Source organism: Empidonax traillii, unplaced genomic scaffold (genome assembly GCF_003031625.1).
Source record: "Empidonax traillii isolate 1590-97213 ecotype Southwest subspecies unplaced genomic scaffold, ASM303162v1 scaffold16:size2589160, whole genome shotgun sequence".
Classification (NCBI taxonomy): Eukaryota; Metazoa; Chordata; class Aves; order Passeriformes; family Tyrannidae; genus Empidonax; species Empidonax traillii.
Window position 1 is genome coordinate 599120 of NW_020955209.1, and position 65248 is coordinate 664367.

A 65248-nucleotide genomic window follows, 5' to 3' on the forward strand; every position below is an offset into this window, starting at 1 on the left:
CAGTCCCTCTGACAAACATGGTACTCAAGATGCGTTTTTATATATATAAATTCATTGACATCACAGAATTCTTTAAGAACGAAACAAAACATTTTGTTGAAGTACTTTCCACTTCTTTCCCACAGGCATTCTGGTTAGCAAAAGCAACTATTTGCTAGTATAATTCACATCTGCAGCATAGTTACAGTTATGACCCACAGAACATGAAGTTCTGATTTAAAACTGTATGTTGTTTTATGTTTGATTTACTAATCAGACTTCAAAATGAGCTAACAGTTGGTTGACAGCCCATCCTACACCCCTGCACACAAACATTCCTCTTTAAGTCTGAATAATTACAGGGTGTTTTTCCTTAACTTCTGCAATAGCAACTCATTCAATACAGAAAATCAGTCTACAGTCCATTTTAATTCTGTTGTCTGAGAAAAACTATTTGAAACAGCTGGGATACAGGTAAACAGACTCTGCAAGTTGTGTTTATCAAGTGAACTTACTTCCTATTAATTTTACCCATTTATCAGGAATTTTTCAATTTCCATTTATGTATTTTCAGGTAATAAAATGTATCACTTCTGGTAAGCTAATACAGTTATTTATCATACTTTGCAGTGTTACTGCTGTAGCAATCCTTAGCATGTGTGATGCTTTGAGGGCATAAATATAACTTGGGCCTTGTTCCCAGACAGCAGCAAAGGTTCCTGGTCCTGAGCCTCGGAGACACAATGGGTACACAGAGCTCAGCTCCTGCAGGGGCCTCTCTTATTATTCAGACAAATTCTCTTCAGGAGATGCAGTCTCTACAGGCACTGTATATCGACTGAATTGTTACCAATACATGAGAAATGGTTCTGGTGGAGAAGGAAGAAGTAGGAACTACTATTTTTACTTCACTCAGTTTTCTGGTTATTGCTAAACTGCATGAGCTCTATTCTACCAGCTTGGTTTTCCTCTTTATAGGAGTTTCACAACCAGGAGAAGTTCGGGGAAATTAAATCAGGACAAGGAGATGTATCTCCTCATAAGTAAAATAATTACCATTTCCTTACTCTCTGAGTAGCCAAAAGGAGATACTGAACTAACAATGCTCTTTACTACAGCACCTCCAACAGAAGCCAGTGTGCTGTCTTTTGCAAATGTGTGGTCTAAAAATATTTTACATATATTTTCACGAATTAGTAAGTATGTCTCAGCTCCGTGTGCCACGTCTAGTAACGCAAAAACTGACGGAACCACAAGACATAATGAAGTAATAATAAACACTAGATTTAAATTCACAGAAGCAGGAATGGTGACAACACAGGCCAAACTTCCAATAGCTTAATGGGCATTTTGATACTGAATGAGCTTTTAAGGATAGAGTAAGTCGTATCTTGGATGCAGGCTGACTCAAAGATGTTCTGTCAGGATAAATTTTAGAACTAAAATGGAATGACACAAGCCAGAAAATCCCAGACTCTGACACTTCTAATTGCTTGAGAGTTAACACCAAACTTCTATTATTCTAATTATCAGATTTGTCAACCTAGTAACTGAAACAGTATTTTCTGTTATACTTAGTATAAATATACTATTTGTAGCACAACAATTTTCAAGAATTGTCAGAGCAAAGTAGTACAGTTATCATCTACATGTCTCCATCTATCAAAGACAGGACTGCTACAAATGCCTCTTATAAAAGCTTCCCAATGCCTCCCTTTATAACATTGTGTTTTACTTTACTTGCAGTTACCCAGTTTTGAATGGAATTTCCTACATCATTTGTGTGTCACTTTGTGGGAAGGTTAATCCAGAGTAGCTCAATCAGTCAATGGATAAGACTAAGGGAAAGCATGGATTTCAGTGTAATACAGTTGCCTAAAGAAGAAAAACTTAAGTTTGAAAAGGCAACATTACATTTAAATCTTTGGCCAAGAAAAACTAAAATTGAAGTCATTACTAAAATTATTACAATTGTAAAGTCAATTGCAGAGTCAAGCAGTCAGGCGGGGAAGCACTAGAATTAGAGGCTAATATCTACCAAAAAATTTAGAGGCAGAAGACAGTGTGTACTTTTCATGAGACTGTCACAACAATGATGACAGGTAACAGCAACACAGCTTTGTAAACAGAGTTTCAAAATCTCTCACTGAAAACAGTAAGATACAGGTTTCTAAGAAACTCAAGGAAATGAAACTGGGGATATTCTCCACCAAAGAAGTCTAGAATTTTCAGTCTAGTCAGCAACTCAACAATAAATTTATAATGGCAAGCGTCAAAGTAGGAATAAAGCAAAACCCATGTCAAGAAAATAAAAAACACATACAAGTTTTATTTATTTTATTTAGAAGTAAAATAAAACGTGACATTTCCATCTAGAAGCCACGGGCATATGCTGTGGTAACTTCAAACACAGAGAGTGGGTTTAGCTTTCAGATTCCCCCCAAATTCAACTTCATCCTTTTGCATGGGAGCTTTGTGCAAGCTCTGATACACCTGAGGACACATCTGTTTTAAGGCAGCCGCTGGAGTTCAAACTTATCACCAGATGGTGCTTCAAAGACATCATCTTCAACACTTTCTTCTATTGGCTTCATCTTTGCTGAAGTTCTCAGGTAGGGAGATGTCCGGCCCGGGCCTGTCACAGTTACAAAGAAATTACCGATTAGTTGAACGACACACACCTGCTAGGTACACCTACTTATGACAAATTGTACACAATCTGATGATCCCAACCAAGTTGCCTCACGAGAGGATTTTATAAACGAAGGTTTTCTTGTTACCTGGCCACAGACACCAGGAAATTTTAGATATGGGACAGCCACGCTGCTATGAACCAGCAACACCTCTAAGGTTCAAACCCTGTTGTTAACCACAGACATGGTATTCTCCCCAAATTCACCGCAAACCCTGACTGAGCAAGGTGCCCACTGTTTGAGTCCTTGGTGGTCACTTTCTCACCATGACACTCACCCACTAACTCCATTCAATGGCAGCAGCATGGATGGCTGCCCTAAGCACAAAAGGTGTGTACATTTGCACACTTCCTCAGCATACTGGGCAAACCTCAGGTGGGCGCGTGATCAAAGCCCTAACTTTGCTGTTAAAGTATAAAATCATAGAACACCCTGAGTTAGAAAGGACCCAATAGGATCAAAGTCCAGCTCCTGGCCCTGCACAGGACACCCCCAAGAATCCCACCATGTGCCTGAGAGCATTGTCTAAATACTTCTTGAGCTCTGCCAGGTTTGGTGCTGTGACCACTTCTCTGGGAGCCTGTTAGAGTGCCCAAACACCCTCTGGGTACAGAACCTTTACCTACTATCCAACCTAAACCTCCCCTGACACAGCTTCGTAAGTTTTACGCAGCATATTAATATAAATATTAATATATATATTATATTATATTTATTAATATAAAACTTATAGAAGATACATGCCCCCATAAACAAACACAGAGAAAACATAAAACTTTTGAGTGACGATGATTTCAATGCAACAAAACAACCTTTTAGAAAAGCAGCAGCTTGTCTGCCGGAGCAGAACGCACACCGCAGCTATTTGTGACAAGACATTAAATGGAGTTTTTGTGCAAGTTACCACTGCAAACTACCTCTACTGCAGTTAAATTTTCAGCATGAGGGTCAATCCAAAGAAACTCTTTGACATCGGCTGAACAGTTTTGTTTTCCATTTTTCACTCTGAAATTGCATCTGCAGTTGGACATGTTTTCCTCTCAGTACCCTCTTCTAGAGTTAGACCAGTACAATGCTACAAGGCTGTAAGCAGCTAGGATATGATGATCAAAAAGATTATGGAAAACTTCAAAATACCATTTGAGAAGAAAAGAGCATAAGATATCTGTCAGCAGGATCACTGTTTGCATAGAAGCTAAAAATTAAAATATTCTTGAAAAAATACTGAGAGCTATAGCACAGTCTTATTTTAAAATAAGTTTATCAAACATACAGTAAAGTGCTGTGTTAAGGAAGCCTATTTATGAGGAAGGACTCATTAGCAATGTATGCGTTACACACAGAGAACAAAATACAGCTACAGGCAAGACCAGCAGGTTATCGTATAACTGCATTTTTAAGTCACATTCACAAAGACATTGTTTGGAATTAGCTTTTTGGAACTCATTATGTTAAAAATTTATTAGCATTTTCTTTTACATTTAAAAATTACTTAAACTACCATGATACAGAGTTACTCAAACACATTTTTAAGTACCGGAATTGTTAAACACTTCTTTTCACACAAATGGGTTTTATGGCCTAAGCAAAGGGTAACTAAACCCAAAGTTTGTGGGTACACTTGGAAAGGAAATAGACTTTTCTAGGAGACACCAACAAATTACACTCAAAGGTGAAAGTCTGCCTGAAAATGCTGAGTTAGCTTCAGCTTCTTTTTGTCCCCCTTTTTTTTTTTAATTAGTTAATTACTATTTTTAGAATGGTTTTCTTTTATTTAGAAGTACTTAGTTTTCTCCAGAAGTAAGAAGCCATAAGTCTGTTTAATAGGATATAAGGTCAAATTCTCTCACCCTGTTTGTTTCAAATACATGCTCTTATTTGTTCTAAACTGTCTACTGACGCCTCTATCCAGTGCTGGATCTCTATCCAGATGTTCAAGTGACTGAGTCAGACCTTCCATCCAATACATTCTGTTGCCCTTTCTTGAGGGTCTAAGCCAAAACACATATTAGAACTTAAACGAATCCCAGTCCTGCTTTTAACCACAAGCTGGGTATAAACATAACGATCCTATAATTTGATAATACCACTAAAAGCACTACCAAACCTAAACCTTTTTACATTCTGGCTTAGCTTAGAAGTTAGCAAATACAGATTTGTAGACCAGTAAATCTGAACTATTTAAACTAAGTACCCCAGAAAGAGACTGCATCACTAGTAAGTATGTGAATGCTATCAAGCAGTAGTATCATGGAATAGAAACTAATACCAAAATATTTTCAAAGGACTGAAAGTTAAGTGAAGTTACGCTTGTGATCAGGTTGAACTATTTTTGTTTAACTCAAATTTTGGAAAAAGAGATACACCTATTTCACTTACTAATGAATTACATAGAGATGATGGATCATGGATGTCAAGCACAAGTGTCACACGATAAACAAACCCCACTTTAATACCTTTTTGAGGATGCCTGCTGAGTTAATGTGATGTTATCAACAGAAAACATCATGCTGCAAACGACTCACTCCATAAGCATTATAGAACTCTTGTTGGTTATTTCCTTAATATAAAAGCAAACAGTTAGTTGGGTTTCTTAGTTAATTAAATTCAAAACACAGTTTCATTAGTAATCATAGTTTGGGACCTACTAATAAGTATTTTTAACCCTTTCACTACAAAACACTTTGAGAATAGCTTTATATCAATTTCCTGAGAAAATGAGCCAAAGCTTACTGTTTGTAGCACTGATAAAAGCATAACTTTAAAAGTTGGGATTATACAAAAATATAAATGCTCAATTTTCATTAGTATGGAAATAATAAGAAGAAAATGTATTTGTACTGCCCTAGTAAAACATCATATTTGTTATTGGGAAGCTTTTGTCCACACAACAATCACCTAGCAATGACGAAACAATATTTCTGTAGAGCTCCCATACAAAAAAAAAAAAACAAAAAACAAACAAACAAACAAACAAAAAAAAAAAAAAAAAAAAAAAAAAAAAAAAAAAAAAAAAAAAAAAAAAAAAAAAAAAAAAAAAAAAAAAAAAAAAAAAAAAAAAAAAAAAAAAAAAAAAAAAAAAAAAAAAAAAAAAAAAACCACCCACAACAACAACCAGGTTTGTAATTTCCAAATGTTTCTAACAAAATCTTCTGAGGATTTTGGATTGTGTTTGTTTGTTTTAAATAAATGTACGATTCCACAAGGGGGACCCAGGGAACAGCACTAGGGCTGTAAGCCTCAGCATGTGTCTTATACTGAATCTTAAAAAAAGAGAAAAAAATCAGACAAAAAAACCTCTGACTGCTGCATTGAGAGCACCCAGGAGAAGGTTTTTGAGAACACAGTGCTAAGGTAAATGGCACGTTTTTTGTTTGGTTTTCCCTGTGATCTGAGAAAATGTGCACACACGGCCCACAGTCCACACTGAACACAAACCTTAAAGCAGAGCTCACCTTGGTGGCAAGCCCATCACTGGCAGTGACAGTGCCCAGCAATAACTAATAAGCTATCTTGGTAAAAAACAAAAGATTGAAGCATTACAGTTCAAGGAGATAAATAAACTTGCATCATGAATTTTTATCAACCTTTTACAGAAGTCAGAAATTTAAAATCAAAATGTAGAGAGAAGATATTCATAAATGACGATATTTCCTGAGGTGTATACTGCACTGCTGTATGGGCAACCCCTCTGCCTCCCCAAAAGTAAGGAAAAGTATTGGACTCAGGAGGCTGCTGCCTCAGTTGGACTGAGTGAGTTCAGAACACAAAAGACATTTAAACCCCTCTTTAGGGGGAACTATACCCTATACACCAAAAAAAAAAAAGGTACACAAACAAAGGAAAATACAACATAGAAAACTGTATTTATCAAGTATGTGCTAAGCACTAATGCATCTTGGAGATTTACTTAATTACAGCTGAACGTGTCACGCATTTCAACTACTTTCTCCCAAAGCTGAAACAATGATGTGTTTTGCTGTTAAGCCTGAAAAAGACATTTTAATTCTAACTAATTGCAGAAACACAGTTTTACAATTTCTTTCAGGCTTCTGAGTGCACAAATTCTTCCTAGGGCTCTCTACACAAAGGAGTGGCTTCAATTCATGGAACTTTGCTGTGTGTGGAACAGGAGAAAAGCCACTCAAGAGTTTGTGGGTAAAGAACAGACCAACACAGGAGACTCCATGGCAGGTAGCTGCTACAGGCTGACTGATCCAGAAGAGCAAGTAGATGGAAGCCTTCTTTCGACAACTGGATCACAGGCCTTGTACTTGTGGGGAACTTTAACCACCCCAGTATCTGGTGGGAAGGCAACAGGGCTGGGAGCAAGCAGTCCAGGAGATTTCTGGAACGCAGCAGAAAATTTCTTCATACAAGTGATCGTTGAGCCAACTAGGGAGGGCACTCTGCTGGACCTGTCACTGATGAACAAGGAAGAACTCATCAGGGAGCTGAAGGCTGATAGCAATCTTGGTTGCAGTGTCCAGGAATTGGTGGAGTTTAGGATACCGAGTGGTGTGCAAGACAAAGGGAAGAAGTACAACCCTACAGGTAAGGGAACTCTGGCTTGCTCAGGGTTCCACCTGGCAGGAACCCACAGGACAGATGGCTGATCTTCAAGGACACCCTCCTCAAAACATAAGAACAGTCTGTTCCGGTGCACAGAAGGTTGAGCAAGTGTGGTAGAAGGCTGGCATAGATGAACAGCAAAGTCCTGACAGAGCTCAAACACACACACTAAGTGAAAGCAAGCATGAGCTCCTTGGGAACCATGACCCAAACGTGCAGTGATGAAATTAGGAAAGCCAAAGATCAGCTAGACCTGGATCTTGACAACAGCAACAAGAAAGGCTTCTACAAATACACCAGCAACAAATGAAAGACCAGTGAAACTGCAAGGCCACAGCTCAGTGATGCACAAGACTCAGGGACATGAAAAATTCTAAGATATTCAATTTTGGGGGGGGGGGGTTTTGTGTGTGGGTTTTTTTGGTGTGGTTTTTTGTTTGTTTTCTTTTGTTGTTTGGTTTTTTTTTTCTTTTTACTTTACAGGTTTGTCCTGAGGCCACCCAGTTCTCTAAGTCCAGTGGTAGAGACTGGGAGAGCAATGCTTGACTTACAAAAAAGCTGGAGTTAGGGACTATTTAAGTCAACAGGACAAACACTGGATGGTGGAACCACATGGGCTGCATCCAAAGGTGCTAAGTGTTGACTGATGCAATTGCAAGACCATCTTGGAAAGACGATGGCAGTCAGGGGAGGCAGAAAAAGGCCAACATCACAGCCATTTTATCAAAGGGCAAGGAGGAGCACCCAGGGAACAAATGGCCTATCAGTCTAACCTCAGTTTCCAGGAAGATTATGGAGCTTGTCTTCCTGGAACCCATGTCCAAGAACATGAAGGATGGGAAGGTGACTGGATGTACCATGGGCGGATTGCATCTGACCACCCTGAGGTGGTGAGATGACTAGCTCTGTGGAGAAATGGAGTACAGTGGATGTTGCTTACTGGGATGGTAGCAGAGCCCTTCCCAGTCTGTCACAGAATCCTTCCAGACAAATGGGTAAGAACCAGACTGGATACATGGACTATAGCTTGGGTGAATAATCTGCTGGACTACCAAGTTCACAGGGTGGTGAACAGCAGCACAAAATCCAGCTGTCAGGTAGCTACCCCTCAAGGGCCAGTGCCAAGGCCTATAATATTCAATATATTAATGATCTGGGTGATGGGATGGAATGAACTCCCACCAAGTTCACAGCCAAGTAGTGAGAGAAAGTGCAAGCCAGAGGGTAGGGCAGCAAGTCAGAAAGGACCATCATAGACTGGGGAAAAAAAACCTGACAGAAACTACAAGAAGTTCAAGAAAGGCAAATCCCTGCACGTGGGACATAACAAACCTACACAGCGTTACAGCCTAGGCATGAAGTGGTTGGAAAAGCAACTTTGCAGAAACAGACCTGGAGGTCCTGGCGGACACAAAATCAAATATGAGTCAGCAGGGTGCCCCTGCAGTCACGAATGCCATCCATATATTGGACCATATTAGCAGCATATATTGAGCCATATAAGCAAGAGCATTAGCCAGCAGATCAAGGAAAGATATTATTCCTCTCCATTTGGCACTTGTGAGACAGGATCTGGAGTGCTGTGTCCAGTTTTGCACCTCCCTGTACAGGAAAGACATAGACATACTGGAGGCGAGTGCAGTGGAGAGCAACCAAGATGGTCAGAGGCTGGAGCAGGTGGCGTACATGGAGGGGCTGCAAGAGCAGGGTGTGTTCAGCCTTAGGAACAGAAGGCTCTCAGGGGATCTGACTGCTGTCTTCGGCCACTTAGTGGAAAGGTATAAAGAAGAGAGAGCCAGACTCTTCTCGGAGGCATGCACTAAAGAACAAAGTACAACAACTACGAGCTGCAATAAGGGACATTTTTTTCACCATGAGGGTGGTAAAGCCCTGGAATTGGTTGCCCTGGGAGGCTGTGAAATCTTCCACCTTGGAAATATTCAAAGCTTGACTGGACATAGCCCTGATCTTGCTTTGAAAGTGAGGCTGGACTAGATGATCTCCAGAGGTTCCTTACAACCTCAACTGTTCTGTGACTCTAAATATCCTTGCACAGAACAGAGGAGAAAAGGGAAAAAAAAACCACTGGAATTTTCATCAAACTATATCCCAGGTGTCACCCTTGATGTTCTAGTAGGGTGAAACACTCGCAGGGCTTTTGCTTCCTTCTGTCTGGGCATGCAGACTATACCAATGTTAAGGAGTAAAAACAGATAGGCCCTCCAAGTCTGAAGGAGTTCCTGGATGAGAACTGTGAGGAACACAATGGAAAACAGAAAATGAAACAGAAAAGTGCCAATATTTGAAAACACTTCCTCTTCTTAGCAGAGACTTTAACCATAACAAATAACAGTTATTAGCAGTGATTTTCCCTCTCATAAATTCCAATTCTAGTCACTAAACAATAAAACTTCCCAAATCAAAAGAGAAAATCTTATATGATCCTTTTAAATTCTGTTAAACTAACAGTTTATGCCAAATGAGAAAAGTGAATATCCTCTGTTTTTTTTTGTTCAAAAGCTACTTTCGGAGTTCAGGTTAGGGCTGAAGTTTAGATTCAGAGGAACTGAAAAAAAACAACAGCAAAAGCCTAGAAAGAATTTAGAATGTTTCTATAAAGGAATAAATTTCCAAGAGTAGAAGCAAAAAGGTCAGACATGATTTCTTCTCTCACTTCATCTGTTCTCTACTACTCCTGTCATACAAAGCACAGGAGACGAGAGCCTGACAGGATATTTGGAGGTTTCCCAGGTCACATCAAAATATTGCTTGTACACCACATTTCTCAAGATCCTGCCAATACAATCAGGAGAATTATCTCAGGAGAAAATGCAGAACACCAAGTCGCTGAGGGGTAATGCTTTGTTAAGGTTTTTAATTTCTACAAGCACCAGTCACAGAATAAAGAACATACTACTGTGACAGGCACTGTACGTTCAGTTTTGTCCCATTACTATAAACATTCCATATTATGTCTACGCATAATCACTACCCCAAAAATTATTACCATACATGCTAGGGTTTTTGCCAGTATCTACATGAGGTATCCTCAGTTAGCACACAAAGCCTCATGCATCTTATGACTGCCCTATAGTTAGGTCCTTTCATTTAGCTGATGCACAGCAGCATCCAAAAAGCTGTTGTCTGCTCCCACAGAGTTCTACAATAATCTCTAATGGTCAACCAAGCTGTGTTCAAAACTGGCACGAGCTATTCCGAGCACTCACGAAGAGAGGATGCAGAGGAAGTCCCACGAAGAAACATCTGCAAGCCATCCTCGCTGTCACTGGTACTGGCCATACTGTTTCTCATCTGCATCACGGAGAGCTGAGAGCAGAGACTAGGCTGGCGATCAATCTTTTTTGAAGCCTAAAGAAAGAAAAAAAAAAATTTAAAAAGGTCAGGCAAATTAAAATAAAATGGAAAAATAACTATTTCCCTTGTAGTAGATGCTCTGGTCTCAGCTATGCTTATCCAAGAAACTTGCTAGAGCAGAAGATTCTATGCAGTGTACATCGACTGGAATGAAAACAGAAAATTCCAGTAATATATTGGAATTGGAACACTGACTAGTATGAAACCTCATATTAATTATTCAATTTCAATTTAATTTTGCACTGGAAGTTTCATGTGTTTTCTTACAGAAAGAAGAGAAAGGAAAGATGGAGGGGAAAAAGGAAAAAAGGCAAGGTGAGAAGGAGTGTGCAGAGCAGCAGTCTCCAGGAGAGAGCAGTCTCCCAGTACAATTCTTAGCACACATAGGAGGCACATTGCTACTTATTCTTTCAAGGTGCCATACTCCAGAAATTACTTTCTGTCTATGTAGATATGAGTTTTATTATAGAAAATTACCCTGTAAGTCTTTTTTATTGGAAAAAAAAAAGCGCAGGTTTAACACACGCTTTATAAGATGTATTTTGCAGGTGGTATATTCCTGCTAGATCACCTTGACCTTACTGCATTAGTAAAGTAAAGCAGTGATCTGAAATAGTTTTGAGTATTTGACTGCAAGACAGTGTAATCTATTTGATTAATCAAAAAGCAAATTAAGCAGTGCTTTATTGCTATTAAATTGTTTCCCCCGCAATTCTTTTTTTTTCTCTTTCTATACTCAGTATAAAATTGAGAAAACTTACAGAGTCTAATTAGGCATAAAGACATGACAAGTTAAGCCTGTCGAAGTCTGTAGTAGTGGCAGTCATTCCCCTAGGATAATTTTCGATCAAATTCCCAACTTTGCAGAAGTAACTGTTTAATCTACATACAAGTTACCTACAGGTAATCTGATGAGAAGGATTTTTGCTCTAAATTAATCAATACAGACAGGATACAAAAATACTGTATTATAAAATTATAAAGCTTTCCATAAATGATGGTGAAGGTTCTTCAAATAAATTATATATGAGAACCTTACAACCAGTACATGAACAATAAACAAGCAAACAACAAGAAAAAACCCACCCAAACTGAAAAACCACCAGCAAACAAGTTACTGTCCAAATCTTGTAAAGTCACATAACTAAGTAAGGAGCCAAAATGAAACTAAAACAAGATAATTAATATAACCATGACTATACCCAGACCACTTACCCAGACACCTAAAATGCACTCCCCCTACAGGCAAATAACGAGTTCTATTCAGACCACCTAATGTTCTATATGTATTCGTATTTATTTATATTTTATACATATTTCATGATTCCTTCCATTAACTGCATCATATCCACATAATGTTTCCTTTTTTTTTTTTTTTTTTTTTTTTGTATTTTCAACCCTCAAAGATGTTGGAATTATTCTTCCTAGAAGTCAGTATCACATAGCTGTTTTTCCTAGTAAAAGTTTTTTTTAAGAAAAAGCTCTGAAACTTTTTTGTACAAACACACTCATTTGTTAAAGAGAAACAATATCCAGGGAGAAGCACCTTTTTAGCTACTGGCCATCGTGTCTAATAGATGGCTAGAAATATCTGCACTAGTCAATCAGTTTTGAATCTCAGTTACTCATCTTTCATGTACCTGACTGTGCAAACTTTAACAAATATTGCTTCTGACAGAAACATTGCACTGACTCGTATCTTGGCACTAAAAGGCCATGAGAGTGCATTCAGCAGCTGATAGCAGCAGGTTAAAAAAAGGTGCTTTGAGAGCATTTAAAATTGAAGTAAAAACACATTTTTGTGTGGGAGAAAAATTCCCAAACAAAACTTAAATTGCTTACCTTGTCATTTAAGGTTGGATCATTCAATGAATAAAGTTTATTTGTAATATCTTTGCCAATAAGATACTTAAAGATCTCATAAAGAAATGGCTCAGACTCCAGAAAGTAAGTCAGCCTTTCCCTGGACCAGCACAGGAACTTGCAGTTATCATCTGCGACAATGGTGACCTGAAAAAAAAATCCATGCTCAAAATTAGCACATTTTAAAATGTTTTAAGACTACCACATTTAAACAGGCTTTAAAATAAGTGATACCATTTTATTTGTGCCTCCAGTTAAAAAAACTGTTAAAGCCATAAAACTTTCTAGTATCTCTTAGCATGTTATGACTGCAAATGTAAAAAAAAATCTCAGATATCTATTATCTCTGTATTTCTAACTGATATGTGCAGCCAGTTTGTTTTTCAGAAAACCTGGGGGGAGGTAACAGGAAAAAATCTCTCATGAGTTCCCAAACTGTAAAAAAGCATTTATGTAAGAGGAAATTTACATATAAAGTCAGTCCTATGGTGATGACACTACTTGAATCCCAATAGGCCTACATGTTGCTTGGGTTTATTTTGTCACCAAGCATGAGCAACTTGTATCATCCAAAGGCCTCCATCAAAGAATTTTTAGTGATTAAAAACAAGTACTTCCATCTTTCTCTCTTCACTATCAGCCCTTCTGATCCCACAAGTACCGCTTTCTAGCAGTTGAGTTAAGTAAGGCTCTGTTTGCTCAGTTACTGATAATTCAGTTATGGGAGAGCTTGCACCCTCTCATGGGAGGCAGGACCTGCCAGGTTTGTCCCCCCGGTGCCAGCAGAGGGCAATGGTACACTGAAACCCACACCTCTTACTGATACCCAAAAGGCACGTTTTGAAGGGGGAAGTCAGTCAACCTATGAAGAAATCAGGTGCTCTCTTCTATTACAGGATAACATGACCTCCTGAAAAAATTAAAAACCTATAAAGTCCAAGAAATAATGGGAAACTGTCATGTATCTGTGGACTTTTTACTTCACAGTGTGTAATATAAGCCCACAGGCCGAGGAAGAATTCACCAGCATTGCCAGCAGATGGGGTCCTTAAGATTGAATCTGTGTACACTTGAAAGGGCAGCAGTGACAGTATGAATATGGCAGTAACAAGCAGAACTCACGAGTGAAGGATGTGCATTTCACCAGATTGCAATAACCTGTAAGGAACGCAGAAGCTGAGGCATGAATCTTTTCCCTTGAGAGGGACGAACTTGTATCCAGTCCCTTACAGGGAAAACAGGCTGTGCCAAGAGGGCAGCCCTGCTGTGGGGACACCTCGCTGCTGCAAAATGAATGCATCCCCTGGCATTAAGCCTTGTATCTGACTGGAACATATGACCTCAATCACTGATTTTAGAGCCGAGTTGCTCTCCCTCCCTCTCCTTCTGCCAAGGTATCAGCGTGGATGTACCCAGTCGGCCACTGTCCAGTCATTATTACATATATCTAACTAAAGAACATCAAGTAAGACACAGAAAAATAGCCATTTTTATGGGAAAAAAATAACTTCTCTAATAGTATTTCCACACCCCTTCCACAAGGCTATAATAAAATATATCCTTTAGTATACTAGCATAATTACACTGCTGGAGACATATACCCTTATTGTCCCTCATATAAATATTTTTATTCAAAATACTGAGATTGTGTTGTTTTAACAACTTGCAAAATGGCAGAAGCATTAATACGCTTTGACAAGTACCAATTTCCAATTACTAGTGCCTGAACTTTTAGTCTTTCGTTATTACAATATTTTTTTTTTCTTTTCTGTTTTTGAACCAGTGACAAGATCTGCTCATATCATCTCTTTTTCCAGCAAAGCCACCTTTTAAAAGTATTTGTCCTGAACAATCTCTTAACACAAAGAGAAAACAGTAAAAGAGACCAGAACAGCAATAGTCAGACTGCTCAGTCCTAATATACCTAATAACGCATTAAATCACGATCATAATACTGTTTGGGGGCATTAGTTATTCTTGATATGGTCCATCTTCAAACACCAGTACTAGGAAGTCAGCAAAACTGTGCAAGTCAAATAGTTCACTGTTGATCAAATTTATACTCTGGGTTTTTTTAATGATCTCCTCAGCTCATATCCAGTGACATTTAAAATAAAGTGTACCTGGAATTTCTCACCCCGGTTCATCTGTGTTGATCGAAATTCAGGAGAATCTATAAAGGCACAGGGGTAAATATTATGCAGAAAATGCCCTCGATAAGACACCTTCATTCTGGAAACAAAAACGCATGAAACAGCATTTTAAAATCATGGAAGTTTGATTAATTTAATCTAAATTTGGATATGATTGTTGACAAATTTTCTAATCTATTCCACCGTCACATGAAGCATAACACTGTACCCAAGCTTTTATAGAACCTACTTTCCCTTCAGCAGGATGCTTAGCCTATCATCAACCGATGTTTTATCTTCTGCTGCATAGGCTTGCCCAGTCTTTAAAGTCTGAATGTTGCAGAACTGTCCGGTTAGTCTTTGGAAGAGCTCTGGAGGCACATGGAGAGGTTCAAACATTCTCTTGTAGAGGCTGCTAAGTTCCTTCTCTATCTTGATCTAGATTGGATAAACAAGAGACATCAATAAACACAGATGCATTAGTTAAAAAAGGGTAGGACTGCACACATGTTTTAGTTGCTATGCTTGAGAAACAGCTTTGGCTTAAGGAAAGAAGTGGCAAATGTGTGACATCTCTCCACAAACACTGCCTATAACAGGGTACCCAAAATCTTATTTAAAATTAGCCAGGCTGGCAATACAGGTGCTTTAGAATGGTGTCCCACCCAAGCGGCACATTAAATCAGACACAAGGAGTCATCTGAGACTTCTGTTGACGTAACAGTGAATAGGACTTGGGCAAGAATTACACAGATAGCCTTTCACACTACATGCATGCGCCACTCGGGCTATCTCTCAGGCTCTCCTGGGAGCCCCTTTCATCCCTGAGCTTCTTGGCTTACTTGCAGTAGAAAAGCAAGTCCTGAAAAACAAACCCACCATACTGAAACCACATGTGATGAGGGAAGAAAAAAGAAAAAACCAAAACATTGCCAGCTGAACATCCCACATCTAGGAGCCCACCCAAACTCTGGCAACAGCAATGAGGGAAAGGAAGTTGGCTGAAATCCCAAGCCTGGAAGTCTTTCCTGAATGAAGGCAGCAAGGAATGAAACAGTATCCTGGCTTTTCTGAAATCTGAGGCAGCCTGAACAAAGCCCGCATATTTGCTGTGAGGAAAACAAATTAGAACAATAAGCATCAGATAATGAAGAAATAAAATACGCAGAGAACAAGGAAAAGCAAGCAAGAAAAAAATGGCAGAAGAGAGGGAGGCACACTTCTAGCTCATGTTCGACTTTTCCTTCAAGACACACAGGTCCTTTTCTACAAAGCTGCTTTCTAGCTGGCTGGTCCATGGCATATGCTGATGCACGTGGTTACTCCTCCCCAGTTGCAGGACTCCACACTTTTTGCTGAATTCCATGAGGTTCCTGTTGGCCCATTTCACCAGTCTGGTGAGGTCCCTCCAGATCGTTTCCCAACCTTCTGGCCTATCAGTCACTCCTCCCAGTTTTGGTCATCAGGGTAGACATCTGCCCCATCATCCAGATCATTAATGAAGATGTCAAACAGGACCTAGCACTGGCCCTGAGATTACACTGCTAGTGCACACACCACACACTAGTATGCATAATACACACCTCCAACTTAGCTTCTTACCCTTGATTACCACACTCAGCCCAGCCATTTTCAATCCAGCTCACTGTGTCCTCAGATTGGACCCACTTCAACAGATTCTCTATCAGGATTTTACAGGAGATAGTGTTGAAAACCCTACTGAAATTAAGGTAGCCAATATTCACTATTCTCATCTATCTGGTCAGTCATTTCATTGTAGAAGGTTACCACAGAATGGCTTGGCTTGGAAAGAACCCTAAAGATCACCCAGTTCCAACCCCACTGCCACAGGTAGGGTTTCATGCCTTTCACTAGACCAGGTAGCCCAGAGCTCCATCCAACCACTGAACACTGCCAGGGACAGAGCATCTACAGGTTCTGTGGGCAACCTCTTTCAGTGCCTCACTACCCTCACAGTAAAGAATTTCTTCCTAATATTTAATCTAAGCCTACTCTCAGTTTGAAGCCATTCCTCCTTGTAATGTCACAACATGCCCTTGTAAATACTCTCCATCTTTCTTGTAGGCTCCCTTCAGGTACTGGAAGGCCATAATTAGGGTCCCCCTCAACCTTCTCTGTTCTCGCAGCCTTTCCTCCCAGGAGTCCTCCATCTCTCTCATCAGAATGCTGGAAATCCTCCTCTGTACTGGGGACCCCAGAGCTGGATGCAGTACTCCAGGTGGAGTCTCATAAGAGTGGAAAAGAGGGGTAGAATCACCTCCCTCAACCTGCTGGACACACTGCTTTTGATGCAGCCCAGGGTAAAAGGCTTTCCAGGCTGCAAGTGCACATTGCCAGCTCATGTCCAGCCTCTCATCTACCAGCACCCCAAAGTCCTTCTCACCAGGGTGGCTCTGGATCTGTTCACCCTTGAGCCTGTAGTGGGATACTGCACTGACCCAGGTGCAGCACCCTGCACTCATTCTTAAACCTCACGACATTCCCATGGGTCCACTTCTCAAGCTTGTCCAAGTCCCACTGGATGGCATCCAATCTTCAGATGTGTCGAACAACTCAATTTGGTGTCATCTGTAAACTTGCTGAGGGTGCAATCAATCCTTTTGTCTATGTCATGAATTCAGATATTAAATAGCACTGGTCCCAGTGACCACTGCCCTCAGGATGCAACCATTCAACCAATTTCTTATCCACCTCGTATCAGGTTGGTTAAGCATGACTTCCCCTGGGTGAATCCATGCTGATGAATACTGATCACCCTCTTGTGCTTCATGTGCACAGAAATGATTGCCAGGATTATCTATTCCTTCTTAGAGATCCAGGTGAGGCTGACCAGCCTACAGGTCCATGGAACTTGCTGTCCTTCACTCCTCATACACTTTTCTCAATCACTACGATTATTCCAAGACTATCAAGAATAGCCTCACAGTGACATCAGCTCTTGTGGGTGCGTCATCAAGGCTCATGGACTTACAATGTCCAGTGACCTAAAGTTACACTGGTTTCACACTGAATCAATTGCTAGTTAAATCTCACACCAGCAACTACCTTCATATAAAATCCAGGTTAGGAATCTCCTGTACATTTCTTATGCCACAGTCTTTATAATATCTCAGCAGACATCGACACGGACAGAACAAGGAATAAAAACTAACCAGCAAGAGAAACTGTATTCTGTTGGGGATTGTCCTGAACTATTAGATTTCAAAATATGTTCCATATAACTGTGAAGCCAGGTGACTATTTGTTTTGCTGGCATGTTCTCCGGGAACTCTTTCATTTTTAACAGCTATACCAATTTAATTTGCACCTCATTCTATACATGACCACTGCAACTCAAATATATATCTTCATCTCAAAAAGGAATCTGAGTAGCTTCCAAGACTCCTGAATTCAAAACCATGCAAGCAGACATGAGGGCGAATTTTGGCCCTGGAGTGTTAATGCAATCCCTTAACTAGTACATAATTCACATTTTGTGATCTTCCTGTAGTAATTAATACTTAGAGAAAGCAGGTGTAACTACTTTCTTACAGACTGATCAGGCTGGAGCTGTACTTTAGATGGTCTCCCTTGTATCAGATTATTCGTCTCTCACAGGCACAGCTGATTGCTCCTCCAGTCATGCTTGTGGGTCATATTCCAAATGAGCCATATGGGTAGGTGCAGTGTTTTGTTCAGCAGTGGTTGAAATATTCTGGGGTGATGCCAGATCTCCAAGTCAGACACTGATTAGACTCAGCTTCCACTCAGACTACAAAAGCCAAATTTGTAAAGCTCCAAGGAAACAAAACCACAGAAATAGTCTTCTGGTCAGAAAAGAAACCCACTGGGATTTTGCATGCTCCATTTAATAAAATAAATATTTAACAACTGAGCATATCAATTATTCATTTTGTAATACAACTAACTTGTAATTATTCTTCCATTCCTTTCTTTCCTTAAAAAGAGGGGATGTGAGGATGACCAAAACTGACTGAGATGGGCAATAAAATAGCTGCAGAAAGTCTCGTTCAAAAATGAGTTCCTAAGAATTTCAAATTTTTTCCCCATTCTTTATCTTCCTATAGGAAAAATACTTAAAAAACAGTCTTTGTGTTTGTAGTAAACGTGCAAGACAGCTAAAAAGTCATGCGTGACTACTAGGCATCACTTCAAGTAAGCTTGTTGATCACAGTCTGTAACAAAGATTCATATGATTTTTTAAATAATTACTGAAATAATTACTGAAATACTACATATTACACCAATTAAAACAGTACAATATTTTTCACGCAGTATTCATAAATACTGTGATTTCTTAATGGAAAGAATATTATTGAAATTAGGTCTTAAAACACAAGGAAACAGCACTACATGGCCAGTCTATCAGAACTAATTCTTGACTAAGCTTTTAAGTTGTATAAGTAATGTAGCTCTGTTGATGGTAACCTTCAGACAAATCTGTGCTCCATACTGGAGGAACAGCACTGTAGGTAAACTTTGTCAACACATGTACTCAAGTAAGTGTACTCAATTTATTACCTTGTTGCAGACAAATGCAGTTTAACCTTCATTCTCTTTTTATATGCTGTGGTTGCCTACTGGAGTGTCTTGCAGGTTTTAGTCATGCTGGTAAAGATTTCAGCCTTTCTACCATCTCTTTCATTTCCTTTAAATTCTTCCTTTGGCAGCTTGCTCTGCCTCTACTTAAGTTGAAATCCTCAACACGCACAGCATTTTAGAACAGGTCCACCAAAGTCTATTTTCCTACATTTCATTTTCTGCTGAGAATTCCAGTTTATTCTGTGTAAGAACAGCTGCAATTTTGTACCACATGCATATGGCACACAGTTTATGGGAGTGCCAACCACCTAAATTCTGCTGTGGTTACATTTCTAATGGGCAAGGGCTACAGAAATACAAAGAAAAGTTAAAGGCAGGTCCTCCAATTCTTTCTCTCTTAGATGTAATTTTTTTTTTACAAACTTCAATGACTGAGTTTATCAGTCAAGTTTCATGTCCTTACACAATTCTTTCTTTTTAAATTCTTCTATAGAGTAGGACTTCTATTACTTAACCTAACTCCTACAAATAATTCTGCTAATAATTTTACTAGAGGATTTAATGAAAATAGCTGTCTCTTCATCAGGATGAAGTCTATACCATATTGCACAAAATACCCCAGCCTATGCAAACATAACTTTTAGTAGACAACTATAATTACAGAAGAATATTTTTCTTTCTTCATTCAGTATTGACTTACACATTATTTTTTTTACTCAACCACAAACCACGACATCATTCTCCCAAGATGCTTCTTGACTCTCCAACAGACTTTTATTCAGATTTTCTGAAAGGGCTGGATGGGTACAAACCCAAGGAGCATTACCTACATTTGAAGACGTGTGCCACAACTCACTTTTAAAAAAATACAAGTTTTAAGGTTTGGTTTTCTTCAGACGTGGATTTCTATCAGTTGTGCACTCCTGCCTTTTACAATAATTTCTGACATTGCTGGCCAGCTCCTGTCCCACCTGACAAAATACTAGAGGAGTCAAGATGATACTAAAAGGCTCAGTTGGTGGGTGGGTTGGAGGGGAGCAGGACATGCTAACTTACTTGGGGGGAAAAGACTGCAACATGAGCTCGTCCCATATTAAAAACCAGATTACCTGCATGGGATATTTATCTGCAGACACAAACGTAGTCTGGCCCCACTGGTTCTGCATTATCACAATTGCTATTTTGTGTGTGCACTAGACAGCATGGCCACAGCTGACTAGCAGAAATACAGTGCAGTTTCATCATATGCTATATCTTAGTGATGACATAAATAATTGAATAGGTTAAAATAACAGCATTAGCAACACAAACTCAAGAGGAACTTCCCCTTTAACTCGCAAGATTACTATCTGAGAGCAATTTAAACTAGAAATATTTACTACACAGCTGAAAACTAGCTAGACATTTGTAGATATCTTCTGGGCAAGACAGAAGCCAAGCTTCATGCTGCTGTGCCAGGAAAGGAGCAAGGTGGTAATTTCTTAGCTGCTTTCTGGCACAGGTTGTGCTGATTTGGTGAAGAGCTTATTTCCAGATAGGTTGGTTTGGGGGTTTTTTTGGTACTAGCTGTTACATGCTTCCAGAGTGTGTCTCTGGAACACAAACACATTCTGCTGAAAATGAGTTCCAATTCATTGGTTTGCCCAGTAAACATGGGCAAAATCTCCTTTTCTTGCATCTTACCAGACTGCTTGTGAAATGTAGCTGTTATACATACCGGCCTTCTTTTATACACTAGGTATATGAAATGTAAAAGGTTGACAACCAAAAACACAGAATTCCAGATCATTATGTCCAACGCACAGCGATAGAGTGTAGCCCAAATGATGAACAATGCACATCCTGTAAAAATTAAAAAAAAAAAAAGTTAGATTCCACCAAACAATAAACATTCCTACAAAGCCATCAAGAATGCATCCACTGACTACAATTACAATGAAAAACATTATATTCTACAAGCTGTACTACACTTAGGCTCTTGGGATCATCACATGCGATGGTAGCTAATCAGCACAATGCTGCAAACAGGCACTGAGAGCAGGCTGACAGCATGGGTCTGCAATACTGAAGCAACAGTATCTCAGATCAGGACTGGGGAAAGCAGAAAGGTGCAGCCCATGATGATCCATCATGAAAATGAAACAGAAAAGAGATGTGGAAAATTCTACCCTAAATAAATAAATTAAAAAATATAAAAAATTTAGAAAACTTTATCCCTAGTATTGAATTAATTAGACAAACAAAAGCCTACAAATGAATCATATCACTAACCTTCATATCTAATTAGAGAGCAAGAGTCGCATTAAAACTTCCTAAAATCGTATGCAGATATTTTTGAAAATTAAAAGGAACTACCATTGCAGCACTTCGACAAGGTCACAGCAGGAACATGTATAACTGAACTGAACCTGTATAAAATCAAAGAGAAAACTTCCAAATGCTTATTACCTTTTTTAACTGCCTTACTTTGAATAATGAAAATTGCTTTAAAAGATAAGGCATGCTGTAGGATTAGGGACTCCATTTTTAGCCTACAAAGACAATATTTATCAAATGATAGATTAAGCAACAGTGAGTCTCTCCCAGATAACTGTGAGCCTACTATCCACTAGAGAGATCAGAGATACATGTACCTTTAAGTTTCACGTGAAGACAAGAAGGAGACAGTGCCAAGTTGAGTGTTCCTGTCCCCTTTCTCCCTGAAGATGACACTGAATTAATGAACTCAGTATTATCTAATCTGTCTGCGTTGTTACCTGATGAGGCAGCACTTACACACGGATCAGAAAAATCAAAATATAGTGGCTTTTGATCTGCTTATTAATTAGACTGCAAGCGATAGGAGAATACGATGTCTGGAAGTATTGAAGAGCAATATTTCGAAGTAGCACACAGGGGGGCAGGGTCAAAGCAAAGGGGACAGATACCTAGGAACTCATGCTGCCTACCAAGTAGATTTGCACCCTGCTGCCACCGCAGCTTGCAAAACTCTGATTCCAGATCTGCTCAAAGTACTATAAGAACTACAGATCAAAGCAGCAGGCTCAGCAAGTGCAGAGCTCCCTTCTTTGCTTTTAAAGCCAAGCACTACATAGATAAAAGGTCCTGCAATGCTCAGACCCTCTGTCATCAGTGCAGTTTGTTTTAAGAAGTTACCCTATAACAACTATAAAATAGAAAAGGCAAGATCATTGTAAATTCAGCAATAGAAGTTCTATCATAAAATTGGCCCTCACTATTATACCAATAAGCACTCACTTTAAAAATACTTAAGCATGCTCTTGTTGGATTGGATGTATCTTTCTTGCACTGTAATGACTCACTACTCCTCCTTTGATCACAAGGATCTTGTCCTACACAAGCTGGACAGGCTTTGAAATAGCTATGGGACTGCAAGTGTTACAAATGAAACTACACTTGCTCAGTCTCAAGTACGCCAAATTTAGGTTTCCCTCTCAAGTCAAATTCTGGTATCACAAGATTCCTACAGTGGTAGAAGAAGTGCTACTGACTTCAGAACACAGACTGCACTCCCTATCGAAAGGCTATGGTAAATTTGCAACAAAAATAACTCTGGTGACCCACAAGTGTCACATGTTTGAACGTAAGATAAGAGAACACGTGGGCTGACAGCAAGCTTCCCAAGGAAAAGCTCACCTAGTGCAGATATACTAAGTCAGTGCACCAGCCAATATATAATCCCAGTACTTCCTTGAAACCTAAAATAAAAGTTTTAGAGATCCATAGACACAACTCCGATTTGAAATTTGATGAATTTTAAGCAGCCAGTCACAGTGTCCACTTGTTTCCAAGCTGATGTATTCCTAGGTTTGAAATTGTAAGTTACAATTCTGCAAAGTTTTAAGAGTCAAGGGTTATATCACCTCTCCAGAAAAGGTATGCTGGGGTCAAAACAGGCCCCCAGTTAGACAAAACCATCTTCAGAGTACAACAACCATTAATACAGGCAGTAATTTCACCATAAGCTGCAGGGACCAGCGCCGTAATGGTCAAGAACAGCCATTTCTATCACAGGAAGGTTGTAAATCTCTCAACAATAATTCTCCTACCTATGGTGAGCAGACCTCGCAGAAAAATCATATGAAGATTCAAAGTAGTTGGAATAACCAGCCCAACTGCAAAGCAAATATTTGCCACGTGGAAAACAAGATGATGAATCTCTTTCCAGTTTTCACATGCAGTCTCATTAAAAGGCTCAAGGGTGGCATTTTTAAACTCTGGAACAAAACTTAGTGGAGTAACCGTGAGTGGGCTCATTGCTGTAGTATTCATCCTGGAAACTCCTGCAAGGAGAGGAAAAAAAATTCACCATGCGTTAAACTGAAATATAGTAGACATACTCATGGATTTTAGGGCTATTTTCTCTCTTCCAAGGATATATTTTCCATTATCGTTCACGGGGAAAAAAAAAAAAATCTACAAATGCTTTAAAAGGGTAAGCTAGATCTATAGTTCAGTAATGCTTAGCTATCTCTTTCACTTAAGAGCTAGGCTTGAAGAATGGAACTTTTCAAAATGTGGACTATGTGCACACAATCAACAGTAGCTACTACGACTGTCATTGCTCAGGAAACATCCTATGTGCCCTTCCTAGCCCTACACAAATAAAAATCACAATTTGGTATTGCATTTAGAGAACTTAACCTAGATGAGAATTGCGGGGGAAAAAAAAAAAAAGAAAAAAAAAAAGGAGAGACTTATGTAGCATAAGTCTCTTTTACTAAGTCTCCTTTATGGCATAGAAAGTCATTCTTCCAAATAAGGAATGTAAGATCTTAGAGGAGGAACATGTGCTGTTTGATTGATTTAAAAAAAGCCAAACAGCTGTATAAAAATAAAAACCAAAGAACCTCAACTTTTGGCTTTCTTGCACTAAATCTGGAGTTCTAAACCATGCATCATCTTGCACACGTTAACCAGAGCCCACAAAACACCCCCAAAGCACTTTGAGGACAGTAAATTAAAAAAATACCATTTCTCTTCCCAGATGATCAGATGCTACTAAACCAGAAAGGGAGATGACCAGGCTGCTACATCTCTTAGGGAAATAGTTTGGTTTACGTAGTATGAGCAAGCTTACAAGACCTTTGTCTGTCTGTGGAACTCCTGGAGAAAAAGAGACAGCTAAAAACTATTTCTAATCTAAATATACATAGGGCGTTTTGTTGTTGTTGTAATAATAAAATATAGCATATATTCCTTTCACACCAATTAAAAGAAAAAAATATCTGTGGGCAGGCAAATACCTTGCCAATACAAAATAAAAAATTACTACTAAAAGCAAACTACAGGGAGAAACTGGAAGATTTCAAGACACTACCTTTAGAATTTTAAAAGTTTCTCACTTTAGGGAACCGCAGTCAATGTTACAAGCATTCCAGGAGGTCTTAACCAGAGCAGTTCCCAGCTGGAGGAACACGACTGTTCCTAGACAGTCTGTCAGAAACACAGGAGAACCCTTCTTCCAGCAAGGCACCTATGGTCTCTCACTGCCACAGCAGCAGAGATTATATGGAGTTGGGTTTGAGTCTCATTAATGAAATACGTGCACTTCACCACTGAGGAACACAGTGGGATTTGCATTCAACTAAATTCTGCAGAGACAGTGCATATCCCTGCTGTGTTACTAAATGTCTTGTAATTAATCTGCTCAGCAGACAACTCTGAGTTGCTGTTAACACCGTCAATATTTCCTCTAGACTTGAATATACTCTACAGCATCTCTGCTACTTGAGAGTGCTTCTTGGGGCTGTGAAGCAATTTCGAGCTGCTTTTCTTCTATTCTCTCCCAATCAACCTGTGTACAAGGGATAAGCAAACTGGACAGTTTCTGAAATTAGTCAGTATTTTAAACCCCTTTTAAAGTAGCAGGAAGCAAAAAAAATCCTCAACCCTCTCTGATAGTTCCTTTTTGATGGCCACAGGCTGTCACATCTAAAGTGTGCTCCAGAATATGCAGAGAAATCTCGTAGGATCAAACACTAGCATGGACACAGTGTATCCATATCCAGATTTAAATTATTTTCAAAGACAAACAATTAGATAACTCTTTACCAAAATACATAGTTCACATTTCTTAAAAGATCACTTTCCTCTTTTTATTCCTACGTTAGTTATTCACAAAAGTTAATTAAAATGGGGGGTTTTGTCAAACAAACTCTACACTTAACTGTTATCAAACATCAGGTCCATCCAAACACAATCCTACTGTCTTTCAGCTCTTTCAAATGAAATCACTGACAGATTCATGAGAGCAGTTTCACTGTCCTGACAAAGACACTCTCATAGGGAGCCAAAGTGTGAGCCCGTGCGAGGCTGCAGGACTGGCATTTTAACACACTCATAAACAGAAGGCAATTGCTAACTGGATAACTATGTCTGTGCTCATCTTACACACATCTCATCACGGTGCTCCTGTTGTTTTCAAACAATTTAAACTCCCTACACTGGAACAGCAGGATCTCTAGATCTTTTAAAAAAAGTCTTCTGCTGAATTTCTACCTATATTCAGCCTTTCACTGCCCAGTCATCTGCCAGTAAAGGCCCTATTAATATGCCAACAGAACAAGTAAAGACAACCGAGCTCAACTCAAGATCAAAACAGGCTGCAAGAAGCAACTTCAGTTGCATCTGATGACAAATCAAAAGAAGCCTTCCAGATGTTTGATTTTTTTAATAGCAAAGTTTTGTACTGCATCACTGTGAGAACAGAGGCTACCTTACTCTTTTAAGACTTGGCTGTAAAGCATCACACATTTGAAGACTGGAAACCAAATGAGCTGAATTAAATATACAGCACGGGACAATCTCACTCTCCTCCCAGTCCAGCAAAAACACTGCTCCCCTTGCTCTTCACATGTACTGATGCCACAAACCACTAGCCATAAAGTGCTGTTATGGGAAGATGTTTCTCCAACAAACACAGACCAAGTTGTTTAAAGCATCTGCAGTTGTAAGAGGATGTTCAGTGCTTCTGAAAGTCTGAGCTACTACTTAATTACCTAAATTACAACTCAGGAACCTAAACCTACCCACCTCCACTTTTTTAATAAGCTGTCTTTAATACCTCAAAGCTTTTATCTGAATGCATTCAAACTTCCCTTACTACTCACAATGACTGCAGCTCCCCTAACGTACTGGAAAACAACAGAAACCTGCAGAACTTCTCTGTCACAATGGTATTTTAAAGCTGACAGAAACAGATTGCAAAGTTACACGAGGACAGATTTTGACACTGGCTCTGAATTTCAACTACAGAGCCTGCTTGAGAATGAAAAAAAAAAGGCAGACGGGCAGAGTTACGAGCTGTAACCTTAAGTGTTTATCTACAGGTAACACCAGAAAGGCAAATATCCAAAGTGTCATAAACAACATTGCTATAACTTCTAGATCAATTCTTTAGTTCTACCATCTACTGTTGTCAAATAATACTGAAGAGTGAGGAGAAAAAGCTGCAGACCAACAAACAAACAAGCAAGCATAATTTCTTATCTTCTGCTATTTCAGAGAGCCAAAATTTAGTTTTTAAAGTACAGAATTAGACCTTTAAAACTTTAACTTAGGGTTATATCTACTAAGAATTAACATAGCACAAGACTATATAGTCATGCTTAAGTCTTCAATGCAAAGACATGTATTAGTATCAGGAGTTATAAAAAATCCCATATAGTCAAATAATTTGGGAAAATTTGCGTAAATAGCATCCACTGAAATTAAAGCTTTATGGAATATAAGGCAAATCATTAAAAGAGTATTTTTTTTTAATATCCAGTAATTTGACCATCATATGGATTTAGATTCACCAAACTAAGAATTTGAAAACTTAGCTGATTGAGAACTCAAGCCAATTTGTTGTCCAAACAGGAGGAAGGGGGGGGGTAAACCAAAAAAATCCAAAAAGCCACAAAACCAAACAGATCAAAAAAACTCTCAGTGCCACTTCAACATTACATCTATCTAAAATCATTGTTAACAACAAAGCCTGTTAAATTCTTTTGTGCATGAACTTGATAGAAAGTTAAGATAAAACATTTTGGGTTTAGGTCAGAATATACAAATTCTCAGAACATAAATGAGGCAGCTTACTCTAAGATTTTGCTACGCTCACAACAGCTTTATACAAACAGCCAGACTTCTTAAAGTCATTCCCAAAAGACTTAGTGTCAAAATATTCAGATACAGAGATGACTTTAAAACAAATGGTGATTTTATGGATACCCACACAACATTCACAGAAGACAGACATGACAGAAAAGTTTAAAGCAGCAGCCTCTAGTATGAGAACCAGTCAGCCAACCTGACACAGGACAGTGCTGAGTGTCCCAGTCACATCATTATCCACTTCATTGAGATTATTCCCACAGATTTACTGGTGAATATTATTCAAGTGAGCTTCTTAAATCTTTGCCTGAGTATGTTCGTTTAACTTTACAGTCAATGCAACTCTATAGTCCATCATTTATGTAGATGGATTTTGTGAGTCTAAAGGAAAAAAAATTAAAAATTCAAGCTCAACTTTTTTTTTTAATTCTACCTGCAGAATTTTAAACTACTTTTCTGCGGTCTTGTAGCACAGGAGCTGCATAGACAATTTTGGCAATCAATAATTCTTTTGCTTTTGTCATCTGAAGACAAACTACTAGAGCTAACATAGCCGAGTTCATTACAGTTTAAGTTACCAACTTCCTTTTTTGCAGTGCCGCGGGGAGTGAATGGGAAGACGGTACAAGAAAATATGTATATCAACATGCTCCTTGTAGCAAGTATAATCTCATTGTATAGACTACAGAAATTTGTTAGTCGCTTTAGTCACTTTCCGCAGACTGAAAATATTACATTTTTCCTCGAACAGTCAACAAAGTATTCACACAGTGAGAAACGCTCCCAGGTACGCTCGACTTGAGAGCAGCGGGGCTGCGCTGCGGCGATGGAACTTCAGCCGCCTTTGGGCTCGCTGTCCCCTCGGGTCACATCGCTCGCAGGTGCGCCCAGAGCTGAAATTGAGGTGGGCAACAGCAGCTGCCACCCCGCAGCCCTGCTCTGCGCTCCGAGGCTTCATTTTAGCCCACAGCGTGCGAACACCAAAACCACCATTCGTACGAAATAATCGTGAAAATATTTAAAAAAAAAAATTGAAAAGTATCGACCCAACCCTCCTCCTTCCCCCCCTCCCCCAGAAGGCCATTTCCAAAGCTGCAACCCCACCAAGGGCCATCGCCCGGCCCTGCTTTCCCAGAGCTGTGAGCGGGCGGGCAGGACTGCCCGGCACGGCGGGACCCGAGTGCCCGGCAAGGGAAGGCGGACACCGGGGCAGGACGGCGCCTTCTCCCCGGTCGCCGGGCAGGTCCAGTGGGAGCCCGGCGCCCGCCCCTCCCGCCGCCGGTGGAGAAGCACCCCCCGGCCCCGGAGGGACCAGCCGGCGCTGCTCCCCGCCGCCGTTCCCCGCACTCCCGCTGCTGCTGGCGCAGGGAGGAGGCGGGAGCGCCCCTTACCTGCCTCGCGTCCTGGGAAAAGTTTCCCGGCCGGCCGCTCGCCCGCGACGGGGCAAGACAGAGACAGCGTGGAGCTGCCGCTCCTCGGCGCTGCCGGCAGCGCGTCCCGCAGCGGGCACGGAGCCGCGGCCGTGACTAAAATAGGCAGCGGCGGCGGCGGGAGCTGCGGGCGGCGCCAGCGCCGGGCGGGCACCCACACTCACACCGACACCGACACCGACACCGAGAGGCCGCAGCGCGCAGGCGCCGCCGACCGCCCCGGGGGGCTGCGGGCGGGGCGGGGGCGGCTCTGAGGCCCGGGGAGCTGCGAGGCTCAACCCGGGTACCCCCGCCCGCTTCGGGGCCTGCGGGTAGCGGGCGGCGCCTGAGCGAGCCGCCTAAACCAGGTGGGGAGAGCCGGCCCCGCAGAGGTTCAGCCCCTTTGCTCGGGCAGCCTGCCCGGCCGCTGAGTGGTTAAAATTAGAAGGGCTGAATTCTCCCCTAAACGTGCGGCAAGCAGTGTTGCCCCTACATGGAGCCACAGCGGCCCTTACAGAACCGCTCTTCTCAACTTGGCACCTGCGGTGGCTCTTTGTCACGAGCACGATGCTTAAGAGATGTCGCCAAGTTTGCTCGTGTGGCTGTTTGACAGCTCCCAGGCACGACGTGCCTCCAAAGCGGGACGCTTGTGTCCCTGCACGTCGGCAGACGGCTCTGCCGATGCCCTGTCTTGCCCCCTCCTGGACCACCAAGTCTTGCAGGGCAGGCAAAATAGTCACCGAGCCTGCCCTCATCCCCAGGAGGTTGCGTCCAGTGATGATGAGTAGCGTCCAGTGATGAAAGACAGTCCAGATACAGCCTATGGGCAGCCCATCCCATCCCAAAACCTGTCAATGATAAATTAGGACTGCAAAGGCAGAAAAACCCTTTCAGTACATTCTGATGAGCTAGCTACAAAGTGGGGTTATTTTTTCAGCAGCCAAGAACATATGGTCAGCATTATACCTTAATATTTTTTGGAAAGTAGACAGAATCTCGATTAATTTTTGAAGTAACTGTTTATACATGTACACATCAACATGCATCCCAGGAGGCTCTACCTTTGCTATGGTTGTTCTTGGCTTTACACCTTGGAGAAGAGATCTGGATCTTTCCAGGGATACATATATGAACAGGGGTTTTTTGAATCTTGCTGCCTAAGATCTGATTTTCAAAAATATATTATGAAATAATTATGAAGGACTTGATTTGGGACTATGTTTCCTCTGACTGGCCAGCCACTTTTATGGATGTACTTGCTCTTTCCCAAGATATGCAGAAGAGTAAGAGAGCTGGAAAAAGGGTAGGAAGAGTGAATCAGGATAGCATGGCTACAGGAATGGTCACAAGTGATTGCATCTGGCATATGTGTTTGAGATTGACAGTATTCAGCTTTGCTTGCTGGAGCAAAGCCAAGTAGCTTCCAAAAGCAGCACAAAGCAGAGCTCCTATCCCAATCTAAACTGACGTGTAAGCATTTTCTAGCACATTACTGAACGTTATGCATTGGAGAAGCACAGTTCGTTGTATCTTCCATAAAGTCTTTGTACTTCTCTGATTACCTTCCAGGTCTTCTCTAATTTTGGGCAAAGCCTTGGTGGTAAACAGCATCTGCTTAGCTCAATGCAAAAAACGTTAGTTAGGAAAGCTTGGCAATGAACTGCTATTTGCAGCCATGTGAGGGTGTAGAACTTTGTCCTGACCGCAGCTAGTCTCTTGGAATCTTGATATTTCAGTATGTTTATGATTAAATGCCATTTCTGCTCTGTAGCAGAGAGGTAAGAACCAAGACTACATGGGTAATGTAAATGGTGGTATCTGGTACAGCTGTCAGCAGAAAGAGAAAAATGAGCAAAGATCTGAGAACTGCCCCTATATGCTGTCTCTCCAGAAGGAGCATAAGCAGATGGAGCATGTAGACATGGCTGTGATGGACTCTACCAATCTGTAGAAAAAAAAAAACTTTAATAGAATCACTGGCATTATTTCATATAGGTAATAACACATAGTCATAGGCAGATATTAATGGCCATAATTTTAATATAACCTTTAGTTATACAGATAATATTAGATAACAGTATCTATAGTTGTACAGATAACAAACATTCTCTAAGTAAAATATATTAAGTAGAGTTTATCCTCTAAAAACAAGGTCTCATGTACCATAGGAGAATAGGCTGGCTTAATTAAATTAATGTCCTACTGTTGAACCACTATAAAGACTGGCTTAACCTCCTATCTTTGTCAGTAAAGTTCAAGTTCATTGAAGTGTGCTAATATAAATTAATCTGTCAGAGGAAAGAAATAAAAACTGTTTGCATTTACATGGAATTGGCTTCAGAAAGACAGATCAATTTTTAGAGATTTGTGTTGAATTGATGCATTTTGTTAGCGAGACAGGTTTAATGGTTTTACAGCTGTTCATTGATGCAGGCTTCCTCTCTGCCGCGTCTCTTTCTTCTGCTAATAAAGTCTTGATAGCTTAAGTACTTTTTCAAATTATTTCGTTATTTTCCACAGTAATAGTCCACAGTAGAAAATGTCACATGGGCTTTACAGATTTCTCAGTCTTGCTCCTTATCTCTAGCCACTGGCTTTGTGATCCTCAGCAGTATACCCTGACCTCTTGAAGCCTGCCTGTTCTTCTGTGTTTCAGGGAAAATATCATCCTGTTGATGATGCAGGGAGGTGTTGGACCTCAGCAGAGGTCAGGCAGGAGAACTTCCCTCTCCTGCTTCTCAGTTTAGCATAGCTGAGCATCAGAAGACTTTATTAAGCAGATGATAAAGTAACTTATTGTAAAATTGCAAGCGCTCTGCCTCTTCCAAATGAGAGCCTGATTTCGTAGCCTTTTTTAGGCAAAGTTTTCATTAAAGAGAAAAAATGCTTTGTATTCAGGATCCCAGATGTGCCAGGATGACAAGGCTATTTTCAGACAATGGCAAGATCTATGAAACATTTCCATTTATAGTTTCAGGAAGCGTACTCAGCATCTACTCTAAACTAATCTTTTAAACTCCCTCTATAGACAATATAAGGGGGCTCCTTTAGAAAGTAATTAATCCTGTGTGTATTTGACAACTGTCTGGAGTAGGATAAAATACACTGGCAAATCCCATCCCAGTTGCTGAAATTATATGTCATGTAACTGAAAAATTACGCATATTTTCCACAGAAAATTTATTTATATGGGTTTTGCTTGAAAGCATCCTCAAGAATTGTGTTTTCTTAGAAGGAAATTTGTATGGCAGAGATTATGAATGAAAAATACTCTCTTGGCTTTTTAATATTCTGGAGATTTATTTAAAAGGAATATGGGCATTCCATGCATTTTTTGACTCAAGCCTCCAACAGACACTTTCTGATGTATAGTCAGGCAGTTCTTCCAATGCAACACCTGCAGAGAGGGTGTCTCCTATTAATACAAGACAGGCTGTCTTCTTATTTGAATCCAAGGTATAAAACACCATATCCCAGGGCTTCCAGGTATTTGATTGATAGCATAGTAAATGAGTATTGCAGACTTAGAGCCAGGAGACAACTTTCTTCTACAATAATCTGTCTAAGCATCCGAGTTTTAACAGAAGCACTGGTTGTTGTAGATGTTTATCCAACAGGCACATGATCCTGAGGTATAAGGACAGAGTAAAATTGTTTGCTATTAAAATTATCTAAACTGTACAGAGTAAACAATTTATTCAGTCACACTGAACAGTTATCCCTGTTCCCAAATTATGCATGAGCAGTTCCCTGCTGACACTTTATTTTGTATGTTCATTATTTGAAATTGCACAGTGAACTATTTCTATGAACTGCTTGCAAGTGATTTTTCTGGGACTTGATGGAACAGCCTGCTCTGCTTGCTCTAGCTCTACTTAAATCACATGATTCCCAAAAAAAATAGGAGAGCTGATATAAAACAGGTTGGATTTCCTAAAGCAGGGTCATGACAGGCTTGTCACTGCCCTGCCAGGGCAGCTTGCTAACAGCACTGGAGGAATAGCAGGAAGCCTGTCCCCTGGGGCTTGGCTTCTTTCTGGGAATATAGGAATATCAGAGATGCAGTTTGACTACATCGCTTGCTGGAAATTAAATTGCTATCAACATGTTGCTCTCTGTTAATGTAAAGTAGCTCTTGCTTCACACAAAACTGAAAGACAAGTAACAGAGCCATGCTTTTGCATTGCATCTGTCCCTTCATCAAGTGACAGCCCATTTTTTAGGGGTCCCTGCTACAGCAGATTTGGCAGCACTGGGTGAACTGGCTATGATTTTTCTGTTCCCTTTTTGGACAACTTCCATGCACAAAGCAAGTTCAAAATGATCATGTCTGTGCTAATCCTGAAATAAATCCATTTTAACTGCAGCTCTCAAAGTTCTCTCTGCAGAGATCCCTGTGAATTTATGTAAGTCTGTGTAACTGTCTTTATAAACCAAAGGAATTGCAAATATTGTCGGAGTACCAATGTACACATGCTTTTGGGTGTTTGTACAATGACAATTAATGTTCTGTTGCAGTATTAGTCCTTTTTGGCTCTACATTTCTATATTCACTGGTGGCTATTTTTGAGAAGCAAAGGCTAGGATTGAATCTCCAGGACGTTGCATATTAGCACCATTATCAACAATTTTGTAGGAAATTTTAAAATTGTTGGTAAGGATTTAGAATTTTATTTAAAGATTTGAAAAGGAACAATATTAGAAATTAGAAAAAATTATTAGAAATTAGAAAAATTAGAAAAAATAACAAGTGTTTAACTCATCCAAAAAGATAGACAGAACTGAAAAAATAAAAATCTAACTTAAAAACTTGAAGAAGGAGGAGAAAAAGAAGTAGGGGGAGACAGAAGATGAGTCTAAGGAATTATTTAAACAAGCAACAGAGAAAGCATGTAGGATTTGAGAGTGAAAACACTCCACAGTCTGAGGGGGAAGAAAAGGTAAATAGATTAGCTCAGAAGAACTTTGTATAGGCACAAGGTATCTTTTATAGAGACTATTTTTGCTTTGCAAAAATACACAGAGAGCAAGACATGAGAAAACTGATAATCCCATCAAGGAACACACTGGGGAAGAAAATAAGCCAAAAGAAGTATTAGGAACAAAAGTTTGAGAGCAAAAAGCAAACCAGGAATGCACAAGTTTGGTCCAAATGCACAGAAATAGGTTGATTGAGGCCAAGCACCAGGCAGAAGCATTTTATGCACTTGATCAGATTAGCAGTCCTAAATAAGAGACTTTGAAATACTTCTTGTTTTGAGAATAAACCTCAAGGCGATAATGAACACCCAGTTTTTTAATTTGTTGCCTCCTTCACCGTTTCAGAAGTGTCAGCACCAAGCTATTGCTACAGAGTGTCTGGTCTGCCTTTAGTGTGCACCTCATCCCTGCTGCCTGATGCCAGACTTCAACCGAGGATATCATGAAGCACTATCAACACGTGTGCTGAGTTTCAGCATGCCACAACTGCTTCTTCCTACCCTGATCTTTTAGAGTAAAGGTAAACACAGAATTTAAAAAAAAAAAAATTTGGAATCCTTCTAATTTCAATGAATAAATAAGACCAGTCTTCTGAGTAATGTTTATTATACTTTTTTGTTCTGTAAAGAAAAAAGCAACAAACAAAACCCTGTCATATAGGGTTAAGAACAGGGATACAGAACGTACATATATTTAAGATTATTGCTTTTGTATGTAGCATAAGTACATATACCACTGTATAAAGCAGTTTCAGATGTAAAATGGCAACAAAAATGGTAAACATAAAGGTACTAATAATTTGTAAAATAAAAACCAATATAAAGTGTTTTATGTATCAGTATTTATTGTACTTTTTTCTACTAGTACTTACTCATGAATTCTTTAAATAATGAACATATATACTGAAAGGACACTTTGTTTTTGAAAAGCTGTAACCGGACAAGAAAAGAGGGATCCAGTGAGAAACAAAGCATAGTGCTGAATGTATGATTCCTTTTTAAGAAGTACTCCATTCCCCTCAGTAGGGAGATCTGCTTCAAAATATCATCTGAGAGGATATGACCTTTCTGTAAATGAAAACAGGATAGTTTTTCTTCATACTCAAAATATTTTATCTAAGCTAAAATTCTTAGTAAAATAGAATAGCTATGACAACAGAATTCAGTAAAAGTTTTAAAGATTTTAATGTGAGAGAGTAAGATGAATGAAGCACAATAAGGATTTCCAGCACAACAGCTGTTTTATAGGAACTGCTGATATTCATGCCTTGGTATCCTGGCAGAAGATACCAGAAGAACTGGCTTGCCACACTTTTGTTACAGAGTAAGTTATTTTTCATTTATCCCAGTGTGAGAGAATGCCTGTGGGAAGATACAGGGTCACACCTCCTGTGTTTTAAACTCGTCCCATATCTTACCGGCCAGTACCCTACCCTTGTAGACATGTCCTACAGTTGGGCCCTGGAAGTCCAAGCCCAGCCCTTGGTATCTACATTGTCCTGTACTCTTACTAGGAGTCCCTAAAACCTACAGATGGGAAACAGTAAACAGATACGTGTGCTTCATCTCCACTGAGCCCAGACTCCTGCAGGCTGCTTGGGATCATCCCGCCAGAATCCGTGCCTGGGGACAGGGACCTGCTTACCTCTTTCACAGATCTGAGATGCTTTAATGCTTGCCTATGATGTGCAGTTTCTATAGAAGGTAATGGTGGTGCCCACTTCTGTAAAATGACATAGTTAGAGCGTTTATCCATTAAATGGGATTTTTGGCTTCAGTGTCTTTCTTATCCTAATGCACCTTACTCCCAGAAAATTATTATATCCCCCTATATTAACTATTATATAGTTTCAGACAAGTTTGGGTGGAGAGTAACTATTAGATACAATGAAAACAATGGGATTCACTGCTGAAATAGTTATTTACCACCATTATTTTATTGCAATTGTTTATTTAAATGACTTTGATGTCCGAGTTCTTGATCATCTATCTTTTATCATCCTTTGTCTTCAAAACCCCTTTCAGGTAGCGAAATAGTCCTGCCCCCACAATATACCACTGACCCCTCTAATTAGGAGCTGCCATGGAACTGACAGCTAAAAAAAAAATTGCCTGTGAATCCACAGCTAAAGGATAACTGCTATAAAATCCTTCTGCTCCCACAAGCTTTTGGGAATGTCCCATCTTTTTTTCCAGTCCAGAATAACATTTTAGTAACATCTGCTGCTTGCAGAGTGATGATTTGGTTCCAAACCCTCTGCTGGCAGAACCCCCTGCAAAGCTACCCTTTAGGAGGGGATTGCTAGCCATGGTTTGGGACATGACCCAAAATCCAGAGCTCAAGGATGACACGCTTGCGCTGCCTTTCTCCTACACGCTTCTGCTGATGAAGCTCAACCTACATGGTTTGATTCATCAGCATGAAGTGGCTTGATTTACATGTCAAGTTCAATTAACTCGTTTGATTCCCAGAGAAGCAGAATTACAGTAAGCAGAAAGTGAAGGGACACAAAAATCTACAAGAAAGGAAAGTTAATGTGAATTAGACAAGCATAAAAAAAGGGTGTTCTCCCTTGGGAGCCCTGAACCTACTATATTTTAATGCATATTAATGTAAACAAAGTAAGTATTTCAAGAGGCATTAACAAATCCGCTTAAATATGGTATTTACTTTGTTGTATTGTAAGAAATATCTGTCATACAGCAACAGACTATGGAGGAAAAATATGCATTCAATTATTACAGGAATAGAAAGAAAAATATTTAATCTGCTCATGTCTGAATTCACCAAATAGATACTATTTTTTTCCTTTTCTATTTAAACACTTTTCTTCTATATAAATAGCTGCAGATTTGTTTCAGTTTTAACACATGGCTTGCAAGACCTGTTTATATGGGCAACACAATACTGTATTTTAATTTTTCATATACACTGAGACCAAATATGTCTTACATTTATAATTTACAATAAGCAAAATCTGTTAAACTTTTTTTTTTTTCCTGAAAATGTAGCATCAACATATTATTTAATTAGTACAAGCATATGCCTTTTTTGTGGTATGGCAAAACTATGCAATTTCGTCCAAGCATGTATGCAGCTCTCCCAGCTTTACCCTAGCACAGATCATATCTCTGTACATATAGTTTGCCATAATTCTTTCCATCACTGAGTTTCCTTTGAACACTGTCACACTTGCTAGTTTGTTGCAGGGCAATTAATTCTTGAAAATACAGAACCTGGGTGGCCCTTCTCGGTCACCAAGTCCAGCCTCCATTATCACAGGCAACCGAATAAAATAATCTTTTTCATTAAGCACTTAAAATTTGCCTTGCAAAAATTATTAACTGTAACAGAACACTGGGGTAAGTCCTCTCTGGTTATTCTGTAGTTTCTGTAGTTTTGAGTGGAGTTGCATGATGAAAAGTGTAAGCTGTACTTAAACTACTAGTAGTTAAGAAACTACTACGTAATGAAAGAATTGCAGGGTCAGTCCCGTGCCCTAAATAGGCAAGACTTGCTTTGAAGCTCTCACTATACATTGCTTCCTCCAACAAATGAATTTGCTGATTTAGAATAAACCTCTCCTGGATAAAACCTGTATGAAGTTGAGAGCTCTCTTCCTGTCCCCTCCCTCCCCACCCTGTTTTGGACTGTCCTAGGCTGTATATTTTCCTGGCTTGTGCAGTAAATTTGAACCCTTCTGAAGGCTGTAAAGGCCGTTCCAACATGATGTCCATAATTATAAAAACTCTGTAAGATAAACTGATGCTGATGAATGAGTAATTCATCACATGCACCAGATTCTGCCACTCTTACCTATAGTAGCATACAAATCTAAACATAACACGGTAACTCAGAAGGTAACGGAACTGGTAAAAATGTAAAATGTGAGTAAAGGGGAATCACTGCATAACAAGAAAAGGATTCACTGATAGCAACATGGACTCAGGTGTCCATTTGCTTAAACCAATTATGAAGGAGGCTGATCACCTCACTGATAATTATTCCTGGGTAGTAACAGGGGCATAAATTGGATGATGGTAAAGTCAGAACTCCATCCTATCTCCAAATGTTTACTAACCTATAAATAATCATAGAATCATAGAACAGTCTGAGTTGGAAGGGACCTTTAGAGGCCATCTAGTCCAAGCCCCTTGAATAAGCATGGATCTCTTCAAATAGACCAGGTTGCTCAGATTTTGAATTTGAATGTTCCCAGGGACAAGGCATCCACCACTTCTCTGGGCAATCTGTTTCAACACAGTCATCATAATATAGTCTATATTTAGTCTGAATCTACCCTCTTTGAGTTTAAAGCCATTACCTCTTGTCCTATTGCAACAAGCCCTGCTGTAAAAATTCTGTCCTCATCTCTCTTATAAGCCCCCTTTAGTTACTGGAAGGCTGCAATAAGGTCTTCCTGGAGCCTTCACTTCTCCAGGCTGAACAACCCCAACTCCCTAATGACTGGATGTATACGATATCATAAAAGCCTGTCTGATTTCACTGACATCAGTCTTGAGTCTTCACTCAGGTAGATTACACAGCCCTCTCAAAACACTCGTTTATGAGATGTATACCAGAGCATATTTTACAGTATGCTTTAGAAGTGCTGTCCAGATTAAAAAAAAAAAACAAAAACAAAAACAAAAACCCCACAGAGGTAGAGCAGGCTTGCTGTCTCGTTTCCAGTCCTTTTGTGTGTTATATATTATATTATTGTAGATATATATGCCCTGAATTCTACAGCTGAAATGTTCTGCTAGTCATGACTCAAACAGATGCTGGAAAACTAGAAACAATTTTTAAAAAGTGACTCAAAGCCCAAAAAGCACATTAGCAACAGCTAAACAAGATTAGCTAAGAGTATGTTCAGATATTGAGTCAGACATGTCCTAGCAGAGATTTCTGACAGTAACCAATTCCAGCAGAGAAAAGCCTCACAGAGGATTGTGTTTGGAAACCAGGCTGAAACCAAGGCACACACCAGTCATAAAGAAGAAAAAAATTACCAAAGTATGTCACAAAACACCTATCACTCCAGAGCAGGCATCTTTCTATGCTGTATGCTATAGTTTAAATAGAATATATAAACTTGATATAAAAATTGGATGAGCAAGACTCCTCAGTCTTATTTTGAAGGTGAAGACGATCAAACTAGTTAACTTTAGTAGGGTCAGAATTTAGTAAAGACAAGTGTTCTTGAAGATGTGGACCAAATCTATATATTCAAGAAAACTGAGAATTAATCAATCATTTATATTACACCTAAGTCTAGAATAACATCGCTTTTATGTACCTAAAATGTTTTTATTTTTGACTTTTAGCACATAAAACATTGAGTGTAAACTTCATATTGGTCCAACACATTATAGCATGAGAAATTTACATATTCTTGTTATTTATCAGAACGAGGGAAGGGGGGGGGGATATTTTTAAATGGCCCGTTAAAGCACAGTATAAGGTTTTTAGTGCAACTCAGCCAACTAAAGCAGAGAGGGGTTGCAAGTCACAGCCCAAGTGACAACACCCATGAGAGATGATGCACTTCTTACCCACCTCAGGCATCACTGACAAATAGGACATGATAGGACAATCACAGCACTGAAGTTACATGAGAATACCTGTGCTGAGTCATACCAAGGGGTCAGGTAGCCTGCTATCCTGTCCCTTAACCATGAAAAGTATAGGAAGAGGGCATACACAGCTCTACATCCTTACTGCACACTGCCAGCCTATGGCACTGTGTTATCCCCCTAACAGGTCTTTTAAAAGCCATCAATGAACTCTCTGTGTGTGTTTGTTAAAATTCTGTATTGACCAGGACAAAGGAGATCTGTGACTTAGGAACTTCACTCACTAAGTAGTACACGGAATACACGGCATGGAAGGGTTATCAAGAGAATGATTTGGGTATTATCACATTGCCCGCTTTGGTATTTATGTTTGTCAGATTTTCCTCTCTGAGAAAGTAACATGAAGCTAAAAGCAAAACTTGTACAATGTTATCTGCTCTACACTGAAGGTCCTTCCAAACAGGAAGTGCTTCATATCACTTCTAATAGCTTTCTTATACATATTGCATGATTCTCTTTCAGCACAGGATTGTATCATCATTTTAAGCCCTCCAGCAACAACTCTCAAGTTCTAAACTCAGATGTATACCCACATATGAGAAAAACACACAATGGTCACCCTACCAAACAGGCCAGCAGTTTTAAAATATTAAAAATACGATCTACTTCCAGATACATCGAGCAGCAATCCATTCTCATTAAATAGTAATAGTTCTTATTTTTTGATTACTGGCTGGCATCAGGCATAGCAGCAGGAAGGTGAGTTAGCAAAGACATTCAGACACTTCTCTCCAAAGGCACAGTGACCTCAAGGGTCAAAACCAACTCTCTCCTACTAAGCGTGAGCTGGGGCTCCCTTATGCCATTAAAACACCACAGAATTAGGGAGAGAATATCTTTCCAATCAAGAATTTCATAGGCACAGAAAAGTGACTCTGGAAGCTAAACAATAATGTTTCAGTTAAAAATCGTATTTATTGCTGCAGCTGTTTCAGTCTCTTCCTACAAATGTAACTAAAAAGAATACTGTACAACAAACTCCAATGGTTTGGCAGTTGATTGATTAACATTATTTACTGTACATGTCATGAAGGGCACTGGCACTGCAAAAGCCTAAATCCTGTAGCATCACAGTCTCTCAGAAACACTACACAATTGTTTCTCTAAGCTATAGTTGCAGCAGCTACAGCTGTTTTATTTTTGTAAAGCTAGCAATGGCATTTATGTTTGTTTTCACATAATACCTCTTTAGGACAGTCAGAGAGAAGCCAATCACTCATGGGATAGAATTTGTTGTTTTCTTTTTTGGGTTTCTTTTTGTGCACTTCAGAACCTTTCACTTCTTTAAGAAACAAACCCAATACAATGGGTCCTTGGTCTTTTTCTCTAGTATTATTCATGCTTATTGAAACAACGTTCATGTGGCAAAATGTGAATGTTATAAGCAAGTTGCTATATTTTGAAGACAACTTGTTTTAATTGACTATTCTGACTATACTTCATTATGGCAAAAATTTTGAGAACATATAATTACAAATACCGTGGGCTTGTTTTTTTTTTAAAAAACCCAAACAATACAACACAGAGGCCACCACAATTGCAATAAAACCTCAGCCTGTTATGATTTTTCCTCCAAAAGTAAGAAGATGAAGATCAACAGGAGAATCAACAGAAAGTAAACATATTGCACAGACAGTAAAAGTGCAGAAGCCAACCTGCTGGCTTGAGAGGGAGAGAATTCAAGCTACTCCGATAAATGTAAATGGCACTTGTCAGTCAAATCTGGCTTGACTGGGTCTTGATCTGCTTCTGCTCTTCTGCTTTGCCACTTTGCATTTTCTTTCATCGCTTTGAGGAATGGCTGCAGCAGGATGTTCCTTCCTAGGGCGGTGAGAGGAAGGAGCCGCAGTTTGTAACCCCCGAGGGCTTGCGCCGTGGGGAGCCTCGCTGTAGGTGGTGGTGGGAGAGCTGCACTGGAGGGGTTTCTGGCAGTGCAACGTGGTAGAAGTTTGGCAACCGAATGTCGTATCTAAAGCCTTCCCCGACGTGCACCCTGTCGTTCAAGGCATACAGTTTTTCAGCAATGTCACTCCCAATTAAAATTGAGAACAGGCGGGAGATGAAACGGTGTTTAGCAAACAGCAGGTAGAGCTTCTTTCTCCTCCAGGCCACATACCGGCAATCTGTCTCTGCTGTGAGTGTTACCTATAGAAGAGAAAATTGAAGAGCTAGGTGACAAGGCAGTGATGTTGCCACTGCTGCCCTTGCTCAGAAGGCACTCCCCTCTCTCAGCAGAATCTGCCTACTGCAAGTAGAGCCTTTTAATCCAGGCAGAGAGCTCTGGAAGGTCTACTGTATGCAAAAGACAAGCGAGAAGGGTGAATGGGGGTGGACTGAATGATCTCATCTGGTCGCCCTCAGTGACAGTATGCCTGAGCCCACCTTCTCAGGATGCCCTGGCTCAGCCCTGCACTCCCTGCTCCACTCTTGGCAGCCTCAGCTGGAAAGGCAGGTCTAAAGAAAGCTCTCGACAAATGCCATTTGCCCTTGTGACAGGAGACATCAGATCCCACCCAGGGAGGAGGCAGCGTGTAGGTCAAGTGACAGCAGTGGGAGGGCTCACAGATTAGAGGGGGCAGCCCCGACTGACACAATGTCCCATGCTGTAACCTGTGCCAAGCTGTGTCACAGGCACATCTTTCCCTGGCTCATCTCCCATTGGGAAGCCTCTTCAGCACCAGTTTCTACCCACCTCATGCAAACCTGGCTTCTCAGGGCTGGATACTGGCACAGCCAAAGAATGCTAACAGAGCCTACCTCCCAGATTAGCTTTAAGAAAAACCCTGTTTGTTGTAACAAGATACAAACAGCAAAACCAGTCCAGCAGGTAAAGAGGACTTCCCCCTCCAAATTAATAGAATGCCACTTGTTTGTATAGCACCCCAAAAACCCTCAACTGAATAAATTTATTTCTAAACCGAACAGTACTTGAACAGTTTTTTTGTAGTACTAAAAAAACCCCATAAAACAAAAATCCTCAACTTTTACCTGGAAAATTCCCTCTTCTGTGGGCCTCAGTGAATCCCATTCAGGAGAATCCAGAAATTGGAGAGGAAAAATATAATGCAGAAACTCCCCATCAACTGTTACTCTGATCCTACCAAGACAAGATGTGTTAATTTGTTAGCACTACCTTTACACCAGGAAGGACTGCAACAAAAATGTGCTGTTTCTACTGTGTGAGGAATTTAAATATAGTTTTCAGAGCACAAAAAAGCAATCCCTGGCCAACAGTATCCTAATTATATTATTAAACCCAACTTGATCAGGCCAGTTGAAAGCGAACACAAGACAATCACGCAACTGAAATGGGAATCTTTGAAGGCTTTGTTCAAGTCATATTATTCTCTCTGTGGCAGGTCTGTGCAGTGACGCACAAGCTTTGTCATTAAAAGGCCAGCATGCACTCAAGTGGTGAAAGACCAATGCCTGTAACACTATTTGCCTCCTTCCCCTGAAAACCATGGATTTACTTCTAGGTTTGGCAAATAGGTACTTCAGAGGAAAGAAAGTGGCAAAAGCAGGGAGTGGAAAGCAGGAGTTCCCTAGGGCATGTAGTAGAGAGGGCTCTCCCCATGTTTAACAGGAATTACATGGCCACAGGTCTGTGTCTGGAGCCAGAACAACAGCCTGGAGGTATGGGATCTCTGTGTGAATGTTGTGGCCTTCTGTAGACGACAAAGAAAAATTTCCTTTCTACTTTTAAAATAATATTTAAGTTTGAAGGCACACAACAAGCCCTGTACCAGGTGAAAAAGGGCAGCAGGAACTCCCTGTCAGTTGATTACTAACTGGCTGGGCATGTAGAACGGTAGGATACCTCTCCTATAGTACACCTATGACCAAAAGCAACCTCCATGAGGTACTCCCAGGAATGCTCCAAACCAGGGTGTCGCTAAGGACATCTGCCTACAATCCATATCGTCCATTGCAAGTAGTCCTAAATCAGCTGAGTGTCAAGCTGCCTACAAATTCCATCTGTCCATGCAGCAGGCTATCAAAATGCACCCACAAAGTCTCCCATCAAAGACAGTCCATGACCATCATCCCTGGGTATCCCACCTACTCTTGTGGTGGTCTGGTACTGCATACTGCCTTTTATACAGTACAAAAGCTAGTATTCCCCTTCAGTAAAGCATCAGCAAAGTTGCCAGAAGGTTCCCCTGTAATCAGGGAATACAAGCAGGTGGATTTATTGCCACAGGGGCTAACAAAGGGCCACAGTATACAGTAACTGTAAACAAAGTTCTGCAAATTTTGATAGGGCTCAATTATGCCCGCTTGTAATGAAAAGGTGCTTTTAAGCCTTTTGCTCTCCCTTACTCCTTCTCTTCTTCCTTCTCTTGAAAGTAACTAAATACAATCTGTATCAATGTCAAGATCTCTATTACACAGAGTTTATCTCAGTATATTCAGTTTCATAACTAATTTTTAGTCCCATTTCACATTATATAAGTAAAGAAAAATAAGACAGATGCTGTGCTCATCAGCTAAGCAGTAGATACATAGCAAACCACAGCCCAAAGACTGAAGTACATATTTGTTCCCTTTATCTGCCTAACCTGTTAAGCGCTATGATACAGTGGTCTGGAAAAGAATGACTTCAAGTCCTTTTCTTTATGCCATTACAGATTTTGTGCTATGATTCTATGATCCTAGACAAATGTATTTAGCCTATTAATATTTATGTTACTTGCATTAATATTTGATCTATTGTATTGGAAAATAAACAAACAATACACAAATAAGGCCTTTTTTCTTTTTGATCTCATTTTCAAGGAGTTAAAAATAAAGATATTTGCAGTAAACCTGAACAAACAAATACCAACCTGCCTGACACAAGCAAGGACAGTTTATCAATAGGTGTTTTGCCCTGCATGGCGTAACAGTGTTCCTTCTCCAGGGTAATCACTTCTGCATCACAGCACAGGACGATCTTCCTGTACACAGTCAAAGAAATTCCCAGAGGTTGGAATAGAGCACTGTAGAGTTCCTGGAATTCTCTGTCAAAGGCAACACTCCGAACTTGGTAGGTGACATAAATGAACTGGACGAAGCATACAGCAAACAGTATAAAATTCCAGGAGAATATATCAGCAGCACAGACATCCAGCCAAGCCCAAACAGAAGAGCAGAGAAAGCCCAATCCAAGCAGGCTGAAGACATAGAGAAGCCCAAAGAATCCACTTCCACCCATGAAGCCCACAACAAAGAGAATGCTGGCTAGGTGGTAGATAGATCCCTCTGCCTCTTGCTTCCAGCTGGTACACGTAGGATGTGCATATATCAGACTTTCCCAGAAACTTGTATTTTCTCCCATGGCTGGAATAATTTGTCAATTCAGCTAGATCTTGGAAATTTTTATTTATGAGATGCAGCTAGTGAGTTCCTTTGCTTCTCCATTCTTGCAAACTGTGTTCCATGATCACATAAGGTCAGAGTCTCTTCTGATACTGAGGTCACACTTAGGATATCCAACAACTAGGCAGTTAATGTTCCCAGTGCTGCTCCTCATCAGTTCACGCATTGTTTTGACTTTGGTCATGTCATCTGTAGCTCCGTCTGATCTGGACAAGTGAAGAAAAGATTAATTACTTATAAAATTATTTTAATCAACTAAACTCTATCAAAGCTTTTACTGTCTAGAACCACAGACTACACTGCAATCTTTCAATTCCCCTTGTAGCTCTGTGATTCCAAGATCAAACCTTAACATTCATTCAACTGAAGATCGTATTCCTGTATCTATGAACCCTGTCACAAGCATTGCTCTGAATCCATGTAAACCTGTACTTGTATTCACAACATCCTGTGACAAGCCTTTGCACAGCCTCACTGTTGAGAAGGTAGTTGCATATGTTGGTCCTGAAACTGCTCCCTGGGAGCCTTATTTAACATTCTACCAAGCTCTTTAACAAGAAGAGACAGTGAACTCTTCCATCTCACTCTGGATTTCAGTCAAACCACTCTCACTAATGCATTGAGCAAGGCTGTTCTCTGTTCCTGAAGACAACAAACTACATCTCCAAACGCTACAATTAGGGAAACCCAAGTATCACAGGGTTTTTCTACTCCAAGGTTTTTGCCCGAAAACCGTGTCATATATAAGAAAGACTATAAAGGTTTAAAAGCATATTTACACAGATCATGTTATTAGAAGTAATGTATTAGGTAGTCCTGCAACATACAACTCGAAGGACATTTACAAAGCAACTTTATAACATTCAAACTTCTACCTCATATAATCTAATGTCATGGACCACATAATTTTTTTGTTCAATAGGTTATTTGTTTTCATATGATAATGTATTGCTAAGAATTTTAAAAAGAAAACACACACAACCAAAAAGCATGAAAAAAAAAAGCTTTAAAAAATCAAAACCAGCTTTCTCTGTCTTTTAAAATAAAAAAACATGCTTTAATATAAGATGAAACATGGTAGAAATTGCAAAGCCAGCATCTATCAGTGGTGTAATCAGGATTGAAACCCTCCACAGTCTTTAGGTGTCTGGTTCTTTTCCTGGTAAAAGAGCAGGGAAGCTAAGAAATATCTTGCTACCCAAATTATTACATTTTCAAGAATATCAAACCTCAGAGTTTTTTTTAATTATTATTTTTTCCCCAGGAGTCACATTACAGGCCTGTATCTCTTCTGTAGAGGAACTGGCTGAAGACCTCCAGAATCCAACTGAGGAAGCAAAAAGTGACCACAAAAAACCCAGAGAGGAGTTCAGGGAGAGCATTGTCCATCCATGTTTTGCCAGTGCAAACTGGAGGCCCTGCTATTCAGAACAGGCTATGGAGAGAGGATACACCACATGGGGCAACCCGTGGTTCTTTTTACACAAATACGGGGAAGACACGAGGAGATGGGATGGAAAACCCACCTCTGCTTTATCAGCGCAGGTATAGGAGTTAAAGGGAAAAATGACCATCAGAGGCAATTTCTAGAGGATGGATGTAGCTCCAGTCTCCTGTGGGCAAGCCCCTAGACAGAACCAGATCCTCTGGAAGGGGCCTCCCATATGTATTCAAGGGAGAAAGCTGAGGCTACCAAGACCAGCATTAGAGGGGGCCTTGCCTCTAGCCACGTAGAGGCATGGGATTATCGTGTCTCTTGGACTGTGAGGATCTGATGGACTGGCATATCAGACCCCCAGGAGTACAAAGCTATGAACTCTTAAGGCATTTTTCCCTCACTGGGTCCTCTTTGCATTATCTTTTATTTCTCTCTGAATTTGGGGGGAGGGAATATTTAAAAGAAAGGAAGAGGGTTCATCACATTAGAGAACCCGCCACCTGGAATATATATTGTCATTAAACCAAGACAGCACCTCTTCTTAATCAAGAAATTATTCTAATATTTGTGAGCTGAAAATTGGTGGTAATTTTTATTATGAGGTATTATGTAGAGCATAGACGATAATAGGTATGGTCTTAAGGACAGTAAAATTTCTAATTTTGATGGGTATTTAGTGCTAGATAAGGCCTCTCACATTTTTCTTTATAGTTACTACAAGTCCAAAATTTAAATTTTTGAGGGCTTTGGAACAGTCACTCTAATTAAGCTGCTCATCTACTGCAAGCAAGGTTAGGTGGGGAGAAGAGTCCCCCAGATCATAAAAAACAAAGAGCTGTGATACTGACTGAGTTATCCTCCATAGGAGCACAACACTGCCAAGTTTGTAAGCACCTGAAGGGGACACCATCCTTTCACTGAGATGCTTCGGCATCCTTAGCTGCCAGGACAGGGAACATGCCAACGGGCATGGCTTTGTTTGATGTCCTGTTTCAGTTGTCGGGGCTGTGATGAACAGTTATTGCTACAAGTTCATTTGATGGTGATGATCAAACGAGCAGGAAACTGCATTTAAAGCAGGTTATCTGGATTATAAACCTGAAGAACTGTATCTTCCCAAGTAAACATTGAGTACTTTCTACTCTGTCCCCTGCCTATGGAAAAGAAGGAGCACCATGCACGGAACAGTCTCTGTCATATTCAGGATAACACACACTGACATTTACAGGCTGCCAAAACCAGAGGTTCATTCAAGATGAGTCCTCACAGCTCAGGAAGGAGCTGTGCCCTGCCAAAAAAGGCTGAATTACTGAGATGCTTCAGAGTGTTTTGCCCCATCACACATCCCACCTTCTTCAGCAGGAGCAGATGAAGTGATGCAAAAAATCAGCCCAGGCTAGAGATGTAAGAGATGTACAGTGGCATGGACTTCTTTTAAATAAACAACAGCTGGAAGGACTAAGCTGTCATTGGAAAGTGTTAAAATCAACGAGTTTGCTGGAACTTCAAAGCAGTAAATGGAGTATTTAACTTATATTCTCCCAAAACTTCATATAAGAAATACACTGAACCAGTCAAAACACAATGAATTTATGTTGTAATTTAAATGCACATAGTACAACATTCCCCTCCTCAAATGAGTTATTTCCCTCACAGACTGTAGTATTCACACAAAGAATTACCAATTATGTACATTTTTTTATTTGCTTGAGAACTGTGTACTTTACCCCATTTTTGTCACTGATGACCTAAATTCAACTCTGAGAAGCTTTGAGTGCTAGTTACTGTGTCTGGATCACAATAATTCCTGTGAAAAATAAACCCCAAAAGCCCTGAGGCCACCAGCAGTTCTCTCTTTGGTCTTTTTAATTAAGTCAAAAGTAAAGCTATTCAGAGTTTGAATACTCTATTCTTCAGTTGCCTTATCCCAAGTATTCAGAAAGAAAGCCCTCAGCACTTTCACACTGTACATGTTGACAGGCTATAGAGCCGTACATGCTAATTGTGTAACCAGCCCTGCATGAATTGTTTGCTACAGGCCGGGAAGCAAAGACAGATTTTCCTTTGCAGCATATACATTTTCATGCACAAAATGAGATTATGCTGGATTTAGCAGGATTTGTCTTACTGGGTTTAGCCACGACAGTGTGTATGTTTATACACGAGCTAGTGGACTCAGCCTGGCTCAACAGCTCAGCAACTCCACCAGGAACAACATGGCCCCTCCAGCCAAGGGGGGGCCCTCCTGGCCTTGACACCCCCCACTTCCAGAGGGATGAGCTCTGAGCACCCCCTGTAGGCTGGCAAATTACATCTGGTCTAGCAATCTTTTAGATTATAAAAAGAAACTGCTGCTTAATTTTAGCAAGTTATTTTACATGCAATGTAAACACAAATATCAATTAACGTACCCCTTCCTTCCATTGCCCCTACATCTCTGAAATCCCCTCTGTGGCCCCTACTGACACCTACTGCTCTTGAGGCTTCTTTATGAATCATGCTTTCTCCAAGGAACTTTCCTTCTGCAGTTGTCACTTGGGGCTAGACACCCAAAGGGACCGAGACAACCAAACTCTTCATTGCAATGCAGTGTCTAACTCAGCGCACAGAGGAGCTCTGCACCTACAGAGAGCTATGGCTATGCATCTGTAGGCGAGTATGGGCAGATAAATAAGGTATAACAATGCAGTGATAATCTATCCTTGAATCCACATCAGGCTCAAAACATGCACACAACAATCAGGACAGTAACTAACAACACAAGCTAGCTTACCTTAAAACTTTTTGACACTATATGCTAGAGAAAGCTGTAATTATAATACTGAAAACCATAAGGTTTTCCCAAGAAAATGCAGCCTGTGCAATATAGGGAAGGGTATAGTAACCTCATCACAGCCCATAAGATCTATTCAGGAAGATGGAAGGAGGATGAGGAAGAAAAGGACTACCCAATCCAAAAGACAAAGGTATCAAGATAATCAATCACTATATAAGTATATATATTCAAAGACACACAAGCATTCATAGCAAAGGTTATTAATTAGTAGGACGGTTTTAAAGATTTCCTTTGCTGGGAATTAAGGAAGTCAGGATGCTATCTGGTCTCTAAAATAAATGTGTATGCTATTATTAAAAAAAATAATTGATTTACTACGATTCTATTTTTTATTCTCCAGGAAGTCACATTAGATGTTTGCAACAATGTCTCATGGACATTTGTCTTAAGTTACTTGATATAAAGAAGTTGTATGTATCTAGAAAGTTATGTAGTTTGTCTTCACAGTGAAATCCAGAGGCCTATCTCGGATACAAACTAAGACCTACTTAAGAGAAAACACTGAAGACAGGTATATCTCCGAAATTATTCCTCCTATAGACGTTATAGACCAAACCTTCACCCATGTGGAGCCAGCACCCCTCCTGTGAATGTTTTTCGAAGGAAGGGATGTGTTATCAATGAATGCTTTACCGTGAAACATGTCTGCAAGCCTAGCAACCAAGTCCCAGGATCCCACTCCCTGGGTGAGTGTCCTCATCGCAGAATGAAGAGGAACTGCAGTGCAGTTCTCAATCTCCCTTCTGCACAACGTCACAGCTTTAATGAAAAGGGCAGCAAATGACCCATTCATCCAAGTCAATATGAATCATTGGGAGCGTGCTCATGGGAGGAGGGAAGACAGATTTCCCCTTCTCTTGGATTGAGGAAGGCATCCTGTGTCTCACTCATGTCTCATTGCTATGTCCCACCCACTGGATCAGTGCTCCCTAGTGGAGGCTGTCACATGGGAGGTAAAGTATCTCAGGCCTTAGGAAAAGTCATCAAACCACACTCTTCCTTGTCCTTCCAGTACCCCCCTGGGCTGCAACTGCCAAGCTGTCCCATCCCCAGATCATCCATGTGAAGTGATACCTTCCTTGAGAGCAATATTTCTGGGAATGCTCAGAGCTACAAAACAAGAAGTCGGGGCAGGCCCAGCCATCAGTGGTGCTTCACTGCCTTTGGGGCAGCTCTGAAAAACAATCACCAGCCAAGCAGGACTTTTCAGGACCAAAATCCTGCTTTGATCAGGCAGAATTCAGCCTACCATGTTCATGGTTGTTCAATAAAGCAGCCCCTTCAGTCAGCTGCTGCCCAATGCTGGAGACACCCCAATGTCATCTCTGTACTGAAGTCAGTGGTCCACATGAATGACCCACCAAAGGCAGGAGGCTGGTGACTGGCTGTCCTCCTCACCAAGCTGGGCCTGACTCCCAGTCTCCCTGCTGCAGCAAATACAGAACAGCAGAGCTCTTCAGCGGGACTTAGCACTTATTGAGCTTGCAGCTGGGAAGGCCTGTTTCTGCCTACAATTTGCTCAAATTCCTACTTATCTTTTTAAGAAGCCCGCTGGCCTGTGGGAAGGCCTCGAAAGAAAAAGAAACCCCACAGTAATACAGAACAGTTTAAGGTTCATTAGAAGTACTGCATACAGTGAAGCTGGTATTATTTAGTCTTTAAATATTTAAAGACCAGCCAACTATACAGAGCTTACAGTACTTCAACAATTCCTCATTTATCACTGTAAAATATACAATGCAACCCTCTGTGGTTGCAAAGCCAATACTGAAGATGCTGTCTATTTTATCATCTGGACAGTGTCTGAAATGAAATAAAAAATTACATATTTTCTTCCAATTTGAATCAGAATTGATGAACCTTGAGTACATGTGGTATTCCTGCCAAACTAAGAAGTATAATCCCCTCTCTCCTTTTTTTAAGGTCTTTTGCTCCTGGGAAACATGAATATGGAATGACAGTCATGCATTTTTTAAACTAACTATACATCGCTAGCACTTTGATAAATTTGAGCAAGGCTCTTGTAAATTGTGCAGCATTGGCCAAAAAATAATCCAGGGGGTCTGTTTTATCATGTTTTATTATAAAACTTCAGAGTCAAGTACAAGTTCAAGCTTCTCTCCAGGTCAACTTTTAAATTACAGTAGAGAAAGCAGCCACAACGCATATTTCACAAGTACTTTAAAACTGTGCTAATAGACAGTGTTAATGTGTTCTGCGGAACACAGCTTAATGAGTTTGTATGGTGTAGCAGTGCCTCTGGATGGGAATATATTCTCGTGAAATCAACCACCTGATGTGAACCTATTTTCCAAAAAAAGAAAGAAACACAGAGGCTTGGCTCATCACACTCTCCCTGCATGTACAACTGCATTACAGAGTTGTGCCATGACCCCTGTGTTCAAACACATAAATGGCACACTGATCCACAAAGCACCATATTTATGTGCCCTGGGAGCTCTAAACCAGAGTGAAATGCAGTGAAAGGTACCAAGTGTGTCCTAATGGAGCTGCTGAAATTATTTATCATTACCATAGGGTGCAGTCTGGGTACAGTTCTGCTCTCTGTTTTACAGTAACAAGTGTCATACAGCTTTACATACAAAGCAGAAACAGGCAGAAGCATGGACATGGCACCGGTTTAGCATCACTTTCATTAGTTCTCTATAAGAGCCAGACAATTCTTAGATTCATCACATAACATAATCACAAATAGCAGCTTTGTTCATTATGTAATATCTGACTTTTGTTTGGGCAATAGCGGCATGCCCAACAACAGGTACTCTGTCGTCATCTGGAGACACTGACCAGAGCTCCTTTTCGTGAATTGGGGGAACACACTAAAATGATGAAATAAAATCCCTTCTCTGAAGAGACACACACTCTTACTAGAGAAGCCCACACACTTACTAAAATGATCAAACCTAGCTTCAGCTAATAACCCATTTCTTGAATCCTTAATAAACTTTCTGTTGTCAAAAACTTTCATCATAAAAACTGTGGTTCTGTTGCAATTCCTGACACAAACCTTACAGGTAACTGTCAAGGCAAAGTTTGTGCCAGGAACCGCAACTGAACCACAGTTACAATTTTCTTCTGTTTCAGTATCTATACCCTTCACTGGAGGACTTGAAGTGTACTTACTATTTTGCAGGCAAGGCATTTCTTTAAAACTTGACATTTTAAGCTATTTTATTATTTGACAACAAAAAGACCTTTGTGTAAAGCCTGAACAGCACCAGTTCTGCAGATGTGGAAACCATTTCTTGTTTTGCTGTGGTCAGTGAAGACATTTGAACTTGTTCATTTACAATTAAATTCCCATTAAACAATAAAGTAGCAAGAAGCCCTAATTTTGGAACCCAGATTTCATTAATGACTTCTTTATAATACTACCAGGTGGTACATGATTCAATATTATAAGAGATCAGCTACATAAAATGTTTGCCCATAAAGTGATTGACAGCCTAAATGCACACAAACCTTTACAGAACAGATGAAGGAAAATGTGCTAAAATATTACAGTTTGAGAGAATATGTTTGGAAAAAATATTATAGCTTGGGGAAAAGAAGTGGTTTGTATCGCTCGTTCTGTCTCTGGAAAGAAGCAACTGCAAACGCAAAACTAGAGCTTAATTTCAGGGTTCATCTGTTCTTACCATTTGTTGATTGAGAGAGGGAAGAATCAAATAATGTCCTCCCACGAGGCAAACCCCCAGCCGGAGAAAGAAATCCCCGGATCCCGAGTTGCTTTTATGACAGTAGAGATACCCTCCGAGCTAGCTCTTGTGAGAGCGGCAGCAGCTGCACACGGGTAGAACCAGAAGTCTCCGCCGTCCTAAGGGACAAACCCTAAACCAGAGACACACAACGAAGAGTCTTACTCCAAACAGAGCCCTGGAGAGGGGCAGCGCAGAGCAGCGTGTCGCGCTGTTCTGCCAAGGGGACACGGCACAGCTCCAGCCAGGAGCACTCCGGTGACCGGAGTGCGCAGGGGAGGAGGGAGTGCTCCCCTCCCAGGGCACCTGTCACACCCGCTCGGGACACCACCGAGCCCTGGGGGTGGGCAGCCCTCCCCCGACGGCCGGTCCCGTCGCCACCGCGGCCCCGCCGCGGGTGTCCCGGAGCGCAGCGGGGCCGGCGGCGCCCCCAGCTCCGCTCGCCCCCGGCCCGAGCAGCGCGGGCGGAGCTCCCAGCGCTGCCGGACTGGACAGCGCCGGCGGGGGTGGGCGGAGGCAGCGCCGGGACTTCAGCCCGCCCCGGCTCAGCTCGGCTCGGCCCCCGCCCTGCCCGCACCCCTTACCTGCCCCGTACCCCAACCCAAGGAAAAGTTTCCCGGCCGCCAGGACGGGACGGGACGCGACGGGACGGGACCAGATTCGCGCTGCCGCTCCTCGGCGCTGCCGGCAGCGCGTCCCGCAGCGGGCACGGAGCCGCGGCCGTGACTAAAATAGGCAGCGGCGGCGGCGGCGGGAGCTGCGGGCGGCGCCAGCGCCGGGCGGGCACCCACACCCACACCGACACCGACACCGACACTGAGCGGCCGCAGCGCGCAGGCGCCGCCGCCCGCCCCGGGGGGCTGCGGGCGGCGGGAGCCCCGGGCGGGCCGGGCCGGGCCGGGCCGGGCCAGCCGGGGCGGCGGGAGGTGCCGCCCGTCCCGCCGCGGCGCTCCCCCACCGCCGGTGGGCGTCGAGGGTGCGGCGGTGCTCGCCGGCTGCAGGGAGCCCTCGGCGACAGCGGAGCCCTGAGCTTGGGCACCTTGAAACCCAGGTGCCGGTCTGGGATGGACGCGCAGAACCTGCCGCTCCCGAGGCAGGCGGGGAGCGGCGTCTCCTTTGGCACGGCTGCCTGGGGTTAAACTGTCTGCAGGTGCTGGTTTGGAATAAATGAAATCACGATTTTCTTCTCTTTCACCTACTCACCCCAGCAAAGCGTCTCTTCGGAAGGGAGATGCACGCCTTCGGGGTCGCCTCAGTTACGCTGCTTTCGCACCCATTCGTACGCGGCCTTCAGTTACTTTGTTTCCGAACAAGCAAATGCCCGAGAACACAGCTAGAGGTGTCAGTGCAGGAGCGTTTCAGTCCTAGCCACGCATTCGTTCTGGTGATCACTTTGTGTCTCGAGGAGACAGCATTTGTTGATGGAGGAGGAAGAGGCCGCAGATTTACAAGTTATTAACAACAGAAAAAAAAAAAATCACAGCGTATTGAATGTTCACCTCCTGTTACCATTTCTCAGTAATTGGGGCATAAGCAATAATACGTTTTAAATGGTAAGTGTGGAGAACCCTGTGTGTGTTCTGGTGGCCAGCTCTGAGGTTCTACGGTAGTGTCACCCAGCAGGGCAATGCAGGGCAGTGTGCTGATCTGACCTTCTCCAGAAGTAAAAGGACCTGCTCTAGGTAGAGGGATTAACACTTCTGCGAACTTGCTTTCTCAAGGGGGTTCTTTACTTTCAAAGATTTTTAGCTCTATATTTGCCAGGGAAGAAGATACATACATTTTTTGAATAATACATTTTGATTCTCCTAAAACTTGAGAAAGCAAGGAGCCAGACCACTTTAAGATATTCTGAGTTACATATATTCAAATCTATGTTATCTGATTTCAGTACTTATTTTTATATTTATTATTTTTGGGAAAGAAAAAATACTTTAATACATCTATTCAAGTATGTATTAAAGTTCTTGTAGTTAATTAAATATTTTAAGAACTTTGCAGTGTAGATCTAATGTGTACCTTTCAGACAAGCTTTGCATATGCTGTTTTACAATTTGTTTAATTTCAGCAGTATCTTTTTAGAGATGTCTATGCTGGCAAAACCGAGACAGTACTGATTCATATTTTTCCCTTCTTGTTCTCTATACTTGGAGTTGAAAGCATTTACTCAGGTTTATCCCTAGTTGCATTAGGCATAAATTTACCCATTCTATTTATTTTTCATTGGAATGCTAGCAAAGGGATGGGGAAATACATAATAAAAGAAGAGTCGTGAAGTTCGTTATTTGGTCTATGTATCTACTGATATTACATTATTCTAATAAACACTGTTATATCATTTAAACATGTTCCTCCTAAATATCATAAGAGAAGCAAGAAAATGTTGATGGCATATCTGTAACACTTTTTGAGTTGTATTTAGTTGGAAGCAATGGTCAGCGCCATCCTCCACAGATACAGAAATCCCCAAGGAACAGATCTACTATTAAAGTTTTTCTTTTAAATTAGTCAATTATCTGATAATACACATCTATATTCTCTAATGCTATAAGACTGAGACTACAAATTACCTTCTCAATCTAGCCTTTAAAATCAAACCTGGGTGAGATATTCAAGGGAGGCAGTAATAAAATGGCAAAGTCACCATGTGGTATGAAGAAACTAGCACTACCCAGTGTGCTTTGAACCAGCCACTTGAGTCACTGGACTACTCTGATGTTTTTAAAACTGCTTGTTGCACTTATATAAAATGGCTATTTTCAAAAGGTCAAATACTATAATAAATGTAAACCCAAATTATAACCTTTATTGTTCTTTGCAGCAGTATGGCAAGATATAAAGGTCATACTTAAAGGTAGCTTACAAGGGAGCCTATGGTGAGACTCAGAAATCCAATAGCCAACTCGAGAAGCTGTAGGAGACTTTGTGGCCCTGGGTCAAGAAAGAGGCTCAGCTGTGGCAAACATTCTGCACAGAGGGTGGGAAGGCAGCTGATCAAGGGACCACAAAGGCCAGCTGGAAAGGGATAGCAGAAAGGGCAGTTCAGTTCCAGCTGGGCTGAACAGGAACCTGAACTCTTGAACAGGCATCTTTGGGCCAGTCCCACTGCTTAGCTGTGAAACTGGACACCATGAGCTTCTGCCTGATTGTAAACAGCTCTCTTCTCATATCTACTATTAGATTTATGGGAACACCTCAGATGCACCTATATCTGGACATGATTCATCCTACGAGAAGCCTGACAGCTCTATAAAACATGCAGATTGCCTTGCTGTTGGCTTCTCTTCCACAGCCCTGTCTCTAGATGCCTCCCGTAGCGTTGCTGCAGACAAGGCAGAGTTACCTAAGCAGGCACCCAAAAGTGGCCCCATAGTGCTGGCACCAGACTTTCCCTTGGTTGTGTCAACAGTCTCGCCCTGAGAGAGGAAGAAGAAAGTTCAGTGTATGATTTCACCATCTAGAAAACAGCCCCATCTATTTCCTCAGGAACTGCTTAAGGAGGGACTTACAACACCAGATGACTGCCTTCTGCGTTATCTCTGAAGTAAAGTAATGGTGTTCCTTACATCATGCTGTACTCTATGAGGAGAAGTTATCAATAACTGTTTAATGGGAAGATTTTTTTATATTTTCTTAGACTTTTTAAATGTTTAATGGATCTCTACTGCGTTTTTCTTCCCCTGCATTGTCCTTGGTCAATAAAAGTAAGTTATGAAGCAGGGGGACATGGTAGCAGGTGATATGATGAATTACCTCTTTTAAGAAGTGATGTTCTCTTCCACTGTGGATGTAATGTTTTTCCCAGGTAGTTGTAAGAGCACTCTTCTGTAAGAGCTCAGTCATTTTTGAAAGACAATTAATTTCTTTGTGCACTTTGAAGAGGTTTTAGCAGTCTTTTGTATAGTTCAGTTCTAATGAAACCCCTCCCTTTATTTGTCGGTGCAACTGAAGTAAACAGAAACAGGATTGTATTTGTGTAGTAAACTATTTTTTATTGCTAACTCTTACAAGCAAGACATAACCAAATCATGTCATAACACAATACAATACTGTAATTCAGATTGTATCCAGCCTGCAGAACTGAGAAAAATTCAAAACTTTTTAAAAAATGTTATTCAATTAACAGCGTTCCCTGCCAGGTGCAGATAAAACAGTTTTAATTTATAGTTTTAATGTAGGCAAAAGCATTCTTTTTTTACACATCACTAAAATAAAATTCTAAATAGTACATTTATATTTTTATCTTTCCACATGTAACGGCTTTCAGCTAATAGACTTGGAACTGAGTATCTTCATACCCTCAGCTGCAGTTAAGGTAGCGAGTCCTGGCTGCTTCACCACCCAGGTTTCCACAGGTGTGGGAATTACAGCTCCCTGACCAAGTGACCCAACACCCTGAAGCAGCCTGACCACAGAGAAGAAGATTTCTCCTTCTGGAAACTGTCTCTTCCCAACCTGAACACTTTTCAGACACCAACATCTAGAAGAGGCGGGAGAAGTACCCAGGATTTAGTTGTTACAAAAAGACGTGAATCCCAGTCAGTGGCTGCTGCTAGAGATGTTTAAATTCACTCAATGAGTGCTTTTCTGGCTTTAGATTTGTAGAGGTCCCTCCTCTGTGGTTTCTGCATGTGACCGGAGTCACTCTGCTCAGGGCACTTCAAACAGCCCTTTCTGATTCAATTGCTGTACTGGACTACAGCAGAGCCAGAGTGAGGCTCAGAGCCTGCTTCTCTCACCCTAAAAGGTTAGAGCCCTGCACAAATGTCATCTGTTCTCAGATGTAGGAACCAGACAAGGCTCTAAGATTTCTATGGCCAAAAAGAGGGGTGCAAAAAACATGTGTGTTGAAAGTCCAGCATTCAGAGCACTCCATGTGGGAGTGGAAAGACCTGCATTTTCTCAGGACTGTTTCCACTTTGAAGCTAAATACAGTTTAATGCCAAGTACAAAATCAAATCTGGAAGCCAGCAGTAAAGCTGGACTATATGCCAAAACCACTGCCCCATGGCATTGCTGCTCATTCAGATACACCCCACAGATGCTGCTTGGACGGGTGCTTTCACCATGAGGCTGTTAGGTAAAGAGTAGGTGGGCTACCTGCACAGGGGAGGGATATGGCTGAGTCTGTGAGATTCACAGCTTCACTGGGCTGATGTTTGTTGGCATCACTGCACAGCTGTAGTTTACTTCATCCCTCGAGCAAGGTGTGAGAATATGAAGTTAAAAATACAGAGTGTAAATCTAAAAGCTCCTCAAACTATGAAAAATATCAACTGTGAAAGTGAAAGTGATGTATTATAGTCAGGAAAATAAAGCAGGCACTTTCCCTCAAGAATGCTTAAAGACTTCAGGAATGGAGATGGTTTCTGTTACCAGTATCTGATACTCTCTCTTGCTGAAGTTTTGAGCTTCAACCTGGATATTGTTAGAAAAAAGGAAGGAAACCTCTAATTCCCAGCCTAAGCTTGTATGTCAAATATCTTAGTAGTTACATACAGTTTTCAGTAACTATTAGATTTACACTTCTTATTTTTAATTCCATACTCTCACCACTTATTTTGCTTTTTCACCTTCTTCCAGCTCACCCTTCATCTATTCCCAGAAACCTTCTGTCTCAGTCCTTACCAATCAAGCTACTTTTACAAGCACTGTCATTAAGAATAGATAAAGATCTTTTAAATAAATTATTATCTTTTCTTATTAAGATCCAGATGACCAGATGTGCTAATGCAAGAGATCTGTGTGCCTGGGGGGGCCCATCCTCTTGCTAAAACCAAGTTTGGACTAGTTCAGGGTCACACGAATTTCAGTTGACACACCTACAATGTCATCTACCTCTTGTTTCATCCATTGTAGCTCTCATTCTTGGTGTTAGGAATATGCATCTACAAAAATGTGTCAGATTAGTTGCAGGTGGAAACCATGGATAATATATGTCATGGAGCTCTATCAGTGAACAGAACCAAGGTGAGCCCTAGTGGACAGACTTGCCATGAAGTCTTATGTAGTTGAAGAAATACTACTAAAATGTTTATCAAAAAAGCCTCCTTTTCAAACAAAACTTTTTATCTTGAAGTATTCAAAGAGAGAAAAATCATGTAGCGTACTAAGCTGCTGTACTATAGCCCTAGCTCCGTGTAGGTGCAGGAGAGTGGCAAGGCATGTGGAGAATTCTGCCCATATTCTGCACCCATTGAAGTGCAGCTGGAGTATGGAAAGGTCATTGCAAACATCTGTTCTTGCATATCATTCCACCGGGTTAGCTCAAGACCTACTTGTCAAGGTGTTATCAGTAATACTGAGTTGTGGGACTGAATTTCACAACACATACCATATTTCTAGTCTGAACAGCTGGATTCGATAACCTTAAATGTCTTTTCCAACCTAAACGTTTCTATGATTCCACAAATCATGATCATCAATAAAAAAAGGGACTTCAACCCTGTAAATACAGGTTCCTTGTATTACTAATAATAGTCACTGTTCTTGCATTTTGCTTCAAACACAAAGCTTTGCAGGGAGCCACAGATAGCAAGGATGCAGTTATATTTAATTCAAAGTTATAAAAATAGGAAATGACCATTCGCTTTATTGTGTTGCTAATGAATTATAAAATGTATATCATCAAAATAAATACTCTTGAAATTGCTTCCTAATGAATCACTTTCACAGTGTGCCTACTCAGTTGTGTCAATGATTAATTATATTCTTGCCTCCTTCCTGGAATACAAATGCTTTTATTAAAGCAATCCAAAGACAGTAAGACAACAGACTCATTCTTATGGTCATTCATTCGGTTGTGGATTGATAGAGTATTCCTTTCAGTGTCTTTAGAGTGTATCTGAACAGCTGCAAGTGGCTGTGACATAAATGAAAGTTCATGTCACCTTAAGCAGAATGAGACGAGAGACAGTCTATTCATCCAGTTTCAGCTTATCAGTGCACAGTCATTAAATACTAATATTATCTGGAGCACTGTGATAAATACAGAGCGTACTGTGCCAGCTGCAGACGTCATCAGATGGGAGCCTTTTTACAACATTCTGATGCACAGAGGTGAATTATTCCAGAATATTAAACATTTCATTAGTTCTCAGCTTCAAGATACAGCTTTAAAAGTGGCCAGCCTCACACAAAAAAAGTCATTATAACCTAATGCAATACTTACAAATCAGTATTTTTGAAGTTCAGCTACTGCCACCGTGAAAGAACCTCAGAAACCTTTGCGTATGTGTCATCGTTCTGCAAGGCTGAAAAGCAGTTGCTTATTTGCATAATGGCATTCACATCATTGTTGAAAGATTAGGATTGATTTAATGAAAGTGATCACGGGCAGAGAAAAATGCTTTTGCACTGAATTTAAATAAGCAAATCCTGAGTTTAGGTATTCCTCTCTGGCTTCCTAGCACAAGGCACATGGAAAACCTTGACTGCCAGCTGTCCTTGGCAGCAACTTGCTTCATGTCAGTGAAGATAATTAATAATGTTGTTTCTTTTGCCCAACTATTTAGATGTCAGTAAGCAGATTGTTTTAATCTAGCTAATCAACATGTGCATTTACATGGAAAGAAAGGAGCATAGGAGAATTAGTTTAGTATATTTTGTTATTATTATTATGCAAAGTGACCAATTTACAGAGACAGGAAATGAGGAGGGACAGTAGTAAGTAGGAACGTACCGTGTGGCTGTGGGATGCAATGCCTTCAGGGTATACAATTTAGCTAAAATCAATGAAAGTTAAAGGAAAAACCAAAATACAATCATCCCATTATGGAGAATATCCAGACATAAAGAATTCATCTTTTATGTGCTCTTTGTATTAAAAATATTTGATTCAAGTGAAAGTTTAGTAAAAAGAAATACTCAGAGTTACCTTGTATGTAGTCTGTGGCAAAACAAAATCAGTAACTTACAGAAGAAGAAAGTAAAGGTTTTTAGTGTTTTGTAAATGTTTTGGATGACAAAGAAAAGGCAGGGTGCCTGAACCATAGCTGACTGCATTTGATAGTGCTCTTTTTCTTCAAAGTGCAACATTTGCATATGGGGAAAATGACATTTAAAAATAAAGCAGCCCAGGAAAGAAAAACAATTTCCTTCACTTATTAAAATGCTTCTTTTTTGGTTCAATCCTGCATTTCTTTTTGCACATGCAGCTCACTGAATTGAGTCAGTGGCCCTCTGGGCAAGCCCTGTACGAGTCCATTATGGAAAAAAGAGACTCTTCCTGAGTTCAGGGGAGTAGCTCTGTACGAGGAAAGATTTGAAGTAGGTCCTACTGTTGAAAATCCTCACGTGGGATAAAACTCACATCCTGTCTATTTGCATTGTGTCCCTTTCAGCAGTGAGGTCCCATAGCCTGGCCAGCTGGGACAAGGCAGGCACTCACTATGGATGGCATGGGGATGCAAAACAGGACAATGGACATCTCCCAGTCCTGCAACGTGGGAGGGGAGCAGGTCCTGCAGGATGTGTGACAGTGAGGGAGGGAAAACCCCAGTAAAGGCCCCCTCCTTGCAGTCTGCTTGGGTCAGCCTGTCTGGGCAGAGCTGTGTATGGTGCCTCCGTAAGCAGATGCAGGGAAGGGCAGAGGTGCTGACTGCAAGGGAGCAGCTGTCTCCTCCTGGTGCTAGGGCCTGACTTGGCACCATCTCTGTGGTTTGCTTGGGCAGAGAAGCCCATGCGAGAGCTACTTGACCTCTTTTGGCAAAAATCTGTTTTTTCCTGATACTGCCAAGAAGCCCCTGGCTAGCTGTGCTCATTAGCCTTAAGTAGCAGCTGTGACCAGCTTCCTGATTCATGAATTCGCTTGTGTGTTCCTCATTCATTCAGGTACAGATGAAAAAAGGTAAGGTAATGGCCACTCTTCACGAACAAAGAACCAGGGAAGGTCTTTACACCTTCCAACCTGCGCATTGGATTTTTTAGGTGAGACACAGTGTGCGCGGAACTGAGCCCACCCTTTAATCCTGAGGTTCATCTGCCTGGGCCAAGCGAGCTTGGACGGTGGCAGCGAGGTCCTCAGGACGTAGATGGATTGCCTTACAGGGCTAACGAGCTCCATCTGCCCGGTTCAAGATGAAAAAAGACACAAGCATTGAAGAGCTAGTGCATTGTCTGTGTGGTGTGGCAACAGGACAGCTGCTGTTTCCTCAGCAAAACTCACGTGGAACTTCCATGGCACTGAAAAACATCTGGCTTCCGAACCATTCCCACAAATCACTCCATCCTCCTCACCTCCAGATGCTCAACAAGACTTTGCCCATATGCAGGACCAGACCAACCATGGGAAACAGCCATTGAAGGAGCAATTACTGGGTTAGTGGTCTCTGTTGTGATTACAGAAGCATATTTCTGTGCCATGGAAATCAGCAGGAAGGTGCAAGTATAAGAGAATATGAAAGACTAGCGAGTATTGGTAAGTCAGGGCTTGGGACATCTTTTCCCAAAACAGGAATCTGGTGCTGTTCTCACTGAGCAGCATTTACATGAAGCACCTCTGCTGTGTATTAGCAGAACAAATATATTACTGAGCCAGCCCAGTGGGAGGGAAAATCAATACATTAAAGGAGGTTGGAGTTCAGAATACATACACTCATACCAGGCACATATATACAAGCTTAGATAAGAAAATGGATAACAATTGCAATTCAATTTAGCGACTTCATGACTTATTCTTTATGGAAAGTGTCATCCACTTCAACACGTTCCTTTATCATATTCTCCCTTAATAAGGATGTTGTCTTTCAATTGAGTTAACTCTCCTTGTTGCTTAATTACTTTAAAGAGGATCTCAATTACTCTTTTCATAATCCATTGTCAGGCATGTTTGCCTGCACTTATTTATAGCAACTGAGAATTCTTTTTCTTTAGTCTTTCCTGGCATTATCTTTACAACTTGCAGTTTTCGATAGACGCTTTCAGCCAAAAGAGTAACACAGACAGATCTAATTCCAGATATATCGGCTAAAATGTACCTTCAATGGGATTGCTCTCGAAAATGAAGTTGTTCAGGAGTATTTATGAAAGCCGTAACTAAATTGTGTTCTTGAAGGCTGGAAATTTGGGAAGGTCATTAACGTGGATTTTCTGCCGTAATGCCAATAGGCGAGGTATTACTGCACATAGAAAATTAATAAATGCTGACAAAAATTGCACTACTTTTGCATTTATTACATGCACAGAAAATTACGTCTCTAGAGTATCTGAGCATGTTGTCCACTACAGTGATTGCCTGCATATGGAAATCAAAGGGGAGTAAACAAAAAATACTGTGAGCCATTTGTTTTCCTGCTCCACTGCTTTACTTTCTGAAGTAAACATGTGTGGGCAGATACGTATCAGAGAGCTATCCAAGCTAATTTTCAAGTCACAGCCCTCTGAGCACACTGATTTACTGTGCTAGGCTATTTCTGTGCAACAGTTGTGAAGTTGACATACCTAGCTGAGTGTGACGCTAACTCAGAGCTGTCTGTGCTTGCTCAGTCCTGCAGGCACAGAGATACAGTAGAAATCATATCTGGAAGTAAGATGGAACCTAGGGGGTTAATATTTTACTTTTTGGTTATTATTTGCACTGGTTACAAAGCATTATATGGGGGGGGGGGGGGGGGGAAAGGCAGAAACATAATTTACCATACTACATTTTACCAAAAGGTCTGTGGATTAAAGCAACAACAACAACAACAACGACAACAACAACAAAACCCAAGGGAATGTTATGGCTGCAAAACTCAAAAATAATTCCCAATGTGCTGATCAGCTCATGTTTATTATTAAGAAATATTGTAGCACTAGCTGTAACACACTGAATAACACAAGATTCAACTTGAACAGTGTGAGAATCTCATCCTGCTGCAAATTGAAGGGAAGGGAAGGGAAGGGAAGGGAAGGGAAGGGAAGGGAAGGGAAGGGAAGGGAAGGACAAAAGAGTGTGAAAAACATGCAAAGCACATGGCTGGATTTAGAGAGCTGTAAGTTATTTTACAAGCATTATAAATGAGATATTTTTAATTCAAATTAAGATTTTGAAATCCCAGATAGCTTACATTATAACCCAAGCATCAGCATTAAAATAAAGATCCATAAGTGGTTGAAAAGATTTGCAGATAATTTAATCTCAGTCTTTATCCTCACGTGCAGGCCAAGTAAGCTGTGCTGTATCCTGGTGATTAGCAGGAAGGCAGTTCCTCTGTCCAGCTCTATAGCCTTTAGCTCCGTGACTAATGAGTGGCTCATTCTTGTGCTAATGTATCCTGTAAGTTTTATGCTTCTTTTTGTCAGATGAGGGTCAAATGAAGGAGTATACAGAAATAAAGGGATCATCTACTACATTTCATTAGATTTTATCCTGATTTTTTATATTGAGACAATGATTTAATACCTGATTCATGAATTTCGATATCCCTTCCTGCACTAGTGAAAAACAAGCAGGAGAACTCTGATTGCAGTTGCCAAACCTTCTTTTGAATCCTGCTGACTTCTTGATCTGGGTGATTTCCTCTGGAAATGAGTGCTGGGTAATAAGTCATTTGGAAAATCACCCATTTTAGCAGTGATAGATGCCCTGCATTGTCATTTCATCAAGAAAATTTTCTTGGCTGGAGTAACAGCAATGTCTTTTGCTAGAGAATAATTGTTATAGCTTTTATAGATGAAAATCACCTTCTCAGACCTTCAGTACTTTGAAAATGCCAACAACAATTGAAGAAGAAAAAGCTGGGTATGCTGTCTACTGTAATTTCCAAAAGGCTTTCAGCAAGGTCCTTCACCAGAAGCTTTTAAGGAAGCAAAGCAGCTATGTGGCAAAAGGGAAAGTTCATGTGTGGATAAATAATTTATTAAAAGAAAGGAACCAAAGGGTGGGGGCAAATGGTCATTCTTCATGGTAAAGTGAGATTGTAAGGGAGATCCTGCAAGAAATTACTACTGGGACTTGTGCTTTTCAACACTGTCATATGGAAACAGGGTGAGGAGAGAGGTTTGCTGATGATGTGAGGTTAATAATTTATTCTGGATAGCAAAGATGATTGTGCAGACTTGCAGAAGGAGCCTGCTAGATTGAGTGGGCAATAAAACGACAGATGAAATTTGATATAGACAAATATGAAGGTGGGGAAAAACCAATCCTAATTTCATATGTAAAAAGATGGGTTGATTGCTTCCCTCGGCAGCAAAAGCCCTGGGCTATGACAGATAGTGCCATGAAAACTATCCATGCTTGCTATTAGTATGCAGTCTAAGGGGAAGCAAGTATTAACAGTTGCCAGGAAAGAAAAAGAGAAGAGAAGAGAAGAGAAGAGAAGAGAAGAGAAGAGAAGAGAAGAGAAGAGAAGAGAAGAGAAGAGAAGAGAAGAGAAGAGAAGAGAAGAGAAGAGAAGAGAAGAGAAGAGAAGAGAAGAGAAGAGAAGAGAAGAAAAAAAAAAAAAAAAAAAAAAAAAAAAAAAAAAAAAAAAAAAAAAAAAAAAAAAAAAAAAAAAAAAAAAAAAAAAAAAAAAAAAAAAAAAAAAAAAAAAAAAAAAAAAAAAAAAAAAAAAAAAAAAAAAAAAAAAAAAAAAAAAAAAAAAAAAAA

The 65248-nt window shown here is 40.7% G+C and overlaps 2 protein-coding genes across 3 annotated transcripts; both read right to left on the minus strand.

Annotated features, from left to right (window-relative positions):
* Window positions 1-2279: 2279 nt before the first annotated feature.
* On the minus strand, window positions 2280-28780 carry BVES (blood vessel epicardial substance). The gene is made up of 8 exons (XM_027895108.1): window positions 28690-28780; window positions 23248-23481; window positions 20895-21019; window positions 14865-15052; window positions 14606-14714; window positions 12462-12629; window positions 10472-10613; window positions 2280-2614 (listed from the first exon to the last, which is right to left on the minus strand). The coding sequence occupies exons 2-8, from the start codon at window positions 23468-23470 to the stop codon at window positions 2490-2492; spliced, it is 1080 nt and encodes a 359-aa protein (XP_027750909.1). The 5' UTR covers window positions 23471-23481; window positions 28690-28780; the 3' UTR covers window positions 2280-2489.
* A 5758-nt stretch (window positions 28781-34538) lies between these two features.
* On the minus strand, window positions 34539-53365 carry POPDC3 (popeye domain containing 3). Of its 2 annotated transcripts, none has more exons than XM_027895130.1 (4): window positions 53262-53365; window positions 44153-44890; window positions 42312-42420; window positions 34539-41468 (listed from the first exon to the last, which is right to left on the minus strand). In XM_027895130.1, exons 2-4 carry the CDS (start codon window positions 44641-44643, stop codon window positions 41145-41147), a joined length of 924 nt encoding a protein of 307 aa, XP_027750931.1. In that variant the 5' UTR covers window positions 44644-44890; window positions 53262-53365; the 3' UTR covers window positions 34539-41144. The 2 variants fall into 2 exon arrangements, with proteins under 2 accessions (XP_027750931.1, XP_027750922.1); XM_027895121.1 differs by lacking the exon at window positions 53262-53365 and adding an exon at window positions 52618-52931.
* Between the last annotated feature and the right edge of the window lie 11883 nt (window positions 53366-65248).

Bases quoted from the DNA above. Each gene is read 5' to 3' on its own strand.
- POPDC3 (XM_027895130.1), bottom strand. From the start codon at position 44,643: ATGGGAGAAAATACAAGTTTCTGGGAAAGTCTGATATATGCACATCCT. The intron at 42,421-44,152 runs GTTGGTATTTGT...TTGTCTTGGTAG, and splicing joins TCCTTGCTTGTGTCAGGCAG to GATCAGAGTAACAGTTGATG. The intron at 41,469-42,311 runs GTAAAAGTTGAG...TCTCTTCTATAG, and splicing joins CAGAAGAGGGAATTTTCCAG to GTAACACTCACAGCAGAGAC.
- BVES (XM_027895108.1), bottom strand. From the start codon at position 23,470: ATGAATACTACAGCAATGAGCCCACTCACGGTTACTCCACTAAGTTTT. The intron at 14,715-14,864 runs GTAGGTTCTATA...TTTTGTTTCCAG, and splicing joins AGCATCCTGCTGAAGGGAAA to AATGAAGGTGTCTTATCGAG. The intron at 10,614-12,461 runs GTAAGCAATTTA...TTCTTTCTTTAG, and splicing joins ATCCAACCTTAAATGACAAG to GCTTCAAAAAAGATTGATCG.